Source organism: Pollicipes pollicipes, unplaced genomic scaffold (genome assembly GCF_011947565.3).
Source record: "Pollicipes pollicipes isolate AB1234 unplaced genomic scaffold, Ppol_2.1 Scaffold_3447;HRSCAF=4054_pilon_pilon_pilon, whole genome shotgun sequence".
NCBI classification, from domain to species: Eukaryota; Metazoa; Arthropoda; class Thecostraca; order Pollicipedomorpha; family Pollicipedidae; genus Pollicipes; species Pollicipes pollicipes.
In genome coordinates, this window is record NW_023596297.1 from 19,707,539 (window position 1) to 19,779,627 (window position 72,089).

Consider the following 72,089-nt stretch of genomic DNA (forward strand, 5'->3'; position numbering starts at 1 on the left):
CTTTCACCCTTTGAGGCCAATGAGCACGTCAGGTCGGTTCAAACTTGACGCGTCGCATATACAAAAAAGGCAAGGACATGCATAGTCAGAGGCCTTATCATGACACAAATGACATGTCAACCCAATACGCTATTTCACGTCATGCTTGGCCAATACCAGTGTTCGAGAAAGAGCTCTTGCAGGGTTTAACCCATCCATATGAGAATTGTTTGTCATCGCTTCGTTTTCAGATCATACACTCTTGTCACCACTGGCATACTACATTATCAAAAATTGAGAATTGCTGTGTTATAACGTATTGCGTTTGTGAACTGTGCCTAAAACTGCACTGTCTGACATGAGATTTCAAAGCTTTCCTTAGCCCCCAAAATTTAGACTTCTAGCTTGTAATCCTGCAATCCACAGCTGGGAAAAATGTCGTCTTCAATCCTGAACTACCAACCACAAATAAAACACTGGATTGCCTGTGTAATGGCCTAGACTACATGGGTGGCGGGTCAATGTCCGCGCATCGAACCGTGCTTATTAAGGTCGGTTGATTGCTTCGGATTTCGGGCCTTGCGGCTATTTCGTCATATGGCGACCCTGTTTGGTGTTTAGCAGCATTTCCGGTTTCTGTGCTACGTATGGAACAAACAAAAAGACGACCCTTTACGTATCAATTGGACAGCTTCCATATCATAATCACCTAAAGCATTATTGAGTTGCGACCACTTGTGCCGACTATGGATGGGCTATGCCTGCGATAGTAATACCTGCGGAACGACGCGGAAGCCACGTAAAACAGATGTTCCCAGCACTACCTTGGAATCAATCCCGGAAAGGATCATCTGCATTCCACTCGTTGAAACTAATAGATATCTTAGGTAGGGTTCCTAGAGGAGTAGCACTCACCGTATAACACGAGCCTAGCCCTCGCCCTCATAGGGGATGTGACCTCCCCCCTTTAAGGTTTTCTGAGGACCCTTCTGTAGCATGTCGTGCAAACGTGTGTAATTTTTTGATAGCCTTTAACTCATTCTTTGTTCGTATTTACACACCATAAACGTGTCCGAAGGGTTTTTAAGTTATGAGAAGCGTTGGTTTTGAGGAACACTGCGTGGCGATCCACGGTCGGCGCGGATGGCGGGCGGCAGCCGACGCTGTCGTGGACCGCCGTAGGGGGCCAACACTGTGACATTGGCGGAGCCCTACATTATAAACGCATGAAAAGAACACATACAAATGTAAGCCATTGTACTTAAAGTTAAACGAAAAGCATACCCGTTTAAATTTCGTGTCGCTACGAGGCCTGGTCACGCACATATGAGCATGTGAAGGTAAGAATTTGGATCTTTCGGAAAATTTAGCCTTTCACCTAATCTAATGAGATTAGTTATTGACCTAGCGACAGACAACTTGATACCAAACGCAAGATCACGTTGAAACCAATCCAACGTTTCTTTTTTCCCGCGAGGTTCCATATCCACTAGTTTTGAGCCGGTAAGGGCATGACCCTGCTCCCTATCACTCCGTGTTATGAAAAACGACGAATTAGGGCGGCAATTAATACACGAACCATGACAAATTATCATGTTCGCCATGCCCATCATGCAGTTAAGATTCTCATTGATGCCGGTTTAATGATATTGCCCTGGCAGGAGCTGCATCAAATAAATTTATCAGAGATAATTCAATTACATCATGCCGCGTGCATGCGCATAAAGCCTTACCCGAAGACAGCTCAACGTCCAAAACCTGACGTCAGTCCCACGGTATTGACAGGTGAAAAAGTATCAGGCTACTAAGTTTCCATGATATCAAACATTACCATAAACAGGGCGTTTGATTGGATGAGACGGATAGGACAATATGACAAGCCTTGCAGGCCCCCCCCCCCCTCCCCCTTCCTGTTATCCTGTTAGGTTCCTGTTATCAACAAAAGTTATCTCATACAACAATCCCTGGAAAAATAAATCAGGTTGGTTTGACCTTAGTCTGACCTTTATGCCTGACCCTAGGTCAATGTATGGGTCCGCCTAACACTCTGTTGTTGCATCAGATTGGAAGATTCCCCACAACTTAACTTCACGAAATTCATGGCTTGACTTTGACCTGCCATAGGTCAGCGACCTTACAAGGTACATCCGAATTTTTATACCAAACGATCCACTATTTAATTGCATACAGCTAAACCAAATCTGGCGTGGCTGCGCTGCGCCGTTCGGGAACCATCCCGGAAAAAACTTTCCGAAAAAGTGCGGATCAAATTGACCTCACCCGAGCACGTGCTAACATATTGCAGCGGTAGTGGTGCGTTAATTCGTCAAACTTAAGCCGTGAAGAAATGTCATGGGGATGCAGAACAGCTCCATACCTGTAGATTTGAGACAGCCCCATACCATGAGAATTGAGACAGGATAGCTGCCGCATGACATCATTTCTTGTCTTTTCGATTGTGCTTTACTCAAGCAAACCAAATTTTTCCCTGCCATGTTGTTTTACATTAGTGCCAAATGCGTCACATTAATTCACCTAGCAGTGCAGAAGGTATCAGCTCTCCGTCCTGTCGAAGCGACAGGCTGATTTAGTTTTTACCTAGCCACACAGTTTGAGACGATGAATCAAGCCTGTGGCCGCGAGATATCACGTCATTGTTTATTTTACGCGCGGAATGCTGTTCAGTTATGTTGCCTGCCTGGTTCACGACCACGTAACGATTTTCGCCGCCTTGATATTGTCACCGAAGATGTTAGGGCGCCCAACGCCTCAACGTACGAACGACTCGATAAACAAAGAGCGGAAAACATGGTGCACGATTCCTGTTCGTAAACCTGAAGGTGCTGCTCATGAATTCACACAGACGTGATGAATCTTTCAGTTGCAACTATGCTTGCAGACAACCAATCAAGTCTTGGTGGATCAGGGATTCCTGAAATTGTCTCTTGACGCACGGCGCTATAGAGGGCGCTAAATCCCCGCGGATAACAGACCAGAGACTTCCGTTAATCCTCGCAGCCATGCGTTTGAAAATGGCTTAACTGCTTGCATACTCGGGAGACAAGAAAATGTTAAGACAACTAATGAAGGACTGTGCCAGGGACTCGAGTGTGTCCATATTTGCGTCGTGTTTGCGGAACAGGCGTATAAAGGCTTCCAAAGGATTGAAAATCCCGAACCGCGTCGCTGTTTGCACTCCTGAGTCCGCAATCTCTCTGATACATTTATTGTATTGCTAATGAGCTGTATCTTAAAGGAGTGTATCACAACTGACTTTCAGGCTTAGATAACTTCAGCATTCAAAGTCTGCTAATATTGAAGACCTATGGCAAGCTGTCGGCAGCAAAAGCCAGCAGCAAACGGCTTTACATCAGCGAGTTACATCAAGACCTAATAGATGGCGCCCCACTCAGTCTCAGCTAGTGGAAGATGTCGCTTTTGTCGGCAAGGAGGAGCAGGAGGCGTCAGAACATGGTCATTTTATAGATGTCGCTGCATACCTAGCTTTCCGTGCATGTCGCAGGCGCTAAAACAAAATGAGGATTTCAGGGAATGACAAGACGCTTTAAGCTGAGATGGAAAAAAGCACAATTTTGGAATGACCATTTTTAAGTCACTAAACTGAAAATCGAAAGCGTTTTGTTAACCTGCACCCGACCAGGGGTCTGAGACAACCACGCCCGGCCGAGGGAAGTTAACTTCCCTCTTAGGATCTCAAACTTCAGACGCGGCATGAGAAAACAAAGATACCGCCGTAAAAGTCTCGTCATATCCTGAAGATTTCCCAGCAGATGTTTGACCTTGGTCAAATGTGAGGTCACTCTAGGCCATGAAAGGTCGAAAACGGTCGCAAACGCAAACGGCGTTTTGTCGCTGCTTGCGACAAAACCTTACACAGATCGGAGGCGACGAAAGGTAAAAAATCCCATTTAATTCAGTGCAGACGTATCCATTTTGGATACAGTCATGCACTTTTCATGGAATGAAGACGGTCAACGGTAAAATAGCATGCAATTCAACGTAAACTTCTCCATTCTGGATACAGTCACAGGACAACCGGGGTAAAATGACCATGAAGAGCCTAAGTAACCTCGCGTTTCTTGCTTCAGTGCTGAAAAAATCATTACCATGATAAGTTGCCGACAAAGATTGCTGCAAACATTTTGACGTGTGCTTCTAACTCCAAAATGCATATTCTGAACAAATATCTGGCTCGTACAATTCCTGCAACGTTTCTCTCAAAACTTCTTTCCAGGCATAGTTAACCGCAGTAGGGACGCGTAATTCTAACAGTGAGTGTAGGCAACATGTGTTTTGGCTAGGCCAGCCATCGGTATCCGGTTTACTTGTCGTGACTTTGCAGAGGTGGGGAGGTGACTTGTTGCGAAACAGCAGATGGTTCTCGTCGCGCTAATTGTTCGACGTCTCTGCAGACATGCAGAGCTTGCAGCCGCACGCCGGCGGCCGTGTCGTCGATTGCGACAGCCTCGTCACCGCAGCTGTTCATCGGCCCTGTTCTGGGAGGGGCTGAGCAGCGTCGGCGAGTCCGTCCGTATGTGAGGCGTGATGAGTAGAGCGGGCGAGTCCGTCCGTATGTGAGGCGTGTGGGAAAGAGTAGCGCCGGCGAGTTCGTCCGCATGTGAGGGGTGATGAGTAGAGCGGGCGAGTCCGTCCGTATGTGAGGCGTGTGGGGAGGAGTAGCGCCGGCGAGTTCGTCCGCATGTGAGGCGTGATGAGTAGCGCGGGCGAGTCCGTCCGCATGTGAGGCGTGATGAGCAGCGTCGGCGAGTCCGTCCGTATGTGAGGCGTGATGAGAAGCGTCGGCGAGTCCGTCCGTATGTGAGGCGTGATGAGTAGAGCGGGCGAGTCCGTCCGTATGTGAGGCGTGTTGAGCAACGTCGGCGAGTCCGTCCGTATGTGAGGCGTTTGGGGAGGGGCAGCGTCGGCGAGTCGGTCCGTATGTGAAGCGTGATGAGTAGCACCGGCGAGTCCGTCCGTATATGAGGCGTTTGGGGAGGAGCGGCGCCGGCGAGTTCGTCCGTATATGAGACCTGATGAGCGCGGGTGAGCCCGTCCGTGTGTGTCATGCACAAGAGGATACTGAGAATTGGGTGCAGCCTGTCGGTCAACGCGTCGATTCGCCCACTGAGTGCGGGAACTCCGTACACGGCCGCGGTCGAGCTTAGTCTGCACCGCCGCTGGTATGTCTGCATCCACGACATGCCTATGCTTACGTTAGCCTAAACGTATGCATGGCGCAGATGGGGTAAATCCAGGTTATTGTGTGGGTTGAATGTCCAAGGAAGACCTCAGAATATTACGCGGTTTTGTTAAACCATAGCGTTCAGCGTAGACTTAATCCAAAACTAAATACACTGAACTGCTGCTCAAGATACGGTCAGTCGTTACTCACAAAGCACGTGAACTAAAAATTTAGCTTAAATATAAGAATCAAACTTATGGGGGGCATGTAATGGCCGAAGGGTTTGCGTGTCGGACTCTTAAGCTACGGGCCCGTGTTTAAATCCCGCTCGTGTCATGGCCCCTGAGCGTCAATATGGCCAATGCAGTCGCTGGCGCCTCATAAAAGAGACGTCACGATGTACGCCGCGTTCCTTTAAAGGAAGTGTTCCACATTTGGGTGGGAGTTTGAACTGAAATAACCACTTTGAAGGTCCTTCTGTGCAGTTCACAGCCCTGTCCTGATTAAGGCCTGAAACTCTCTAGTTTTTAAACTAGACGCCCGCGAAGATCTGCGGACTAGTTTGTGAGACTATTTCAGGGGCGTTCAGGCATGTATGGGGCCAAAGCAACGGCATTTAAATCCTTTCAACCCATAGGCCGTGCGGTGTTCAAGACGAAGCGGAATATTGCTGTTGAGCTGTTCAGATCTAACGTCGGTGAGCACTGTGCCCAAATACAGTGGACGCAAATTGGCTCTCACTCAATGTTGAAGAAGCCATTTAAATTGTAATAAAGAACCTCGCTTTGTGATATAAGCTTTAAAATGTTGGACATGATTGCGGTTTTTACGGAAAAAAGACTTGCAATCGAAGAGGCATGTAATTGTACTGCTACCTTAAGGATGGCGACATAAACGAGCATGTGAATGCAAGTAAACGGTTTAAGCTCACTGTTAATGTGCAAGAACACTGCGAGAAAAGGGCCAACATATGAGCACATAGCAATATTTCGCTCAGCGAACACTTCCAGCACCGCCATTGCCATCTCTCGACAAGTTGAAGTACTACATGGGGGTGCCAGGTTGGTTATATCACGCGGCTGGTTTGGCAACACCCGAACGGCATGCAGACCTTCCATGACGCGATAACACACTGAGGTATTAAGGAGCATATTTGCTAAAAAGAAAAATTTTGTTTGAAGCAAAAAACTTTGTCTGAAGCACTCTTTTCCACTTAAAAGTATACGAATGATTTTAAGTGAGGTTACTTCATGATATCTGATCCTTGCTTCAATATCTTCAAATGTGGAATGTTCCCTTTAAAAGGGCGTTAACACGCGCTCGGGTGGGAGTCAAATTGATCCCCCCGAAGGTCTTCCAGAATGGTTTCTGAACGGCGCAGCGCAGCCGCTCCAAATTTTGTACAGCTGTAGACAATTAAATAGCAGATCGCTTGGCACCAAAAATTGAGATGCACCTTGTAAGGTTGCTGACCTGTGACAGGTCAAAGTCAGACACAAGGTTTCAGCGAAGTCAATTTCTGTGGAATCGTTCAATCTGATGCAACAACGGATTGTTGGATGAAACCATACAACACTGAGCCGCTTTCTTAGGCAACAGAAATATTGAATAAGCAAATTAAGGTGACCTAAGGTCAGGTATGAAGGTCAGACCAAGGTCAAAATAAACCTGTTTTTTGCTCTAGGGCTTGCTGTGTGAGAAAGTTTCTGGTGCTCATTTCGAATTTATTGATAGCAGGAACCGCATTGTACATCTTCCGTAGACCCCTTAGAGGTCAGAGAGCCATAGACCTAAAATGGCCCAGGACAACATTTTGTTTTTAGAAACATATGTCTGGCGTAAACTTTGTCGCTTATTCAAATGAAAAACTCAAGGCAGTCTTGTACGATTTTAGTCACCATGACCTTCAAAAGACCACACAAGGTCACTGACTTCAATTGAACTTGCGACCATTTGCATAGAAACAGTTATCTAGATTCTGGGAGTACTTTAGAGACCAACCTGGAATTTGACCTTGTTTGACCTTAGTCAACCCGAAGGTTATGATCTAAGAACCTCAAAATGTGACCTAAGTGAGTTCACGTACAAGTCAGCAAACCCTGTGAGTTTAGTTTCCTTAGTTCCCGAGATCTCAGGAAGGGGCGTGAAATTGACTCCCCACCCCCACCCCCCACCCGAGCGAATGGCATCTAGCCGGCCACCCGAGCGCGTGTTAAACGGAAAAAACCTGCCGATGTGGAAACCACCTGCACATCTCCGAATTCCTGTGCACATTTTGTTTTATGCATGCACGTGCATCTGGTGACAGGATACTGAGGTAAGTGGCTTGAATGCGATTTATTTTGTAGAACATTGCACCACTTGGCTTCTGCTGGAAACGAATATACTCTGCCATAGAACCGACCAGATCTGAAATGACATCCTGTAAAAATAAGGCTGCTTATGTGCATATGACAAAAATGGCGAGTGAGGCTGGTGAGGCGAAGTGACTGGAATGAGCGCCTTCCAACGGAAACTTGGTGAAACTCTGCTTGTTTCGACACAACATTGTGTAGCCGTTGTCAGACCTGCTGCACCGCGTTCTCCAACCTTGCTTATGTGGTGCTCCTTACAAAATTGGTCAAGATAACTGCAAAGAAATTTCCGCAGTCCTAAATCAAACAAGCATAGGTTTCATAAGGTTTCATGATCACAATGAAATAGCCGGGTGTCTAGACTGCTAGCACCGGTTGGCGTCACCGTGAAACATTTCTATGACTGGCAATAAGAAAACATGTCACCTGGCGGAAATATGTTGCATAAGCCTCACTAATACCCTAACGACGTTATTTTTTGTTCGCGATGTGCGGCAGCTTCTAAGCACTAACAAAATATTCTCCAGCTGATGAGCCTGTTGCTTGTCCACGTAACGAACAGCTGGCACTGGGACACGCATGCATGCATTTTTGCGCATGTGCATGCGTCTCACGCATGCAAGTTTGTCTAACGGCGGGCGCATTTTGAGAATGTGTTTCAAAAAGATACCATTTCACTGGTCCACGAACAAAACTGAAATAGACAGGGCACCAAAAATGACACGCTCACAACCCAAAATTGTCCTAAAAGCCGGTGCTTCTGTGGGCAGCACTGGTGAGCCAGTCAACGTATGACCCGTGATATTCGTCAAGAATCATTAAGTCACATGTGTAAGGCCTGGGTTCAAAAGATACATGATGTTTTGTTCTTGTGTTTGGCTTCGAACTATTCGCGCGACATGCCGATCTTGCCATCGCCAACTGACATTTGAAGCATACAATTGCGAAAATTCCTTGTTTTGTCCGCCATTGACTAGCGTCCTTCAGCGTCCAGCGTTCATCCTTCGAGAAAATTGCGCTCCAGAACCAAAGCCTTAAGATCGTTACATCTAGGTATGAGACTTTGCAGCAACCGCATCCCGGAATACTTCTTCAAATTCTGGACTTGCTTGACTGGGACCCTTACAAGCTATTTATGTCCCATAAGCTGCTGTTTTTCGGAGAAATCTTTCATATTTATGACCGTAGTCTTTGCAAGTTATGGCATCTGTGCATCATAAACTTCTGCTGGGGTTAGTTAGATTTCGCTTGAATGAAGCGGTATGTGGTTTAAGCAACCAAACAGACGTTCATGCAATTAATGCCATCCTCTTCGGTCCTACGATGTGTGCAGACGAGGGACGCTTAATGGAACTGAGCGGAAAGAAAGGATTGTGTGGTATGTGGCAGGTATTGCAGCACTCAGACCGGTGGTGCGTCGTTGGATGTGATTTCACAGTCATATTTTATCTGTGACACCCAGCGTACGTGGAAAACCAGCACTCTGTGATTAATGTATCTCCCACGCACCATAAATTTGCGCAGTGGTTACAACAATTAACATGCTCTGGTAGCTTTGTCAATTATAAATATGGAGGAGGCCGGGAAATGACCATTATTAAGGTTCAATGTAGCTCCCACGCGGGCCTTTGAGGCAGCCAGTTTATCAGACTGCTTTTGTAATGAGATACCGCTAAAGAGTGGCTCTATTTTGACGACTCGCACCATCCTTCGTGCGCCTTCAGCAATGGGTAAGGGTGTTATTGCACAATTACATGGCCATTCCCTTGACGACGTGCAGGATCAGCGATCTCGCAGGTACATGTAACGACGAATTAAGTTTCCTCAGCCAACGAAACTGAACATGGCTATATTTCTTGTTTGTTATCCCTAATGTTCTTTTATTGTGCTGGGAATTGTGTTGCAGCCTTGCATGCAATTCCAGGTTGCTCTTCATTTAATGATATATACTTCGTGCAACGACTTCTGGCGCACAAGCTACAACAGAGGCATGGGTTAATGCCGGTTCCCCACGGCGCGCGCTGCCAGGATGGCCTGTTGCCAAAGCAGGTACTACAAAGCTCACGCGGGACTAACTTTTTCATGAACATATATATTAACTGCCCGCATCAAGCATGAATTAAATGTGACCAAGCTTTGGTATCATTGAGGACGCATGCGGGGTCCAGACTCTAGGAGAGCAATAGGAATCCGTGAGGGGCGAAAACAGACCATACAAAGACGCACGCGTCTTTCTTTGGCGGTTGTTAACCTTTGCATCACGACCAAGAAAGTATCAACGCGCTGAGTCCGCGCAAGAACTTGTCACATCCGTCCACACTTCTTCCTATTACCATCTACAAGGCAACATATAACGTTGTCAGTGCTCTCTAGAGGCCACAGCCTGGGGTTCCTGAGATTCGACGTCGATAGGCTTTACGGTGGACTGGAGTCCAGCGGCCACTTCCCACGGTCCACGGACATCGCGTTTATGCCGGTCAACACGCGATACCCGTCTCATGCTATCAGTGAAATCCTGGATCCCCACAGCTGCCCTGTGGAACAGATCTCGACGAGTCACAATCATGCAAACTGATATCTTTCCGGCAATGCACGTTATACTGGTAGCCATGCCACGCCAATGTAACTACCTTCGGCGCACCGGCCATCTGTCAGGTCTGTATGAGGCTCAGGCGGACCGAAAACTAGCTTTCACCTTCATTACATGAAGCCGTCACGTCTCCTGATGCATATGGGATCCTTCCCGTCGATTCCTTTGCTATCACACTTATTCAAAGTTCTGACTTTAACGTGGAAGATATAAGAAGCCAGTATGTTACTCCGCCGCCAGCCTCACGGTGGCACTAAAGATCATAGCGTTACAGTGCCCTGAGACGGGGCAAAAATTGAACACCGAGCAATGGGCAAATGCCCTTGTCTTCGTCTGCTGAATTAGAAGAACTACAAATGCAATTCTCCGATCACAATCCAATGTGATCCAACAATCACGAAATCAACAAACACCTTTGCTCGCGCAGATCCTCTTAAAGGACAATAATCTGCTTTGTAGCGAGATTTTCTGGCCCCAGTTATAAGAACAAATGACGAGGGACGCCGATGAATTGACATGCGACATGGTCGAAGGTTATGCAGCTGAGTTGCCAATAGCGCGACAGTGGCTTCCTCTGCCTGACAGCATCAGCTGTCGCCTTTGTTGTTCGGATCATCAAGTCCAGACAATATTGCTAGCTACTGAAAGCTATGAAGCGGCGGAGAGATGCCACAGCAGTGCGGTGTAATCGCCTGAAGACAATACGGAAGTTTGAATGCGTCCGTCGAATCCTACTCGTCCATTGTCCGGGTCCCTCTCGTTGCTTTAACGGCAGGCCCTCCTTTGTAACGTACACTACAGAAAGGACACGCTCAGCAGAGAGGACCATTTCAAGTCACGATCTGCTAACAGCGCGCCGGCTGTCGCCCCTGCCTGAACCACGGGGGCGTCTCAGAAGAAAGGCCGGGCTGGCCGGCGGTTAACGCCGGTAAAAGGAAACTGGCTTTTATGTACCGGCGTAGGTACCTGTTTATGGCAGGGCTTAGTGGGTCGAGCAAAAGAACCCGCTAGACCAGTGAAAACATCCCCGCCGCAGCAGGGTTTCAAGCGAGGCTAACCGAGTCGCTTTGCCACGGAGACAGGCTGTGGAAAGGTGGGCTGCTCTACAATCTTACCGCGAAGCAATATGACGTCAAGGCGATTTAACTGCAAAAGGACTCCAGAAGGCGTTCAGAGAAGCGCGCATCGGCACACCCGTTAGCTGACCATACGGTAGGGTCACTCAGGTGGGCTCACTAGCTTAGCGCTGGAAAGGTAGCGGACATATACATGCCTAGTCTCTTATTACGTCAGCATTTGGAACCCAAAACCTCACGCCAGCCTCATAGATCACGAAACAGCACGGTATGCCCGCCAATGTGCCAACGCTGCCAAAGCCGGTCGTTCCAACGCGCCTCCACGTGATGCACCATCACGGTGTTGAGCTGAAGGCCTCACAGCCCGTCAGCGGCCGTCTGTTGTCGGCGTCCGTGGCAGGGCGCTGTCGAGCGGGGCTGAGCGCGTCCTCCCAAGCAGCGGCCTCTGCCCAAACAAAACGGCCCCTCGGGCGGCCCTGCCTTGACGTCCTGCCAGCAGAAAACGGCCCCTCGAGCAGAAACACGGCCCCTCGGGCGGCCCTGCCTTGACGTCCTGCCAGCAGAAAGCGGCCCCTCGGGCGGCTCTGCCTTAACGTTTTTCCCTGCACAAAATTCCCTACCGGGTGGCCCTGCCTTGACAGCATTTTTCTTGTGTTCATTTTTTATAGATTGAGTGTTTGGGAGAGCGCTAACGTTCACATGCAGCGCATTCAGGACCACGTTGCTTTTTATAGACATAGTGCAGTGGCTCTTCAAAGTGTAGGTAGTAAGTACCAACAAGATTATTTCTCCTGTGCATAGTCCTGAGCTGTTAATACAGCCCACGCTAATGCATTCGACTGACCCATACGGGAGCCTCACAGAGAATCCCTGGACGGCTTCATCCAGAGCCATTTACAGAACCTCTTCTGAACCAGATTGTTTAACCGGTCGGAATGTCTCAACGACCCATTCCATCTCGACAACCGTCCGACCAATTCACGTTAAAAACGTCGGCGGTGATCGATCGGTTGCCGGCAGGACACGTATGACTAATGACTTGTCGTTACTACAACCCAGCCCGGCCAGCCCGCGATACCGGCCAACGGGACGCCGCAAAGGAATGCGTCTGCTTCGTCTCAAAGGCAGCGTTTGGGCCTCCCGTAAACATTCGGCTCCGAAACGCTGGCACGAACAAGTAACGCCCACCGGACGGCTGCTCTTTTCGACCCCATCCGCGCTTGTGGGGGCGCCGCGCCACACATGTCACCCCGAGCAGCAGCTGTAGGCATGGGAACAGCTCCAAGGCTGCTGCGGCCACGACCGATCCCACACGGCAGCATCAAATGCTTGCAGAAAGCCAACTCACTACCACGCTTCACTGATCCCGCCCCGCTCGTCACGATTCAGAAGCATTTAAGGCGTCGGCAAAGAGACTGGGCTCATCATTTTTGCTCACGCGCTTGGAAAGTTGCGACATCTTCTCTGGTTTCTTACTTTACTTCCTTCCCCCGCCTTTTTGCTCTCTGGCTGCGATATTTTGGCATGACTACAATAGGGACCCTGTGGAAAACTAGCCCTTGCCGACATCGCGGTAGAATTGCATGCCGTCAAGGACGATGCAGTAGGGGCAAAGGGTAGGATGAAAACATGTTTCTTTCCCCAAAAGCAACATTGGGAGGATGTTTTTACCAAAGCTGCAAGTTTCTACGCACGCTATCACGGACATGTTGTCAAATTTAAGATTGCGGAGGTCCCATAACTGAGCCAGGAGGTAATCATTCCGATTCGTTTCTGCATAAAAAGACGCCTTTTTGAGGTCTGGATGCTCCGAAATGAACACATGGAGCAAGAGGCCTTATTCGTGATCCAGCATGTGCTCTAGATCAGGAGCCCCATTTTGTGCTATGCTGTGCATCCTTATGAATCAGAAGACCCGGTTCTGAATAAGGAGACACTTTCTTCATAGCAGGAAGCCATTTTCGGAGCAGCTGCCAATATTATATGAGTATATTTTAGGTATTTCATTATTGATCTTTTCACTTACTGATGTGTGTATTTCATCACCGATGTATGAATTGATAATCTATGTAGGTATGTTATGCTATGTATCAGTACGCCCCAGTTCCGGATTAGGACACCGTATTTAGGTATTAGGAGGCCTTTTGCTGCGTCCGAAGGCACTTTTTGTGAATGTATCTGCAGGTCACTGTTCTGGAGTGGAAGCCCATCTCTGCATCATGGGCCCTGTCTTGGAACAAGAGGCCCTGTCTTGTGACAAGGAGGTCCTTGGCCGTATCGAAAGCCTCTTTTTGACGTAGAAGGCCCCTGTTATGGATTAAGAGACAATCTTCTGTGCCAAGAAACCTCCTTCCGGGACCCGAAGACTCTCTTTTGGAATACGGAGATCACTTTGAAACATCACGAGGTCCCTGGTCTACATCAAAATATTTTTTCTGGATCAGATGCCGCAGCAATGAATTAGGTGGCTCTTGTCGTCAACAGCAGTGAGGTTTTCTTTAGAATAGGTATCTAGGTTCAAGGTGGTTGCATGAGTAGGTCTGGAGGCACTTGGACACCAATCTGGAGGATGAACTTGCTGTACTTCATTTGACACGTAGGTCATAAGCTAGGAACCTCAAACTTGTTGTCGTAAGTGAGTTCACATAGAGACCAAACCACCCTTAGAAATTGATGTCACTAGCTCATATAGCCTTTTTTACCATCGGGGGTTCAAATTGACCCCTCACCCCCACCCGAGCGAAGGGTATTCACCTAGCCACCTGGGTGCGTGCTAATGCAGGATTGGTTCTCTAGATGCATTCAGTACGAGTGCACACAGAATACCGACCAGCCTAGGAATCGTCACGCCACATGGCAAGCAGACGACGGACGCAGAACCGACCACACTATTTGATCGGCCATAGCATAGCCGACCGTAGTATTTTGTAAAAGACGAGCGCGTCCCAAACAGCATCATGGCCTGCCCATGGACAGCTGATGACTCATCAAAGGTGACCAGCAAATACGAGCTCGTCTGTACGTCACGCAAAGGCCGTCGTGTGCATCCGAGCTCCATGAATAGCTGGGGTCATAGACCACACTTTGTCGACCCACGTGCGCCGATTTCGTCTAATGATGCGTATATTTTTAACTTGGATGCGGTGTCTAGGATGGTTTGGCAATTGGTAATTTTTTGCTGTTTTCATCCAGGCTAAACACCAAATTGGTATGTGTATACAGCAGAAAGTATCTCTGCACCGAGTTATAAATGTGCAGATAAGTAATGAGCTGCAAAAGACTGAATGGGTTTATTTCTGTAATTTCAGTCATGTTTTGTAATTTCACTGTGGGACGATCTTTGCGGCCGAATTCAGACATTGGATGGTGTTTGTTATTTGAACGTCTCCTGTCTAGTTGCATCCATCAGATATCAGTTACGTCCACCATTATGAGTTTTCGTATGACCAGTGCTCCCTGTGACTTGTGAGTTATTGGGCAAATAGTATGTTAAACCTGGGAATGAAATTTCGCAAATTATACTCGAGTGGGCTGGGCGGGTAGAAATGACTAAATCAGAGCTAGAGCCTTCAACTGATTACAAAACCACACCTATTATGGGAAGACCTGTCACTGATGTGGAATTTTTTTGAACGGTTCTTGCCCTTCTGTTGAGATTTCATTATTTCACAATGCATAGTTCACTAAGTGTACTTAAGGTGTGTTCCACATTTACATGGGGTTTGAACTGAAATGGCCTTCTTGATTACCTTCCGGTGCGGTTCACAACCGTGCCATTCTTGAGGCCCAAACCCTTCTTCTTTCCGCGCTACACGCCCAGGAAAATTTGGTAAGTAATTCTGAGAGAGTATTTCAAGTTCACCTTGACACTCATGGCGTCATAATAACGTCATTCAAATCCTGCCTTTTCATAAGCCATGCGGCGATCAAGGTCAAGAAAAATATGATGGTCGCATCATTCACATCTAGTATTCGTGAGCATGATTTCCAGATAAAACGGCCGTCAATCGACTCTCAATCAATGGCGTGCATCAATGTGGTGCGATGACGTAGTCAAACAGTGACATCGAGCAGGTATTTGCATAACAGAGAAACCGTGGTGTCTATAGCAGTGTTTTCCACCTAAAAGTACAACAATAGTTACAAGTGAATTTGTTTGATCATGTCATGCTGCTTCGTTCAATATCCTCAAATGTGAAATGTGCCCTCTAATTGTAGGTTGCAGATGTTACACTATGGCTGTCTACTCTTGAAGCTACAGCGTTATAGATTATCTGTTTACGAAATTTTGTACATTGCATGCTCGAAAACTTCAAAACGAAATGTAACTTATTTTTCATGATTTTTACGAACGAATAACATGTGGGATAATACGGGATGTAAAATATTTGCCAATATCTGCAATGAATCCAGCGACGACTGTTTAAAACCATGAAAGCCCGCATGGTTTTGAGCCTTTGCCTACCTGCAAGTCCGCGCCATTTGGGTCTGTGAGCTCAGAAGTGGCAGCTATAGTAGGTACCCGTCCTCATGTGTGATGAACCCAACAAACTTTACCGTTTGCTGGGTGAGCTGGAGCTTGTATGCGGTGAGCAAAATCTGGCTATCTTGGCATCGGGACAGGAACTGGTCGACAAACCGCATGTGGTCTGCACTTGTCCTGCTTAAGATGTCCTGCATCATCCACGATCTTGAGTTAAACGTGCCGTGTGTAGCTGTTGTTAAGAATGGTGAAAACGAGCACAAAATGGCTGGACGAACGTGATGATTGAATTGTTAGTAAATTCTCTTTTACTAGTGTTGCTGCGTGGTCTGAACGAATGATGGTGATTGTGGTCTGGAAACAGCTGAATTTTCGAAAAATGTGTAACCAGCAATCCTCTCCGCTTGTGACAATGCAAGCGAGCTTGTAGTGAAATATTTCATTAACAACTTCGGTTCATGCTTGCAACGATTACCGTTCATTTATCACCGTGCTAGCGCAAGCCCTCGCTACTTCCCAGGCAATGCTGTCATTAAACCTTACGACGCACTCAGCTGCTGAGAGCATATAGTGTCGCTCGCCTCTCACCCTGGCAGGAAAGGCGGGCATAACGGGGAATCGAACACCAGACCTCTTCCCAAGTTAGAAATACGGTCCAGAGATGGCAGCACCGGAGCTCAGCTCACCGCTGGGCTTAGCGGGCTGTCGACCAATCAGAGCCAAGGGAGAAACGGCGGGAAACTGACGCAGGCCCATGGCTTATGACTGGGCACTCGACTATTTACGCAGCCTTGGACCCCGGTTAAGATAGCGTTCCGGCGCGCCACGTCGTACGGGGGTGGTGGGGAGGGGGCGCGGACCCCGGATCACGCCACATGCCCGAGAGCGCGGGAGATTCGGAGAAGCAGCGCCGAGAAAGCAGGTGACGTGGGCCATGAGCCGCACCAGCTTTCTCACCCGCGGCCCGGGCGCCAGCGAATACAAGGCGGTGGTAATCGGCTTAGATTAACTCGAAGAGCACTTGGGTGAAAGGGAGCCCCGTCCCCACGTGGCTTGTATAGAGAAAAGGCATCATCCAGGCGGCACTATCTCGAATGAAACTTGACGCACCCGAGGATGCCTTAGCCCACGAGGGTTAGATTAATAATGAACAGGCGTGGAGGATACTGGCGACACCTTCGTGCGGTCTTGCAGATTAATCAGTATTGCATCACTGCAAATGAAATATCTGCATAACCTGAAATGAAATCGATGTCCCACCGCCATAAATCAATATCATGTCGATTGCATTGCGGACAGTGTACTGCACCTGCGGTCTTAGCCACACAAACGCCCTACAAAGTCAATAACTCAGCACAGTTCCTGACTACCATGTCATTCGTAAAAGTGCAAGATCTCTGTGGTTATAGATGTGACGTTGCGGTCCTGCTATTGGGGTTACTCTTCACTAGGTCACGCAATTGTGCTGCATGGAATGCCAGATGCTAGTGACAGGGCCCACCCACCGAGCGGTCCACCCGAAAATCATATCCGCTGCACGCTTTGCTCCCAATACGGCACTGAGTCTCTGCTCCCAGGAAAACCTCGTGCTACGGAGGGAGACTCCGGGGCACCCGTTTCGACGCGTTAACAAGCCGCGGTGCAATCTATCCGAGCGACCCCCAACTACGCCGTTGGCGGCGGCCCACTGCGCAGTACGGACTGGGTGCGCGCCGCCGCCGCCGCCGCCGTCGCCGCAAGGCTACGAGCGGCTGCATAGTACGGCCAAAGGTCGCGGCAGTGACGCGCCGTGTGACGCCGAACTGTGACGCGGGCTCGGGCGCGGCGCCACCAGAGCGGCTGGCTTGAGGCGCGGCTGGCGCGCGGCCAACGAGGCCGGCCTGAAGCCGCGGCGGGCTGCGACACGGACTGGGAGCTTCGGTCGTACGGGCTGTGTGTACGCCGCAGAGTTGTAGCGGTTGACGCTGGCGGGATTGAAGACGCGCATGACTGCGTGTGTGGATAATGGGATGCCTTAGTAATCGGTATGAATTTGCTGTGACATCGGTGGTAAGACTGTCAAACTGTTGTGAGGCGTGTGATGGGGAACATTTAGGGATACACTCAGGTAAAATACAGAGATTAAGAGGTGCAAAAATATTCATATGCCACTGTAAGTCGTATGATCAAGGACACCAAATATCTCCTCTTGTAGAATTGCTCGCAGTAACCATTACGCATACTGTCAATGAAACGTACCAAGTGAACGTGCATATGGCAGCATGTCAACATGGTGGCTGCCGCTATTATAAACGTTATTTCCTCAGAAAAATGACCCATTTTCTTCATGTATCCGATCACCTGTTCCGCACAACTTGCCATGGTGACGTCGTCATTGCCGGTTCGGTATTAAAGTCACACGTTCTAGACGCACGCTGCAAGTGAGAATTCGGAGGTGTGTAACTGTGCAAAGCATTGTAAATTTTGAAAATATAGGCAGCGGAGAAAGAGTATTCATATTCAATGTGATAAAGTGATGTTTTCCTCACCATGGGCCTTCACGTTTTTTTTTTGTCAACATCAATCAAGCCGACGCATGGGTACGACGATCGGATTTCTTGTCTGCGGCGACCGCTCCCCTCTGCTCCTGCATCGCTCACCACTGCCGTTACCTCGCTCCCTAACCGTTGTAGGAAGGCCGGCAAACCTGGCCATCGTAAACGCCCGTCACACACTGAAGCACAACATCGTAAACCACGTTTAAACCCTCGCTAACCAAGGAAGATTCGTCGTTGTCATGGTAACGCCCCTTTGAAATTGACTAGCACATGACGGACGCTGAAAACTGGTGGTTAGAGAAAACGAGCCGTGGTATGCCATTCGTCGACAGATGCTGACCCAGATTTTTCCAAAAGACACTGGTCCCTCCATTGAGAAGGTGCCATCGCCGTTCGAAACAATGGCTGCGCGGGCTATACAGAATTTAAAGGCAACCAACGGACAGCGCTGTAAAATGTTCGGGCTTTGTTATGAGCAAGTAGGGGCGAAAGAAAGCGTCGGATGTGTTTGACGCCTCTTAAGTGAATATCAAGGAAAAAAATTCATGTAAGGCCTTGTGGAACGGCTAGTAGATGACGGCGGATAACATAGAAAGGAATGCATTATATATCGTTGTGTGTTAAGCACCACTGCATTCATTGCCGAAGTCGCACTAGCTTACTTGGCACCTTATATTAAAAACCGTTCATTTTCTGGGATAACCAGAAAAAAAGAGCACGCACGGTTCAACAGGGTCCGTCGTAAACAGTTTTTCTTTGGTCTCCGTTGCTTTGATCTTGTTAAAAATGTTGAAGTAGAAGACTTTTAAAGAAGACACAAAAACTCCGACCCATACACAGCTGTACATTACATCAGTCAATGCATTAGGTGACGTCACATCTCTGCTAACCCATTACATTGCGCTAGCTTCATATTCTATCCGGGGTGCGACGGCAGTGTGATTCCCACATATAATAAATGTGATGAGGAGGAAAAGTGCGTGCTCCCATGAACCACTGTGCGGTCAGACCACTGGAGGGAAGGTTACTGTTGGTTTGGCTCGTCCGACAGTGCCAAGAAGGAAACAAACCTCACCAGAGGGAATAATTAAGTTAGAAAGACCTTCCAAAGCTGTGATTTATGTCTTATTAATCTCATATATGTTAAAATAAATTGCATAATCTCCAGAAGGGCGAATCTGATCACACAGACCAACATTGGGCATATCTTGACCTCTTATGACCTGACCATGCAAAAGCAGCAAGAACGATGGTAATGTTTTTTAAAGTGACAATGCGGCAGTGCCAGTCTAGACCGCCTCTTGGAAATATATTTCTTGCAATGAATAAGCGTTATCTATTACTTTTAAACAAGTTGTCATGACAGCAACTCAAAAAGGTCAAAGATCATGAACGTCGGGGTTGAAAACTTCCGATTTTCAAAACAAGTATTAAAGTTAGGTAAAAGCAGCAACCCGATATTTCATTAGTGCTCACACCCGTTCAGGAGATATTTATTAGAAGTAAACGTTATGGGCCTCTGAGGCCTCCTCCGCAGTGCAAAGGTTAACCATTTCGGTACTTCGCCATTAGATTGGGCCGTTTAGCACAGGGTACAGAGTTTGGTGTTGGGGGTTCCACTAATTGCTTGAACTTAAAGCAGCGTTTTAGACCGATTTAACTGCTTTAGCATTTTCACGTAGTTTATGTCACTTCCCAGGAGTCAAGGCAGTTGAAGACGTGAATCTAGTGCCTTAAGTTTGGCGTGCAGGAAGGCTTCGCCGCAAACCGTGCGGCCCACTCAACTTCGTAATTCTTGCACAGCTGAGCCAGCGGTTGGCAGCGACGCCAACAATATTCTGAACGCTTTAAACAGGACGAGCGTGCGTGGAGCAGGAAGAGCAGCACTGAACACTGCAACGTCACCTGCTCAGAGGAACCTCCAAGCGAGGGTCAGTCGGCCCTCCAAGCGAGGGATCAGTCGGCCCTCCAAGCGGGGATCAGCCGGCCCCAAGCCGAGCAGCCTCGCCTGTCTTGTTTCAGCGCATGTTTTGTGGGACGTAACGAACAGCTTGCTCACTGCACTGCACACAAATCCCTATTACAATCATAAGCACATGAGGTGTTTGTGTGAGCACACGATGACAAAATGCTCTCTTAGGTGGGAAAACGGTGAGCGTCACAGTCAGGCCAGACAATTGCTGGTAAAAGTCACGTCACAGTCGAGCTGATCCAGACAGACGCCACATCCGTGTCACCGCACAAGGTCACCACTCCGTCTGCCGACCTTCACTTACCAGTGGTGTGAGTCAGTCACCGGACCGACCGGCGTGCCTTGGCATGGTGATGTTTTGCCCGGCTACCTCAATTACGACTATTGACCTGTTCTTTTGTCGCCGACGCCAACATGGGACATCTAAAATGACCTCATTAGAAAACAATCGGCTGTTTACAAGCCGACAGCGTACGCCTTAGCACCGCTCGTTTTCCAATACAAAGACCGCACCCGCCAGTCCGCGCCATAGTCCTTCATGGCGCACTTTGTCCAAGGCCCGCGTCCAAAAAAAGAGAAAGTGAAATTGGTAGCGGCGCAGCCTTCAAGCGTTTTCCTTGGAGCACAAAGCGGACGATTTGTTAGGTGACATCGCGGATAGCGTGTTGCGGTTTCCGCGCAGCCGGGTGCCCCGCGTCCCAGACACCCTCCGCCGCTGCCGGAACGCATGAGCTATGACCATTTTACCGTTACTCAACCCTTCTCTCCTTCACCGTCACTTTCTATACGCGTTTATCGGGCGCGTGATGGTCCGCTCGCCGGCGGCGCCCGCCCAAAACCGGCTCCCCAGCTCGACCCCGGCCTTATCCGAGCGGACCCAATACCAGAGCGGCGCGCCGCTTCGAGCCCTGCTGTCGGCGGGACGGATGTGAAATTCGGCGCGTCGTCGGCGGGAGGCTAATTATCTGTAACCCCTTGGCGGGCATCCTTGGACGTGGCGGTGGAGCGCGCAGGTGGCGGGCGCCACCAGAGCGGCCTCCGTCGCCGCCGACCAAAAAAATCGGCCGCGCCCTCAGTCGGCCGTGTCTCACGCCCCGCCGGTCCTGTCGACGACAGGCACGACGGCTGACCCGGCGCAGGCTGGTGTGACCTTAGGGTGGGGCGCCCAGCAGGGCCGGACGGGCTGGTGTGACCTGAGGGTGGGGCGCCCAGCAGGGCCGGACGGGCTGGTGTGACCAGAGAGTGGGGCGCCCAGCTGGCCTGGATGGGCTGATCTGATCTGAGGGTGTGGCGCCCAGCAGATACGAACGGGTTGGTGTGACCAGAGGTTAGGGTGTTCAGCAAGCCCGGACGGGTCGGCGCGACCTGAGGGTGGGGCACCCAGCTGACCCGGAAGGGCTGGTGTGACTTGAGGGTGGGGAGCCCAACAGATACGAACGGGTTGGTGTGACCAGAGGTTAGGGCGCCCAGCTGACCCGGACAGGCTGGTGTGACCAGAGAGTGGGGCGCCCAGCTGACCCGGACGGGCTGGTGTGACCAGAGAGTGGGGCGCCCAGCTGACCCGGACGGGCTGGTGTGACCAGAGAGTGGGGCGCCCAGCTGACCCGGACGGGCTGGTGTGACCAGAGAGTGGGGCGCCCAGCTGACCCGGACGGGCTGGTGTGACCAGAGAGTGGGGCGCCCAGCTGACCTGGACGGGTTCGTATGACCTGAGGGTGGGACGCCCAACAGACCCGGACGAGCGTGCTGCTCGATAGACTCGCGACCCATCACTGCCGAAAAACACAAGCTTCATGACGGAAGCCTCTGGTGGACCATCATGAAAGGGATAACCACCCATGCGAAATGTATGCTGAGCTCCGGTTAACGTGTCCGTGACAGTTCGCCGCAATAATTTTGCCGAGTAGCAGTTTGCTCATGGTAACTAAATGCGACTGCAAAACAGGGATAATCTTTTGTTTCCTTTTCTCAGTGCTCTGTGCTGGAACGCAAAAATGTCAAATGTTTGGGGATAAATGTCGTCAGATATTTTTGCTATTCTGATTTTACACCGGTTCCCATGTTAGTGTAACGTCCGATGCCCATTCTACATGTTTGTGAAAAGGGGAGGATATCTAAACGATTGTGCAGTAACGGTAAATCCCACGAGGGGATGAATGGAGTTGGGTTGGGGCGAAGATCACCGCATCTCTTTCTGCCAGTCCGGATGGAAGTATAATGTACCAATTTTCCAGCGATAAACTGGCGAGCTGTTTCAGATATGAAGAAGTCGGCTGATCTCTGTCCTTCCTCCCCCCCCCCCTTACACCGCTATCGTTCCTGCCCATGTACAGTCAAGAAGCTCGTTTCTTGATTATCTTCAACCTGTGTATTCGGGGTCGCATTTCTCATGCCGTGTTACTGCTGAAGTTTCTTCCTATCAAAACTTGCCTAGCTCATTTTAGATACCAAAGTTTGGAAGTATGCAGCATACAGTTATCACACCACGCTCACGTCGCTGACACAATGGCTTAGTTTTGGAATGTTCACTAAGTCTTTCTGGAACGTTTTCTTGAAACAAGCTGCAGGTACCTGGCATGAGGTCACAGCTATTACGATGCAACAAGACATGCCGGTTTTATGAATCTATTGCAGATTCGCAGGCATCACCCATGCGGCCTTCGCAGCCGGCCAGCGACGAGAGCCTTGTGGCCCCCAACTGGTAGGTCATGTGGCCAGAAAGCGACGCACAAAAACGGCCGAGTGGCCTGCAAAATACTATCTTCACTGTCTTGGTGTGGTGCTGCTTGAAACACCATGGAACAGCATACGTGTACTACAGTACAGCGCATGTGTGGCGTAGATATCTCCATTCTGAAAATCAGAGAAGTGCTGTGGTGTCAGATCGTTTCTCAGGAATGCTCAGGATTAGTTTCTCAGCTGGCAGGGACTGGTTTTGTGTTCTGCCGAATTCTGGACTTTGCGTGTCCTGGTGCAGAGATAAATGTTAACATTAGTTTTTCTTCAGAAGAGCCCTGCTTAATATTCTTGGTAGGCGTCCTTGAAGACCAGCTGTTTGCAACGTCAGGCTAGTCAGTTTGGCATTATCAAGCACTTACAACAGGCTACAGAGATGCCACTCACCTGTCCTTTGGGAGCATCTGCCCGTCCCTTGTTGTCAGCTAACTTTCCCCGATACCACTCACCTGTGCTCTGATACCAACCTCTCGTCCCCCGGTACCACTCTCCTGTCTCCTGACATCACTCACCCGTCTCTTGACACCACCCGTCTGTCCCTGTTGTCAGCCAATCTTCTGATGCTATACGCACGGCTTCTGGCACCAGCCACCTGCCTCCTGGCACCACCTGCCCATCTGCTGGTACCACACACCTGTGTCCTGGCACCACTCGCCCGTGGCCTGGTACCATCCGCGCGTCACTGGGTACCTCCCCCGTCTCTGGTACCACCCGCCTGTCCCCGGTACCACACACCTGTCCTCTGGTACCACCCGCCTGCCCCGTCGTCAGGCGCCCCATGCCGCTCGGGCGCCGCTGGTCTGCCCCGCCGCCGCGTCCCCCAGCGGTGCTCCCCCTGGTCAGGGTCGGCCGGGTGCAGCCTTTGTGCCCCAGATTGCATCAGGCCGCTGCAGGGGCGCTATTTCCTGTCGGGCTGTAATCACGCCGGAGGGTGCCACGGCGCCCGACCGGCAGGCACCACAGTTCAAGCACGAGCGCGCGAGACGGTCCGTGAGTTCACCGCGGACACTCACGACGGTCCATGAGACCCGCGCGGACACTCACGACGGTCCATGAGACCCGCGCGGACACTCACGACGATCCATGAGACCCGCGCGGACACTCACGACGATCCATGAGACCAGTGTGAACATTCGCAACGGGAGTCCAGCGCGGACACTCACGACGAGTCTAATGAGGACACTCAAGTGATCAATGGGTCTAGCGCGGACACTTATGACGAACCATGAGTCCAGCGCGGACACTCACGACGGTCCATGAGACCCGCGCGGACACTCACGACGGTTCATGAGACCAGTGTGGACACTCGCAACGGGAGTGTAGTGAGGGCACTCATGACGAGCCATGAGTCCAGCGCGGACACTCACAGCGAGTCCAATGAGGACACTCACGCGGTCAATGAGTCCAGTGCGGCCACCCAGGACGATCCTGAAGTCCATTGAGGACGCTCTGAGCCCTCGCACGAACGCGGCCGCGGGCCGAGAAGTGACACCCCTGAACTCACTGATACGTGGGCTCACTTGTGGATCCGGTCGTAAACAAGCCCCGTGCCGACATTCAGGTGCAAAGTCAAGCCATTCATGGCACTAATACCGACACGTACGATGTCCGTGCGTGCAGTAAGGACGCTTGCGACGACTCATGTGTTTAGCTCGAACTCTCATGATAGCCCGCTGGTGCAGTACAAACACTCGGGGTGATCCATGAGCCCAGCACAAGCATTAACGGCCGTCCGCACACCCCGTGAGGAGACTGGTGGCGCACCAGGACACCAGCACGGATGTTCCAAGTGGTTCATGAGATCAGCACGGATGGCCACGGTAGTCGGTGAGGCCAGCACAGACGACCACATAAGTTTGTGAGACCAGCACGGATACTCAGAGTGGTAGGTAAGACCAGCACGAATGTTCAAAGCGGTCTGTGAGACTAGCACAATTGTTCAAAGTGGTCCGTGAGAACAGCACGGATGCTCAGAGTAGTCTGTGGGACCAGCACGAATGTTCAAAGTGGTTCGTGAGACTAGCACGAATGTTCAAAGTGGTCCGTGATAACAGCACGGATACTCAGAGTAATCTATGGGACTGGCACGGATCTTCAGAGTAGTCCGTGAGACCGGTACGAATGTTCAAAGTAGTCTGTGGGACCAACACGGATGCTCAGAGTAGTCTGTGGGACCGGCACGGATGTTCAGAGTAGTCTGTGGGACCAGCACGGATGCTCAGGGTAATCCGTGAGACCAGCACGGATGTTCAGAGAAGTCTGTGGGACCAGCACTGATGTTCAGAGTAGTCCGTGAGACCGGCACGGATGTTCAGAGTAGTCCGTGGGACCAGCACGGACCCTAATGGTGATCTCTGAGCCCAGCACGGATGCTCACGGGGTCCGTGAAACCAGCTCGAATGAAAATGGGCCAGGATTGATAGAATAAGATGGGAATTTTTAAGCTCCACTTTTTTAATTTGGGGCCCTGGGATTCTTAAAGCATGCCCATGTGCATGAACAAGGTGGCTTTTGGCAAAAATCAAAGCGCGACTTCTTTGCGCAGATATCTGCATCGGCACAATGGCAACCAACCAGATAGAGTGACCCTTGACAATTGTTGCCACCTTGATCTGCTGGCGAAACGAAGACCAAACCGGTGTAAGTTGGGAAGATGCACAAGGACATGGAGGAGGTGCAGTAACACATCTCATAGTGCATATTGCATATGTTACAAGATACGTCTTGCGCATCTATGATACCGTAACGTAAAACAAATATTTCAAATCCTGAGCATGATACACAGCACACGCTGGAAATTGCTTGCTTTATGTTAAATCAAGTGCGACAAGTGACAAAATGCTTGAGCTGTTATCTCCGCTACCTACAGACTGTCAATTGCTTGGGCATTAGCTGCCTGCGGGAAATTCGCTATCATTCAGTTATATTAGAGGGGTCACTGCACGTGGCGCGCAGGAGTCTGGCAACGACGCTCAGCAGGACAGCCTGCGGTCGGTCGACGAGTCCACTGTAGACTGGTCTCACGCGGTTCTGTTCTTCGAAGCAACCACTGAATTCTGTCCGCGTGGCTCTGTTTCGTTCTGTCGCTGAATTCTGTTTGTCATTGGATCTGCATGAGGTAAATGGAAGACGGGTATTTACTTGCTTTATCTCTAAAAATGTGCTCGAAGCTGCTTCTCTGTGTTTGATGCGGTACGTCTAAAATGGTTGAGAAAATTATGATGAAGGTTTCTGCAAATATATGTTACAGATGTGCACCAAATAGGGAGCACAAGCTTCGTTTTCTGCAGATGACGAACCTCCGACACTGGAACGGCAGACACGAGCGGCTCGGGGATAAATCCAGCACCGGGCATCGAGGCTGAACGCCCGTGGCCGGATCACAAGCACAAGCTCATGACGGCAACGGCGCACACACCTCAACACAAACCTCCGCCGTAATCAGCTGACTGCTGACGACACGGGCGCGGCCGGTTTTGACAGCGATCATCGCCACGCCGTCATCGTCGCTGCCGCTCAAGAGCACTGGAGCGGCGCCCCTGAAAAACACTAATGGACAACCGCTGTTCTGCAACGCACGCGCATTAGGACAGACATGGGAGGAAATGGACAAGTGAGCTCACTCCCGCGCCATTAGTCGGCGGCGTGCCTGTCGAGCCGGGTGGCGGCGTCCGTCGCCGCTCCGTGCCAGTCCAGACGTGTTCCGGGCGGACGACGGCACGACTGCGTTCCGCCGCCGCAGCCGCATTCCAGTCGGGTGACTGGGGTGCGTCCTGCGTCACTGCCTGACGCCATGGAAGTTCCGGCGGTTCGGTAATGGTCTGAAGCCGGATCAGGCACCTCTGACCGCTGCCGGCGGGGTGACCGCGCGTGGCCCATTACGGGCCGGCCCCATACGCATGCCATGGCACCCTCAGTCACACCCACGATACCGACAGGCCTTCTTGATAGGCTACTTTTCTCAGTGCATGGTCCTAATTGATAAGTAAAGCTTTTTACCCGCAACACACTTGGTGGACATGATATGCTTCAGTGAACTGGTACCAACACCCAAGTTTCCATGTGAATGTAAGGTGTGGGTACCACACGCGCTGTTTGGATGCACGTGGACGCGTGAACGCACCCATACAGCACAGTCGCCGAACCGAAAATATCTCCATCGTAGCCAAAAATAGGGACAGAGGCACGACGGTGATAAAGCATTAGGGCATCGCAAGGAACAGGTTCAACTCTCTGATTTGATCTGTGTTGTCGAAACACAATCGTGGTATCGAACACCTCCCTTAACCAGCCAGCCGCTTTCCGATGCTGGTCAAGACAAGATGTAGGAATGCACATGGCTTATGTTAACTGGGTTTTGCCGTTCGGCTCGGGATATCATAATTTGATCCATACACAGAGGAAATGAAGAAAACTAATCTTAGAAGCTTGGAAGCCACTAATCTGGCCACGCCACTTCGTTGGACCTGCCGCCTTGCCGTTCTGACGTCCGCTGATCAGCCGGTCAGTCCCATCTCACCGGCGTGGCCAGCCGGGTGTTTCCTCCCAGCGTGCTACACTCATGCTACCATCATAAACGGCCTTGGCCGACTGTGATGCATGGCAGCAGACTTGCGGAGTCGTCTGTCGGTTCGAGTGACGCTCAGCGGGGGAGTGGGCCGTGCAGTCGGGGTAATGTTCAGCGGTGGAGTGGGCCGTGCAGTCGAGTGACGATCAGCTGTGGCGTGAGCCGTGCAGCCGAGTGACGCTCAGCGGTGGAGTGCTCCGTGCAGTCGAGTGACGCTCAGCGGGGGACTGGGCCATGCAGTCGAGTGACGCTCAGGGTTGGAGTGGGCCGTGCAGTCGAGTGACGCTCAGCGTTGGAGTGAGCCGTGCAGCCGAGTGACGCTCAGCGGTGGAGTGGGGCCGTGCAGTCGAGTGACGCTCAGCGGTGGAGTGGGCCGTGCAGTTGCGTGACGCTCAGCGGTGGAGTGGGCCGTGCAGTCGAGTGATGCTCAGCGGTGGAGTGGGCCGTGCAGTCGAGTGATGCTCAGCGGTGGAGTGGGCCGTGCAATCGAGTGATGCTCAGCGGTGGAGTGGGCCGTGCAGTAGAGTGACGCTCAGCGGTGGAGTGGGCCGTGCAATCGAGTGATGCTCAGCGGTGGATTGGGCCATGCAGTTGAGTGATGCTCAGCGGTGGAGTGGGCCGTGCTGTGCCCTGTGCACTCGGCACCGTGCCATCGCCTCCCTCGGAGGTTAGGAGTGTGAACACAATGTATTACCGCCAGGACCGAGCGTAAGCGAATCAAACCGTGTGGGCCCTTCCAGAGCTGTCTGTAGACGCAGCAAGCTGTCTGTGTCTGGCCGTACGTGCCCCCAGAATGGTCGGCAGACAGACCAGGCTCTGAAAATCTTGGTATTCCGGCTGCCCGTGTCTTGTGTAAGTGAGGACCAGGTGTGAATATAAAATTGCTGGTTGGAGAATAGGACCCACTCCACATTATAGCTGGGAATTGAGCTGATTTCCTACGATTTGCATGAAAATGTGTAATTTCCATCTGGAGATGACGTCAGAAGGTGCACGTGACTCACTTACATGCGCCGGCCTCGTAGCTCGGTGCCTTCATAACAGCCCCGTCAAGCCGCCACCTGCTGCGGTAGGGGAAGAAGGGGGGGGGGGGGGCGCTGAGCAGCCGAAATTGGACATGTGACCTACAAAGAGCCGTGAGACGCATATCGATTACGTCTTGTCATGACAATGATACATGCGACGAGGTGAAGACCGGAGGTACAGGCGTACAGGAGGTACAGATCAAGACTGGAGGTAAAGGCGTACAGGAGGTACAGGTGAAGACCGGAGGTACAGGCGCACAGGAGGTACAGGTGAAGACCGGAGGTACAGGCGGTCCGTTCCGATATCAGCAGGAATGTTCTTTGCATCTCGACACGGGCCTGTATGCTGCTGCGCCACTTGCCTTCAGCCATCGCCGTTATGCCAATCGTGCCACAGTTACACATACATGCTCGGCTCGGCACGGCAGCTGCACACCTTGGTTGTGACACCTCACCTCACCTGGTGGCACTTGGTGACACCTGGTGGCACACCTCAGCAGTGACGCAATTCCAACCAGCGGAGTGCGCGCGTTTGGGCGTACGCACATACTGAACCTCGGGGGCAAATAGCCCCGCCCATTACCATACGAAACGAATGTCTTAAGTGTACGTGACTAAATGTTGATGGCCAAAAATTCCGGGACGACGCGTAAAAATAACGAGATCGAAAGCATGTGACAATGTCTCACGACAAACCAGAAATTACGCGAGCCTGCGTCGACAGTCCCTCAGGTCCTCAGGACAGGTCCGGACCGGTCCGAGCGACAGTCTCGGATTTAGCCCAACTCGGTGGACAGCCCCGGGTCCAGTGCGGTCCGGGGGACAGCTCCGAGTTGGGTCCGGCCCGGGGGACAGCTCTGAGTCTGGACTGGCCCGGGGAACAGCCCGGGGTCTGGACCAGCCTGGGTGACAGCCCCAGGTCCAGTGCGGCCCAGGGGACAGCTCCACGTTGGGTCCGACCCGGGGGCAGCCATGAGTCTGGACCGGCCCGGGGAACAGCCCTGAGTCTGGTCCGGCCCGGGTGACAGCTCTGAGTCTGGTCCGGCCAGGGGAACAGCCCTGAGTCTGGTCCGGCCCGGGGAACAACTATGAGTCTGGTCCGGCCCGGGGGACAGCTATGAGTCTGGTCCGGCCCGGGGGATAGCGCCAAGTCTGGCTCGGCCTGAGGGACAGCGCTGAGTCCGGTCCGGCCCCGGGGACATCCCGGGTCCGATCCGGCGGCTCGCTGGCTCGCGGCCGCCGGCAGCGGGCGCCAGGTGACGTTCGGTAAGCGTTGCAGGCCGCCTGCAAGCCGGCGCTGTTTTTACGGTGGGGGAGACCTGGCCTTGGGGCTGCGCCCGCCGCCCGGTTACAAAGGGGCAGCGGGGTATGAGTCACTGGCGGCCACTGCAGGCGCCATCGCCGGCGGACGCGACGGAAATGCCAGCTGAAAAAGGTGCTGGACCTCATGCTTCTCAGACGACGCGCCTGACGTGCATCGTGATTGAAAGACGCAACGTGATACTAGCAGGCGGAGACAGCGGGTCAGTAGTGCAGAGACATGTCATTGTTACATGTCACGGGGGTCAATTCACAGACTTGCAACATGTGAAAATGCATATTCTCCTAGTGCCCTTGTGACCTTACCTACGACGATTCGTTTTCGTATTCGTCTTCGGCCGCGAACCAAATCACTCCTTCCCAACCTCAAAACTGAACGCCCAGAACGAAGCGGAGTTGTGTTTCACCAGCCGCGTGCTCCTTGCACGACCCGCCCGGTGCAAGGCCGCTGCGCGTGCTCAGACATGCGCCACAGCACGTGCGCCCGCCGGGTGGCTGGCTCACCAGGTGGCCTGCCGGCGCTGTCTGGTCCGCGGCACGTGCATCGCCGTCTGGCACGCTTCCGCGGGCAGCTGACGGCACGTGCAGGCGCTCCCTGCGGCCACGTGTTCCGGCGGCTTCGGGCAGCGGCGCGCGGCATAATGCGACGAGCGCACGCACCGGCCGCAGTGCTGCTGGCTGATCGATGGCGGAGATTTTGAGCCGTCGGTGTCGGACGGTGACCTGGTGCTCGGAGAGACACAGTAGGATCCGGGGCGAGCCCAGCGGCCCGTTGACCGTTTTGGTTTCACGCCAGGCGGAGAGAACAGCCTATGCCGCAGTTCACACAAGCACAGGCTTTTTGGTCCTTCTCACGCTCATGTTGATTGCGCTTTAGATACGATGTCAAACTATTCGGGTTGCGGCTGATGTTCATCGGCAGTCTATCACGCAACAAGAGATAGACGGGTTTGCCTTTTTAGGACACAGACAATGACTGCCACAAAAAATCAAGCCCCATCCCCATAAGTGCATCATACTGCGCCAGCCGAGGCCGTCCATTAGAATGAGGCGTGGGGCGTATCACAGTGAGCAGGCCCCTGAGAAGAGCCCGCTGACCGCCAGGGAACCCAGCCCTCACGGGCGCGGTGAGCTATTGGCCGGGCTCCGTTTTTCCAGGAAAAGCCGTCCACACCGGCAGCCGTCCTTGTCCCCAGCCTTTGTTGTGGAGCACAAAGCGTCGTAACTGGCCGCTGCCACTGCTGCCTGATGGCCCGGCGGTCGTAATTGGTCGTAACAACCGCAAGGCGGCGACAAGAAACGACATGCTTTAACGCTGTCGTGATTTTTGGTTTCATCCTTTTTCTGCTCGTTATTTATTGGCAGCTGAATTATTCGAGTCAAATTAACGTGTGACATGATGACAGAGCAGTACACGAAGGAGCAAATGGATAGTGAAATTTAGTGGGTGATTCTGTCAGACCTGCACAGCAGAAAGCAGGTTAAAAATGAACACTGTGATACCGTCACCACAACCCAATGCCCACCTCGAGCAGGCAGCTGTGCAGCAGTCGCGGGGGCGACGTCATAACCATCGCCGGATGGTAACGCGACCATGCCGCCCTGGTGGCGCGGCTCCCTCGGGCGTGCCCAGCAGCAGGACCAGGGGTTGCTACTCTCCTGGACGTGCCTAGCAGCGGGACCAAGGTATGCCTACTCTCCCGGGGTCTGGTCATCCCCAGCAGACGACAGTCGCCCGCAGCACGGTCCACACCCGGGCTGGCGCCCTACCTCTCAGGTCAGGTCACATATAGGGCATGAGATGAGCAGCAAGCGGGCACGTGAGGGAGACCTGGGCCCCGGGAGACGGCCGACATCGTGTCAGATGACCTCCAGCCCGGGAGATCGGTGTCAGTGGGGATGCTGCGGCCCCAGCGCCTCCTCCGCCTCTTGGCCCGGGCGCGCACCGACGCTGCATGCAGCGGCGACCGTGTGGTGGCCGTGGACTGGTGATCAGGGTATCCGGGCCGGGGGGGGGGGGGGGGGGGAGGGGAGGAGGGCACTGCGGGCTTACGCGGCCGGTGGTGTTCAGCGACAGATGAACAGTGAGATGCGCATGGAAGTGAACGCATAAAAGCAGGAGCGTGTGAGCGCAGACAGCGAGCAACGATGCCTCGCTTCTCACATTCACGGCGGAGAGCGGTGCTCACCGTGGTGAGTTCAGAGATCAGCGATCAATGTCCGTCAAGCGGTAAGAAGTGCGTAGTAAGCGGAGGGCTGTGAGCAGGAAGCAGGAGGCATGACGACCAGCGGAGCATGCTGATACAGACATAGGAATCTGCGGAGCGGCAGCAACGGGCCAGCGGATGAGTCAGGGTCTGATTCTGACGAATTACCCCGGCGGCTTCCAACCAGCACATGATAATGACAGACGGCACAATTCGCATGCTTGCGGTACCGATGTGACAGCTCTGCATTAAGAATGATATGTCCGGAGGGATGGGCTTAGGCCCAAGAAAAAGACGAAACAACAAATGATGGCTATGAGTCATGTCAATGTTTACGGAGTTGTTGCTCGGCATGATAGTGCATGTGGTTGGCTATACGATTAGTTCATGGGATAGGCATGTGAATGGTAACAGGTTTGCGTTACGTGTTGATAGGATGTCGTAAGAGATATTGTTTTCGCACACCGGAACTGTGCACCTTACATCAAACTTGATGTTTTAAGAAATTTTATTATCTCAAAAATCAACCTGCAGTACACCAAGAGGCATTGATTAAATTTCATCATTACGAAATTATTAGCCTAATTCACAAAGCTTAAATCCAGCATTGGCTTTACTGAAAAAACTCATAGACCAAGCCATTTCTGAATTTGATCAATATAGCCAACCAATACTTCAGGGTTAACGTCGTGAAACCAGTACCACTTCGTGTAATGAAGGTCGGTTATTGTCTGAATAAGATTTCTCAGCTCATTTTGCTGCATGATCAGGAGCCCAAGGCCGTTCTTGCATTTATCAAATACTAGGAAAAACTGCACCTGAAAGGACGTAAATTATGCCATAGATGAATACAAAGAGTTACGCGCACGCAACAGGAACCTCTGCCATTTGTCCTGGAAGGTTGAAACATAAAAGAGAACCGGTCCCCACTCCTAAGAGGTCGAAAAGACTTTATTACGACGCGTACGACAGTTTCCCCGCGCCTCTGGTAATTTCACTACATTCCTAAGTTTACATAGAGTATTGACTTGCGAGCAGGGCAGGTGCATAAGATCGCACACACTGCGCCCATGCGCTGTGCGGGTCCAGTGATGCACGTTTAGAGCACCTGCGCCTTAGAATGCGTACGCGAAAAGTAAGCGTCACAGAATGTTAGGCGCTGGCGCCTGCTGGTCCCGCTGTGAGGATGCAGGACACATGGACGGCGTCCGGGTCAGTCCGGGTCGGCCCGCCCCGGGGCGCGCTCGTGCGACGGCGGCGCACCGCGGCGCCAGGTGGCGCGGGCTCACGCCCGTGGGGGCGGATGCACCTCAGTGATGTCGTGAGCTCGCGGTGATGTCAGGAGTGATGTCACTGTGCGACCAACAGCTGGGGCGACGCCGCCAGTGCAGACCGAGACATTGGGTGATGTCAGGAGTGACGTCACTGTGCGACCAACAGCTGGGGCGACGCCGCCAGCGCCGACCGGGACATTGGGGTGATGCATAGCCCCTGCGGAATGACGTGCGTTGTAGACCTATGCCGCTTAGAGGTTAGACGCAGTGTTGATTTAGCCAACAGAAACACGATGACTTCATCGGTTACTAACAGCGTGCAGAGCGTGATGGAAATGAGTGAGAGTAATAGAATCGTGTGTGTTTTGTTAAAGCGCATAATTGGGAAAAGCTCTTCGTCGCTATAGTGACCCTGTTCTTGGACTGAGAAACATTTTGGGTCTCAGGATTTTATTTGTATGTCTCAGTGACCCGTTTTTGTTCCAGAAGCCTTAAGGGCGTCCGAAACTGACAAAAAGTACTGGAGCCCTTGGTCTCAGGGCCCGTGCCACCTTCGATTATCGGATAAAGAAAGAGGTGGGAGAGGGGGGGGGGGCGTGTGGTCCCAAATGATGACCCCTTGGCCGTACCACTGGACCCTTACAGCACAGAAATCACTTTGCCCACGCGCCAATCAGTGCCCTTATCCCGCGTGATGGAGTTTGGCATTCGGATAAAACAGGGGGACGGACATCCCATATAAACAAAAACAACCAGACCCCGACACAGACTTCAAGCTGCCAGAACCAATTTGCGTTTTATAATGAGAAATGGTGAAGCTGACACGTGTTGAAGGCGTGATGAGCCCGTCATGCAACCCTTACCAGAGGAGTGCTGAGCCCGCCCCTCACTCAGCGGCGCAAAGAACCCGGCGTGCATTCATTTACGGCTGGCGATGATGGATCCACTCAGGATTGCTGCGGCTTTTAGCCTCCGCGGCATTTTTGTGACATGGTCAAACGTCTCGGCTGACACCTCGCCCGATGTCACGCACCGCACAAAAACCGGCTGCAAAAAACCTCGCCCGCTCCAAACGCGCGCCAGAAATGGCGGGAAGCCGGCCGCTGACATTGAGCGGCGACGCATTTGTGTACGGACTTGTCGCTTGTAACAGGAGATGGCCATGAGATGGAGCCGGCCGGGCATCTGTATTCGGGACTGCCGGCCGCCGCAAGGCCAGGACGCCGGGTGCCCCCCCCCCCCCGCCCCACCACGGCGATCGTACCGGAGTGGGACAGCGTCTCAGCCGCGCCCGTAACTCCCGCGCGGCCCCGACCCTGGCGGGCGCCGCCGCGCCGAACACGCGAGACGAGACTAGGCGAAACGAGACGAGACGAGACGAAAGGAGATGAGGCGGGATGAGACGAGACGAAACGAGATGAGATGACAGAAAATGAGATTAGACGAGACGTTGTCTAGCAGCCCTGCTCGCAGACGGACAGATGCGTGGCATGTCGTGCCAGCCGGCAGCCCACCACTGCCTGACTGACGGGACGACCTGGCTGCCTCTGCACTGGTCCGCTCCAGCTCGGGACGGAGGCTAGGGCGTGGGCGAGTGGGGGGGGGGGGGGGGGGGGGAGGGGGGAGCACATGCGTCTGGGTGCGCTGATCAGGGGCTGATTCAGGCGTGATGTCAGCCGCCAGACGCCAGACGCCTACTTGAGAGGTCTGTTGCTGCCTTGGTGACTGATCCATAGGTATGTGCACGTGGTTATTCCAGAAGTCTTGAATTCACAAAAGTACGACGTGAACAGGACCGTTGCAAGGGAGGCTGTACTGTCACGAGCGATGACATCTAAGATACGCGTAGTCAGAGCTGGTACTAATGACAGGGGAAGAGAAGCTGATTTCCGGAATCACTCAGTACGACATTGCCTTTAGCAAACGCAGCCTGACATCATCATGTGCGCAGTATTGAAACATTCGATTTCGTAAAGCACACCAGATATGACCGCGTCGGCTCTATACTGCTGCAGCAACAGTAGCCCTCGTAATAACCCATTGCCAGCGTAAACACAATCATATGAGTCAGTGCTAACAATGATCACAGTTGGTGTTTGGTACAGAGTCCCCAGCACATCTCTGCAGCACTTTTCAGGTGAAGGGAGAACGAAGGCTGTACCCCGCCCCGACCTCGAAGCGCAAAGCCTCATGGCGCGAAGACGCCGGTCTGCCTTGTCCCCCGCCCCCCCTCCTCCCCCCCCCCCCCCCCCCTCCTCCCTACTCCGGCAAACCTCGACTCGCCTATCTATCCGACGCCCGTTTTTTCTTCGCTTGTTCAAGGACGAAGTGGGCGTATACACAGCTCACGTGTTATCGATCCTCGCTCGGAAGGCGTCGGAGGCGGGGATGATGACTGACACTGGCCTGGGGACAGTGTAGGGATGTTGACTGACACTGGTCTGGGAACAGTGAGGAGATATTGACCGACACTGGCCTGCGAGTAGTGAGGAGATATTAACTGACACTGGCCTGGGAACAGCGGAGAAATGTTGACTGATAATGGCCTGGGAAAAAAGCAGGAAGCTGTTGACTGAGAATGGCATGGAGAAGTGGGGAAACGTTGACGGACAGACCGCTGACCTCTGGGCAGTACAACCGCCAACACAAGACCTCGCAGACCACTGGGCAGTACAACCGCCGACACGAGGCCTCGCAGACCGCCGGGCAGTACGAATGCATGCTTGGGGACAGTGTAGCAGCGTAGGCCGTGATCCGCCTGCTATCACCCCAGCTCAACGCATTACCCCATTACCCCATGATGAGGGCTCCACACATCTTGGTTCCACACATCACCTCAATGTGATGCGTAGAAAGGAGTAACAAAAACCGCTTATAAAAACTAGAAATTATCTTAAAAGGGTCAGTCAGGCCATCCGTATTTTGGTACGTTTTTGCGTCCTCGAGAACGTCTCTCGTTATTGCTCGCTGGGTCAGGGTCCCTCACGCCACTGTGGATTTGCAACTGAAATGGTTGTACGAATAAAGGAGAGTGAGAGCGGAGAATGTGGACGACCTTGTATGGAAATTAATTCTGCTTGTAATCAACAAGTTTTGTGTAGAAGGGTGTTGTAGTTACCTGATGATGTCATGCTCCCGGAAATATTTATTTCCCGCTCTTTGAATCGATAACATATGTTCACATGCTGCAAGTTACATTGCAAAGGGTCTTATCCTATCGTATGGTAATGAGAATCAGTATCATGCAAGTACCTTGCGAATATTGAGCTGCTCTTGCAAAACGCAAATAGCATTTTGCACCAAGTGATGGCCGTCAATTACCAATTTGCCTGATTTTGTGTGCAGTAGTGTCTGACAAGGACACCTGACACGTAAAATGTTGGATCTTTGGTTTTCTCAGCAGGCCCACACAAGTAAGTCGGTTCCTCCAATAGCAGTTGCTTCCCGGGGCTTGCCTCCACGACCAGTCTCCTTTCGCCATGCGGACCCTCTGCACCGCTGCGGGCTACGATTTCAAACCCAGCTATACTATTCTGTACCGGATTGGGGGCATTAGGAACGACCTTTGAGGGATTATCACTTGCCAGCCGAGCCTTAACCACTCCATCCTTTTCTCCTGCGCCCTTTTTTGTGGCCGCTGCCTGCGTGGCACCTGCCAAATCTGACAAGGGAGGGCGGCCGGACGGCCACACGCCGGCTCCACGAGGGGCGACTGATGTTCCGCTCATGGTTCGCAACCCGTTGCCACCGGAGACGCCGCTTTTTGTTGTCGGAATGGCGTTCGCGTCCTTGCGATGAGCTGGTCCAGTGCCGGCGCCACAGCGCTCGTCCGAAGCCGCAGCGCGGTCTGGAGCCGCGGCACGATATCAGGATGCCTACACAGAAGAGTGGGTGCAGCACGCGCGGAGCGGTCGGCTTGGCCGCCGCTATGGATGGTCGAACGATAGCTGTAATTGGGGCGGATCGATGGCGACATGGAGGGCAAGATGGCACGGGCACGTGCCTCCCGCATTCTGGACATTTTACGTGCATTGTATGACCGCCGATCCAAAGAACATACCATCACGCCTGCCTGTCCATTTCGAAACGTCGCTCGGTCATGATATCAGTGGCGATTGTAACAGCGATTGGCGCGGGCATTCCTTGTTTGAACTAACCCAGATGATTTTGAGTTCTATTTTACGTTTACACGAGCACTTGAGATGACGACAGTGTGAATTTCAGCCATTGGGCGGGAAAAATGAATTAAACAAGGTTGGGCTTTCCGATTTTTCATCGTTACCAGAGTCAAGTGCCTCATCTGCCTCTAATTCTTATGGCACACTCCACTGCAGCAGGCGTTCGTTCCAGCCGTTAAAATTAGCGGACAAAATGTCACCCTAAGCTTGCGCTAATACGGGTCAATGCATCTAAAGCCTTATAACAATAGCGCATTCCGAAAAGCCTGACAAAACTTAAATCCTCTTCGCCTCAACTATAACTGCAACATTGCAGGCTTCATTGCACGGGCAAGAGTGGGCCGGACCCGGACGCATGCAGGGCCAGACATGTCCGGTCGTGCCGCTGCAGGCCGAGCGTTCGAACTGTCCGGACGAGGCGGACCTGCAAACGGCTGACGCTACATCCCGGGCCTGTCTGCTCGCTGCAAGGTCATCGGCGGACAGAATTAAACGGTATGGGGGCCGGGCGCCGCCGTCAGGTTTTTATGTCAGCTCTGTGAACGCTTCATGGCAACAAATAATGCAACACGAATAGGCTTGTAATGGTTGGTAGCTAATAACTGCAGATGGAATCTTGCATGCACTGTATTTTTGGTTGCGTAAGTGCTTGATTATGAGCAAACCGATAAAACGTACAATTTTATTTGCCATTTTGCACGCCTGTTCCATTCTGACGCCTTTGCGTTAGAAATGGTTTCTCCTGACGTGATTTAACAACTATTACCTTTATGCCTGAAGCATGATATGGTGTTTTTTAATCTTCAGGTGAGGCACGACGCAACGAGACTGGGCTGCATATTTCAAGCCTATAACTTCGTCCTGACACACCCATCCCAAACGCGCTACATCAAAGTGTTCCACTATCCTCCCAGCAACCATTCCTTTTAGCTGTTCTCCACGACTGCTGACTGGTCGGGCAGCCGTTTTGTCTAAATCCCTGTGGAGCACGATTTCGTAGATTATTCGCGCACCCCGCCCCCTGAGCTGCCGGTTTTACCTCAGCTTAATTGGAACTGAGCTCAATCGCCACAATTAATCACGAATCGTGGCCAAAAAATTCAAACACCAACGGCTGGTCGGCTCCCTCGCCGCGTCGGCCGGTCGCGTGCTGGGGAGCCCGCGGAGAAAACGCCACGCGGCGCAAGAGCGCTGGCGTCCGAGTCAATTTAAAACGCATGCTCATTTAACAATTTTAATAGCTCGGCAGCGCGGAGCGAGATGAGGCGGAGATAGCGTCGGCGTCTGGCTGCCGGCGCTGGCCGCTACCCGGGGGCGCCGTCAGTGACCGGAAGTCACGCAGGAGGAGCCGGCGACCGGCGCCGCCTCGTTAATCCACGTCAGAGCACGGGCTAATTTGAGCATCGCTCTCTGACCGCAGTCTGTCTTGATAGAGCCGCGCGGGCTTGATAAGCGCCGCGCGTGCGTTTGATAGGCGTCCGCGTGCTCGCTCTCAAGGCGCCGAGCAGATAAACGGACGACCCTCGCGGTCGGGAGAGACCGCGGGAGGAGCAGGGGACCCAGACGCCGTGCGATAGAGAGAGAAAGGGCTGGGGGAGCGGAAGGAGAACTCAGCGCGGTGCTAGCGGAGGGAGAGGGAGCAGCAGCAAAAGGGAAAAGACACTAGGGAAGTAACTGAAGACGAGAAGAGACTGAAGAGAAGGGAACAGAAGGAAAGTGAGAGAATGAGGAATGATGGTGAAGGGCAGTAGAGGCTGAGTCGAGAGTGAGAAATACACCAACACGGGAATGACGTTGAACTACAGGAAAGGAATGACAAGGAGCACGGTGTGGTTAACAGATGTGTCCGGTCGAGATGACTGGGCTGATAGTGAGCAGGTGATGGATAAGGCCAGAGCAGACAAAATGAAACGATCAAGACCTGTGAGGAGAAAACGATTAGAGCACTTGGGTATTAAATCCAACAGTAATAAGGTTGAGGAATTGAGAAGTAAAGGAAGGCACGGAAGAAATAAACTGGGAGAGCAGAGGACCATTAAAGGAAGGCAGAGAGAGAGAGAGAGAGAGAGAGAAAGAGAGAGAGAGAGAGAGAGAGAGAGAGAGAGAGAGAGAGAGAGAGAGAGAGAGAGAGAGAGAGAGAGAGAGAGAGAGAGAGAGAGAGAGAGAGAGAGAGGGAGAGAGAGAGTCTGAAGGACCGTCTTTTCTCCGGGGCTCAGGACCGCGGTGAGCGTGGGAGGGTTGGTAGCTGCGGACATAACTCCAGGGGCGCGGGAGGGGACGGCACGCCGGGCTCGGGTGTCCGGAGCAGGGCGTCGCGGGCAGCACACTCACCTCACCTGACACCTGACAAACGAGCCGTGTCATCCCGCTGAAAAATCGCTTACCGCTGCGACACGCAGACGCGTGTAGCGGCCCGGTCTGCGGTTATCGATCCTTTTGCACCGCGCTGTTCCCGGCCGTATACGGCGCGCATTAGATATTCAGCCGATTGGGCCTAATTATTCATGCGTCAAATGACAAATGACAGGTAGGTACACGTGCCTCCAGATAATTTATCCGCGGTTAGGGATAGCTCGGTTGGGAACATCAATCGGCCATAAGGTGACAGGTGCCCCGATATGAGAACAGGTTCACTCTAAGCGAAGGTCCGGTTACAAGCTCACCGGTGTCTCGGTGAGTCGGGAGGTGTTCTTTATCTAAAGACGCTTACGCTAACGAGGCGAAGTTACCGAATATGTCGTAACAATGCAGATTCGGAATGTTGGTGTCATGTCAAAGCCTAAGGTGTCAAACTACACGCTTTCGAGCAAAGGTGAGAGATGCAAATTAACCTGGAATCTGTTGCCACCAGTTAACAGTACCCGGAGCCTGTTGCCACCAGTAAACGGTGCCCGGAGCCTGTTGCCACCAGTTAACAGTACCCGGAGCCTGATGCCACCAGTAAACGGTACCCGGAGCCTGTTGCCACCAGTAAGAAGTACCGTCGGAAGCTGCGTCGCAAGTTGAGCATTCCCTCTGATTTCCCTGAACGATATTGCCGAGGCCGGCGCCAAGGCAAAAAGCGTGCTCCTGGAGAAGTGAAAAGCACTTACGCATGCGTGGAGCTCCCTCTTTGGAAGTGAAACGTCTTCTGTCATCTGCCCACACGCTATTCAAGGGTTGGGCTTACAAAAAATCGTTTTCAGTTGAATATGAAAGAAGTTGTGGTATCTTAAGACGCTTACGCATGCGACGGTTACGCTTGCGCACGCCTTTTGGTTTAGTGCCTTTATTATTAGGGATTCTTTTTACGCGGTAGTAACTCTGCAAATGTTCCTTTATCACGGGGTCGATGGCAGCTGAGAACCAAACAGTGGTATTTTTATCATGGCAGCGTTATAATCTACAGTGTTATGACCGAAGACAATACTTCAGAAGTGACGCCTTTCAGACGCTTGCAATTTGTTGCGCTTAAAACTGCTTTCTGTCATTGGAATGAGATGCGTATATTCGGAGAACTGAAAGAGGACAGCTCATTCTTTGGGTAATTTCGCCCGTTCTAATTCCTCACCTCGCCGCACTTAAGTCATTTCACTTACACATTGTCAACGAGTGCAAGGCGTTTCGTTAAGATTCTACGACATTAAAGCAAACTTGTAATTGAATGTATTTTCCGGCCCGACTCTACCAAAAGTCGTTGCCAGCAGGCATACTTTCGGCCTTACAACTCGTGGCGGTGGAGAAAGATAAATCGTGGAAGAGCGCATTTTGGCTAGAATATAGCTTTATGTTTTAGAAACTTTACCCTAGAAATTTCATTTTTGCCTTCCAACCTAATAACGTGCACGAGCTTTTTCCGTGAGGCATGGCAGGCGCGAATTCCTGATGAAGTCTTTAACTTGCCAGCTCGCTTTAGCTGATGAGCAGCGTAACAGCACAGACCAAAGCCGTAGGAGGTAGTCGCAGCACCACGCTTAGTGCCGAAGTTTCGGAAAGTACCATTGCACCAATATTTGCAAACTTACATAAACTATTTGAATGCTGCACGGTGTTCTTTGACGGCGCGAAAAACAACTGCGCTGGATTATTTCATACGCCGATGGTGTCAATGACATTAATAAGGATTCCGCGTTCTGTTCCGTCTTTCTCGCTAGCGCGTTCTGAAACATCTCTTTAGTCGATCAATACCAACTATTCGTGTTTGGTTTTCCAACACAGACAAAGGGGTAGTGCTGACACCAGCTCACCAAACTGCATGAAGCTGACTGTCACTTACACCTAGGCGTTCTCGGAATCTGTGATAGGAAAAAATATCCCCAAACTGCAGTCTGCATCATTGGGGGAATACACCAGCAATGCACATGACTGGGCTTGCTACATGATCCTCGGCGCATGTTTGGTGTACAGTCTCGATTTAGGCAAGATATTCCTTGACTCCCTGAGCTTTCTGCGTTGTAAGTTTGAAGCTGTAAAGCTGACAACGATTGATCTTTAATATATCATGAAGTGCTAGTTTCATGACGTTTTCAAACGACAATTTATTATGTTGTTATAACCCAACGTGTTGTGTTCATTTGCTAGATATTATTGATTATATCACTAAAACTTCACGTTTTGTTGGTGAGTTCTGACAACATAACCAGTGTTTGTTTAAAAGCGCGGTTTAATCAGCGCCTGAATGGTGCACTGAATGTCGGTTGTTGTTGGCACTGACCTACGAACTGATACGTGCGGCTTCCTCAGGTACCCATGTGCGGCAGTGGTGACGAAAAAATGCTTCAATTGGCTCCGGATTCTGCCACGCTTTAGTATGAGGCTCTCGTCTTCTCTCTCTCTCTCTCTCTCTCTCTCTCTCTCTCTCTCTTATCTCTCTCTCTCTCTCTCTCTCTCTCTCTCTCGTCTCTCTCTCTCTCTCTCTCTCTCTCTAATCTCTCTCTCTCTATCTCTCTCTCTCTCTCTCTCATCTCCCATCTCTCTCTCCCTCTCTCTCTACTCCCCTACTCCTCTCTATCTCTCTCTCTCTCTCTTCTCTCCTTCTCTCCTCTCTCTCTCTCTTCCTCTCTCCTCTCTCTCTCTGTCGTCCTATTTGCTCTGCTGCCCTGCGACCCGCCGCACCCCCTCGCCTTTGACGCCCGCGACGTTTTTGTAGGGCGATCTTTTTTCGCGGGTGTCTGCGACGCGTCCAGTGTCGGTCGAGTGACAGTCCTCTCGCTAGGTCGGCGGTGCTGTTATCGAGTCCCCACGGTTAGTGACAGTCGCATCGGTCCCTTCCTCTCACTGAAGGCACCAGCGATGGCCAGGGGGAAAGGGCCGCATCACGAAAACCAGATTCGCTGACCCACCGATCAGCAAAAACACTCAGTGAGCGTAGCTGAGAAGCTAGAAAATGTGAAGTCTAGGAATGTTAGGAAAAATTTAGCTCTTTTAAGTCCGATGTCACCTGCTTTCAATGTAGTGCGGAAGTCTCGTAGGTTCGACTGAACCTTACAGATGCATTTAAAGTCACATCGATGCGTTTTGACCTGATGCATTTTCTGCAAGGATCCTTCCTTTTTTAGTTTGGGAAATGCCCGGTCAAAATGGTTCCTGTCCCTGTACCATACCAACATTGTTCGTGATAAGGTGCTCGCAGAAAGACGCCACGCGGCCGTTCTGATTGGGATGGTCGTCCACGATCAGGTTACTGCAGGTTGAAACTCATATTTGAAAGACCATTCTCAGCATAGCACTAATCGGCCTGGATAAACTGAGCGGGGGGCGACAACAGCCATTTCCGAGTTGGCACCCGCTTCAGCGTGTCGAGTTGTGTATCTAAGGCGGGTTTACATTTTCGTAAGCGCCCAAAATTCAGTGACTTGTAATCAACAAGCTTGTAAGTTCAAGCTGCAGTATGTAGAGATTTCGATGTGTGAGTGTGCGCAGTGTTTGAGTATAAGGAAAACAACGCTGGTGCTATTTTGCTCATAAACTTCACTCTTTCTGACCGTTGGGCACGCAACCGTAGGTCGTAGACAACATCCATAGGACTGAAGAAGGTGCTGATTGACTGAATGACAATCGCCAAGAAGTGTGTTCAGTATGATCACGAGTAAATCATGATTTCCATCATTGCTTCAGAGGATTTATCAGAATTTCGGCGGCTCACTGATCCAACATTCGCCGCGCACATGTGGTTCGCATTTGCTCTATCGCTAACGAGGCTGCGCTTAGTCCGTCCACGCTGTGCGTGTGAGATAAGCGCATGGATTCAACGGCCGGCTGCTGCACTACTCTATGACCGGGCTTACTCCAGCTGGCACTGTGCCTAGGTGTGTGTACACCATGGCCGCGCACGCCGTGGCGAAAACCAGCTCGGCGACGATTTCATCTATTGTTCGGTCAGCCCGACCAGGCACCGGCCAAACGGGTTTGGCGAGTCGACCGCAGTGCTCCCCTGCACCCCGGGGGGAGGGGGGGGGGGCGTTCGTGCAAGATGTGGTTGGAGGGACGGACGTTCCTGCTCGTGGAAGGAAATCACGGACAAAGGCTTGGACCGTCAGGTTTGGGACCGGCAGACGCTGTGCTACGGATCGTTGGGAAAAAAGTTCACTAAAGTGGCTGTGGAACGTTGCTTTTTAGCGGGGGATGGGGAAATGTACTACGCCGTGATAACTGTTCCGTTCAAATTGAGGTTTGGTCTTTGTACGCATGTCTAAACGTGCATTATCTTATCCTTGTGGATCTGTCTGTCTATGTTGGAGACATGAGAGATGCCTGGACGCTTGAAAATTGCCAGCCCCTCACGTGCGTTCAAATACGCTTTCCATGTGTCACTTCACCGCCTGGCTGTGGCCCTGAGACGGCGGCAGTTAGGGGCACCTTTGAGCATCAGTTTACATTAGCACATGACATCGCATGGAAAGCAACGTGGCGAAAATTGCGTTTTTGTCTCCTTACCCCCTCCCCTTCCCCCAACCATTCCCTTAAAGGGCGCACCGTCACAAGCTTTAGCCATGCCAACAAGGTTTCCACGTGGAGACCCTGTTGGCTGCTTCGGAGAGGCTATGGCACTTACCTATTGAGACTATATATATATATATATATATATATATATATATATATATATATATAGACCATATATATACATATATATAGGTATATATATACATATATATACATATATATATGTATATATATATATATATATATACACCCATTTTGCTCATCTACAGCAGGGACAAATATTAGCACATACGTGGGCTGGCTAAGAAGTATTGCCGTTTATCCCAACCCTCGCCCTGATAGGAGGGATCGATGCGACTTCCCTAACAGTTTTTGAGAATACCCCCACGGCATGTTCTGCAACCGCGCCCAAATCTTCAGGAACCCATGGGGCATTTATTGCACGCGTTTCACCAAAAAAACGTGTTGCTCGCTTTTCTGATTTCGGAGCAGAGGCGGTTTTGAGGAACACCGCACGGCTGTCTATGGCTTGGCGCGGTCAGCGGACGGGCCCGACGATGCCGCGGAATGCGCGCGGTGGGCTGACCTTGCTGCATTAACGGAACCACATTCCATCATTTTAAAGAAACCATGATTAATTTGTACTTTAAACACGCACAGTATATATATATATATATATATATATATATATATATATATATATATATATATATATATGCATATCTATAAAATTATACTCATGATTGAACAAGAAGAACGTCTTTATAGGTATTGTGTACAACAGGAAGGGCCTTTTATGCATAACGTTGGAGAGCTCAAGAAGCGCAATTTTCGGGAAGATTTGACCTTTGACCTGGTGCAATGAGGTCAATTATCTACCAAAAAACAAAAACAAAACTAGCATGATTTATGTAGCCTTGTTGATAGCGCCACCCCGTTGGAGTTTTTCGCTAAGCCCTTTCGTTATTATTTTGGAAACGGCAGGGAGGTCACATCGACACCTCTCAGTCCGCGTGTAGTTAACGGCGAGGGCTGAATTTTGGCAACAGTTTATGACATTATGACAGAATCGGTTCTGCTTTGTTAAATGTGGTATCCTTCCGAGCCTTGTGGAAAGCGGTATCAAGCAATTCTTGCCACGTGGATAGCGCGGGAAAAGGTGCACGAGTCTCGCGCGATCACGACCAACGTCGCGACAAACCCGGCCGTCGTGGTTGTGCGGACCAAGCAGCGTCTCTGATCTATATCTTACTGCTGAGCATGCTGCCCCGGTTGATATCGATCGAAGACTGCAAGCGGCTTTTGGCGATCAAGGTGCTGGCGTGAGTACTCTGAGACGTTGGACGAAAGGCTGAGTGCTGATGATGCTGGGAGCACAAGTCTCCCCGACGAACGGCGGTCAGTGAGCCCCGGACGAACGGCGGTCAGTGAGCCCCGGACGAACGGCGGTCAGTGAAGGCCGTGACGAACGGCGGTCAGTGAGCCCCGGACGAACGGCGGTCAGTGAGCCCCGGACGAACGGCAGCCAATGCAGGCCCGTGACGAACAAACGACAGTCAGTGAAGGCCCGTGACGAACGGCGGTCAGTGAGGCCCGGACGAACGGCAGTCAATGCAGGCCCGTGACGAACAGCGGTCAGTGAAGGCCGTGACGAACGACGGTCAGTGAGGCCTGGACGAACGGCAGTCAATGCAGGCCCGTGACGAACGGCGGTCAGTGAAGGCCCGTGACGAACGACGGTCAGTGACGGCCCGGGACGAACGGCCGTCAGTGACGGTCCGTGACGGCAACAAACCGCCGACAAACTTGTCGACAAACGGACTCGTGGATATTATCACATCACATATCACATTGTCACATCAAACAAAACACAGCGTGGTAGGGTTGGGAAGTATTTACAACGTCGATGTTCTTCAAGGTCGTTACGTTTGCGCCAGCTGGATGCCATGCAAGGTGACTGAGAAGGTGCAAGCCGAAGGGGTCCGGTTTTCCCCGAGAGGTCTTGGGTCACGTGGTTAGCAAAGGTGATGATTGCTGGACGAGGACTGTGCCCGGTTATGAAGCATGGATGCACTGGTATGCCCACGAACACAATATGCAGTCCATCGGATACCACCACAAAGGTTTCCCATAGCCGAACAAGTTTAGATCTTAAGCTTCAACAGGGAGGCTTGCCAATGAATTGCCTGTCGGTTTCTTGGAAAAGGGATTCCGCATTCCGAGGTCTACATGAAGTCTCTAAGAGAACTGAAAATGGTATTGGCAAAAAAGGAGGTACACTCCATTACACTCCCGTGTGCAGGAGTGTAAGCTTTTAAACTGGGTTGAAGGGGGTGGGGGTCAGCCGAATAGGTTGGCCTGACCTGACCCCATAACCTGATTTCTCCCCAGATTTCGATCACTTGAATTTGTGTCCTCAGTGTTAACATTTGAATAAGAAATTACAGTTCTTGGATTCAAAATTGTTTTCCCGCTGAGGAATGAATTCCCATTGGAGCTTAATGTGAGCTGTCTTTTTTGAAAAGATGACAGTGCGGTGCAATGCACAGAGAGAAACATCTAAGCAAATCTTAATCAGAAATTGCTGATGACTGCCGCTGTCGCTTATATGACCACCATAGCCACAAATATTCGACAAAGACACCGTACACTGCCGTGAATGCGCTTGCCACTGTTGGGGAAAACATGCGTCAGCTTTTAACTGGACCACCCAGTGCTTTTAAAAGCTGCACGTTGCACGCACGTTGCAATAAATTGTTCGTAGCCAAACCCAGGTGCCGTCATTTGAAAATTTCGTCAAACGCTTGCAGACTGGCTTGACATACGGAATAGTGAGAATGACAAAAAGTTTAGGCATCTTAAGCATACAAATTGGTGTAAAATTAATATGATTTTACTTGCGATGTTCTTAGACACTCTCTACAAAGTGTCCCAAAAGTTAAGGTAACAGCTCCGCATTTATTTTCCTTAACATGTCCTCTTTGCATATGTATGGGGGGGGGGGAGCTCAGAGGAGCATTGTTGGGCTCAAGCCAGAATTGGAGGGCTCAGGGTCCCCGGAAGTATGTAAATGACATCGGTGCCTGTAAGACAATCCTGCCGCACAGCGCCCAGCCGCATTCAAGCATACCCACAACTATTGCCTCACATCATCTAGTTTTGACCGAGCTGCCAGCATCCTCCGTACATACCTGACCCGGCTCCTGGCGACTGCTACTTGTTCACGACGGTTAGAGAACATATGCAATGGAAACAATGCTCATCTGATGAAAAGGCGAATTCAGCGGTGCGCCGGTGGATACAAATGAATATGTTTGCTACTTAATGAATGGTACAGGTACATTCATATGGCTGTGTAATTGAAAGATATCACCGCGCTTGGCTTTTATTAAGATAGAGACAGAGCCTTGAATCTTGCTGTATATATATATATATATATATATATATATATATATATATATATATATATATATACATATATGATATACGCAATCCATGAAAGCTGCACGGTTATTGAAACATTTTTGGATCACAGGCCGAGTAAGATGCTTGTGCGTCGCTTTCCACGAGGTTCAAATGCGTACAACTGGCGACAAAAACTGCGACGCTCCATCGATGGCAAAGATAAGCACCGCCAGCGTACCAACTGGTCGTGCGTACTGAGTGCCCTCTCGTACAACCGGGCCCAGCACGGCCCCCGTTTTTCTGCGGTGGTGAAGAACTGGTCAGTCCGGCCACCGGTGACCGCAGCGGCGCTCACCACGGCGGTAAAAGTCTGCAGCTCGTACTGTTCGCCAGAGCCTGTCGCTGCAGGCTAACCGCCCGCCTGTCGAGTGGCGTCTGTCGTGGACGGGTCGGTTCGGCACGGGCCAGCCGTGCCCTTCTATGGTGCAGACTGATTGGACAATTTTATATTTTTCGCGTGTAGATGTGTGTTGCGTCACGAAAGTCTTCGTAAGCACGCGCGAGTTGCACGTGATTCTGTCGGTGAATCAGAGGCAGTGGTGTGATGTTGTGGCACGGCTCCTAATCGTTTTCTGAGAGTAGATATTTCGATACCGTCTTTAAATACATACATTCGTTTTCTTTCAAAAATCCTTATCTCCTTTATTAGACACGACCTTCCATAAAACGTATGCATGTTTCGTTGCTAAGTGCACTGGAGAGCATATCCTAAAAGTGAAGCAAAAAGCTCCAGATGAGGCACCTGTGGCCGGCAGATAAACCTGTGAAGATGTTGCAGCACCGCCGTTTGAGCTCGCATGGTAATCTCTTACCACTGCATTTGGAAGTTACTCGATGATCACGTATCTGCTGCATCGACAAGCAGGCAGTGCGAAAATGGTGGCACCTGCTTAATGAGAACATATTTTCGATAGGTCCCCGTGGGCGCCCCCCCCCCCCCCCTAGGCCTCTGGCAAACACAACCACGGGCTGAACAATGGCGACTTTAAACGGCGTCGGCTCACTCCCAGTCCGAGGCGACCATGCAGGCATAATCGTGTCAACGAGCTATCCGCCAGACGTGTGCGAGGTCTTATGTCTGCGGTGTCAGCCGCACCTCATAGTCCAGCTCTTCCCTAAATCCACGCCTCTCAGAGAACTCCTGCCGTTCTCCCCGTATCTGCCTGCCGCACTAAGAACTCCTGCCGTCCTTCCCCGTATCTGCCTGCCGCCCGAAGAACTCATGCCGTCCTCCCCGTACCTGCCTGCCGCTCGAAAAACTGCCGTCCTCCCCGCGTCTGCCTGCCACCCAAATAACGTCTGCTGTCCTCCCGTATCTGTCGGCCGCCCGAATCGTCTCATCGAGTATTCATGAAGAGTTTTTACGACTGTTTCTGGCGGAAAGCAGCGTGCTCGATCAATTTCTCTATAAAAAGAGCCAGCCGAAGTACCCGAATTCAATTATCGATAATTACAGCCTTCGTCAATTGGAGGTCTCCAGCCGGGAACATCCCACTCCCACAACTACCCATTATCAATACCAGGGTATGATGAGCAGGCTGTGAAGGCCATTGATTGAGATTTGATTTTTGATAAAGTTTTTATGCTGGACTAGCATGCATGCTTCCTAAAGCCAATGACTGGGCCGTTCTACCGTGAGCAGTTCGTGAAGTAGTTGGATGAACACGGCAGTGACCTCGGCCGCCCTCTAGACTTATACTGCCCCTGCTGGCACCAGTTGCGTGGTGTCTGCTCTCGTCTGCCTCAGTATTACCATGTCGCCGAAGCCTTTTACTTTTCCCTGTGTCACTTCCATAACTTTCCTTGGCGACGAACCGGGTGCATGCGACGCGTATTTCGACCATCATCACCCGCACGGTGGTAAACTATTGAGGTTATTCGCGCCTCCTAGCACTTTCTCGTGCTTTCTTCAAGAGAGGTCACGGCTAGGGTTGAAACAGGTGGACAAGCTGCGTCCTCTCTCCTCTCTCTCGCCCCCCCCTCTCTCTCTCTCTCTCTCTCTCTCTCTCTCTCTCTCTGTCTGTCTGTCGATCTCTCTCCTCCTCCTCCTCCTCTCTCTCTTGCCTTTTCCAACTGATCTCGCCTCCCCGCCTGTCCAATGCCTGGCGGTCCGGCGAGCCTGCCATCCACGCACGCATTACGGCGAGCGGCCAGGCCGGCCAGCCCCAGCCCCGAGAACCGTTTGAATTTAAAGGGTGATGGCGCCCGCAGAGCGGCCGTTGGCTCTGAATGGCTTGGGAGATGGTGCCAGGGCCCTGCCAGCGGGGAGTTATCTCCTCCGACCTCCCAGGGGCCGATCCGGGCTGGGGCGACGCCGTGCAGGACCGGGAATGGAGCGATGTGCCGGCCGGTGCCCGACGTGCGCAGGAAAACGGGCCGCTTTTTGAGCCGGATACTCTGCGAAGCGCTGTGATGTGGCGGCTTGATATAGATCGGACACTCTGCAAAGCGCCGCTTGATGTAGTGGCTTGATATATATCGGATGCTCCGCGAAGCGCCGCTTGATGTAGCGGCTTGATATAGATCGGATGCTCAGCGCGGAATCGCCCGTAACCTCCCAGCCGGATGAACAGCATTGGATGACGGTGGGTGACGGTTGCGCATTTGAGTTATTCGCTCGGTGCAGATGCGTCTCGCTGGTAGCCGTCTTTCATGGATATGTGTTGACGACGCCTGCTTTATTCCAAAGGCAACCGTGTTTAACGGTGCGATACGAAAAAGGAGACCCTTTGAATTGAAGATAAGCGTGTTCGACGATCCTGCGTTACTGCTGTGATAGATTGGCATACCTATCAGCACCAACCCACTTATAAATCAATTATGCTTGCTTCACATTTTATTTCGCCTGAAAAACATCATACGAAGTCAAAACCAGCAAAACGCTATCAAAACAATAGCTCGTCATCACAGACATGGGCCGGCGCCCGCACCGTCGGCGGGGCTCCCGAAAGACGGCACAGGCAGAGTACAGCTGTTGACGCGAGATCGTCCGGGTTTGTAGCCTGGTGTCCGGTCGGGTTGGGACCGGTGCGGTCGTTGGTACGTCGCTGGTACGAGATCTCTGGGCGTTACAATCTGGCCAAGGCTGCGCGCGGGGTCCTCCGCAGGCTCCGGCCGACCCCTCTACGTTAAGGCGCAGGCATCGGTCACAAACAGAACATGACAGGGCCCCTATACAAGCCGGCACACGGGTCCAGCCTTACCCCACTGTCGCGGCAGCTCTGCTCTGACGCCACTGGACGCCGAGCGCAAGCCGCGTCACTGGCGCCTAGCCTCGGCATGCACATAGTCACCTGCGCTGCCCAGTCGCAGAGAAAGGCACCGGTATCACATGTCTGACCGCGGGCTACGTCCCACGGTCGGGGTCACGATCCCTGACCTCTGACCTCGCCGAAGCTCGACGACAAACAGCCAGGTGCGGCCACCGCGGAGCCAACGACACGGTATCACGAGGTCAGCAGCGGCGACTGCTGAGATCGCTCGCGAGGCTCGCCTTCCAGCCCCGCTCGGCTTCCACTGGGACCATTCCGCCGCCTGTCCAAACCGGATCAACACGGTGGAGCCAACGAGAATCCTGTCGGTGTCAGTGTGACACCGTTCGGTCGACGCCGATCACCGCTGGGTGAGATGGACCGACGCCAGGGTCGCCGTCGGGGCTAGACCGGCCCTGACGACTCGGACCGGTGCGCTGTCCGGACCTGGCGCTCCGCGGCCGGGCCGACTAAGCCAGCGGCGACGGCCGCTCCGTCCCAGCCGCTCCGTCGGCGGCGGGCAGCCGCGCTTCCGCGGCCCCTGACCGCTCCCGAGCGCTGGACAGCTTGGCGCTGCGGCCTTCGCACGGCGAGAAGGCCGACGGACGCTTCCGGCTCCGCAGAAAGTCTGAAACAGGCCACACGGCGTCGGTCAGCTGGTGGTCATAGCTGTCCGTCCACCCATCTGCCACTCCGCCGCGTGCGCCGGTGAGCGCACGCGGCGTTCTTGCGATAGTGGCCAAGGCGCAGAATAATTGTATCCGTAGATATGAACGGCACCTCTGAGTGTGCGGAATACGATGTAGCAGTTTTCTCAACGCGACGTGCAGTGCCGGTGCGTGTTGTGCATTAATTTTTGGACCTTGAAGAGCAGCATCCGTACTCTCAGTCTGAACCGCGCCCCAGCAGATCTCCGGAACGTTGTTCAACATTGGGGCACATAAATAGCCACCAGCCATCAATAGCCATCTGCAAGCACAGCGCAGTGCGGGATGTAAGCAGGCACCAAAATTCCTGCCGATCCAAACAGTGTTGGTCGGCCTCGCTGGTATGCAAATAAACAAGTAAATAAACAGAGCCCGCCTCAGCGCCGGCTGTGGCTGGCGGCGCGTGGTGGCGCCCGTCCGCGAGTCGTGAAGGCCACTCCGACCTTTTTTACCGCTGCCCTGGGAAACCGGACCCGCACGGGCGCGATGACAGGCCGGCCGCCCGGCCGTGGGGCAGCCCGGCCGCCCCACCTGGCGCCTCGGGCCCGCCCGAGCGGTGGCAGCGGCCGGCGGCGCCGCCGCCCAGTCGGATCAGTTTCCTCCGTGTTTTGCTTTGGTCCCAGCTGTGGCACCCCTGACCTAGTTGTCTCGCAGGCCAGGCGAAGTTTCCTCTGAAGAAGTCAGCTGATTTCGTGGAGCGGCCGTAGACGACGGCCGCTCCACGGTCGTAGCCCCGGCGCACGTGACAGCCGCAGACAATGTTTACAGGGAGGAAAAGGTCACGTGCTGCTCAGGCTTCGCAGGCAGACAGACCGCAAACAGGTAAACGTGTGACTTTTGAAGTATTCCTAGCCACCTTGCTCCAAGGTTCGACAGTGAGGACGCAGATGACACATATTTGACCATCTGCGGTATGGTTGGGTAATGACCAAAGACGGCTGAACAGCTGAGATACAGACGAGTGGCAACCGTCGCACACTGCCTGGAAGACATGGCTCACTCTCTGACATATAAAAATGGGCCACAAATGCAGGCTGTAGAGAGCATGGCTAGTTGACTGCATACAGTAACACAATAACGTGCTCCTTGCTTACTGCTCGACTTTTAGCGTCATTGCAAGAGCAAAAATTAAAAAGGACTGGACCTAAAGAGATATAAAATTCACTGCTTTCACTGTCGCGAGCCCCCCCCCCCCCCTCCCCCCTCCCCACCCTGTCACACCAGCGCGCTATGCCCGTCGGGTTTTCGTTCACGTGAAAACCGTGCCGAAGCGTAACACAGGTTTTACGCTTCGGACACAGGGAAGTGCAGTTCGGAATTGATGCGTTCCTTATTCCCGTGTAAATCACGGAAGCGCGTCGAAAGCGCTTACTGTGCTTCTACCGCAACATGGAGCACAGGGCTAAATCTGAGCCGACAGTCAGCGACTGTGATTCCACTGTACTTCACAGCGGGTCACCTCGCTCATCTCCTCCCCGTTCCCATATCGGATGACCACAGTCCAGTGTGAATGTACGTCACTGTGTTACGTTTCGGGGCGAGTCAAGCGGCAGCACCATTGCATCATCGCATGCCGACGAGGCGGCCCAGCTCCCCCCCCCCCCCCCCCGCCCCCTGCTGACCGGCCTGCCGCGCTGCCACCGTGTTACGCGCCACATCACGTGACCGTGACGTCACGGCGCGGCCAGCTGGCCGCGCGGCGGCCGCCCCGCCTGGGCCGAGTGCGGCCGGCCGTGTTTATGTGAGCGATCCGGGCCGGCCACCGTCGGAGGCGGGGTGGCGGCCACGGCGGCCGCCGTAACACGCCCTCCTGAGCTCGCACGCCTCGGGCGGTCTGCCCGAGTCTGAGTCTGGCCGAGTCTGAGCTCGCACGCCTCGGGCGGTCTGCCCGAGTCTGGGTCTGCCCGAGTCTGTCTGCCGGTCTGGTCGCCTCGGGAGGCGAGCGCCCGGAACGCCACAGCGCCAGCGGCCGGCAGGTCTCAGACGGCCCCAGCTCGGGGATCGTCCCGGTATACCGCAGACGGCCACCGCTGGAGGCCGTCACGCCTTTTCACATCATTTGGTCCAGTCCCGTCCACGTGGTGTCGTCATAACGCCGAGCCATGCAGTGTCTGGGGAAACCACTGGCCGTCCATGCGCGGTGATGGCACGCTCTGATCTGGACTCGAGGCATGTGGATGTACAGCTGGATAGATCTGTGCAATTAAAGTAGACGCGGCTAGATGCGGGATATTGGAAACGCGGGTTGAAATGGGAAAGATCAATACCAACCAAATAATATTAAAACAGCCGCCCACAATACACATCAAGATGTCACAAAAGGCTCGTTGCTTTACAATCTTCCTCTAAAGGGCCACAGCTAAGCAGCATACGTTCAGAAAGAGATCCGCCTTGTCGACAAAAGCTATTCGAGACAATTGTCGGAACGAAGGATTTGCGTGACGCAAAACATTATGTGCCTTCACTATCACAATTATCCACGTGTTCGTAACGTTACACCAATCAAAGCAGGATAAGCTTCACTAAAAACTGCTGAGAGGATTAACACAGCAGATATTTGGGTTATAACCTCACACTAAAGCGTCTCTGTGTTCAAAGCTGAATTTCAGAAGCATTATGGCAGGTCACATCGGCGGTGGGACGGGCCGCCTGCTGTGAAGAATAATAGAATTCCCCAAATACGCTTCAACATTATACCTAACTGTGTGCTAATACCCAAATGGCCAGCGTGCCCTGAAGTCAACCCGCACAGATGTGGCCTCAAAACATGATAAAAATGACCATTAATTTCTTGCGAAGGCCTATGTCACCGTGCCCCCATTACTCATGGCTCCTGGAAATCTGGCGCCATGCGGTCCCGTTATGACCTACAGGCCACGACGCCTGTTTTTAACTGCGGGCAGAGCCAGCCGGGACAGCCTGCTGGGAACAGGCGGTCTGCTGGCCGGCTCTGGCTCTGCTGGCTCGGAACAGGAGAGATCGCATGCGACAGCAGAACGCGGATATACTGGCTGCACGCCTGACCTGGCATCCAGCATTTACAACTCAAGGGAAGGGAGGGAGGAGGGGGGAAGGTGACATGGTGCGTCAGTGGACGGGAGGCGGGCTGGAGTTTACATCGGGATGACAGATCGGATGCGGGGCTGAAGGCCGCGTTCAAAACACGCCACGGGTGATGACGAATCGCGACATGCTCGCCACTAGCTGGACTGCTGTACCCGTCCGCCACGCTCACCTGTAATGGCAGTCTGTTGCACGGCGGCTTCGGAGTGTAGCGCGGCCGGTGACCAGGCCTGCTCGGCGTGGCGCGGCGCCTCCTCCAACGAGGGCACGCCGCCGGCGTCCGACCTCCTCCGCGGGATGATCTCGGACGGCGCCCGCGGCGCGCCCACCCTAGGCCGCACAACGTCGGCGGCGAACCGCAGCTCGGCCGGCTCGGCGCCGAACACGGCCGGGCTGGGCGCGGTCGGGGTCGGCGAGCTGGGCCTAGGCACAGGCTCGGGCCGCGGCCGTGCCGCGCCCGCCGGCCCCACCCGCTCCCACACGAAGTGACCACCCTCCAGCGGCAGCATCAGGTCGAAGTCGAAGTTGTAGCGACTGCGGTCGGCGGCGCGACACGCGGCGTGCTCCTCCTTGACGAACTGGTTCAGCAGCTGGCTGTCGGCCGGCTCGGAGAGACAGCGACGCGCCGGCGTGCCCCCAAACGCGGCCAGTCGGCAGCGGCGCGTCTGGCGCGCCAGGGCCGGCGCCATCCGCCACAGGTCACCGTCGGCCGCCGCCACATTGCCGCCCATGCCCGGCGGGCACAGCATCGGCGCCAGGTCGCCGCTTCACACACACGCGCCGGTCAGAGGCCCGTGGGCAGGACCCTGCGACAGCTGACTGGGCTTAGCTCGGTCGCCTAGCCCACTCTCACTTGCCGCAGCGGCGCGAGAACGCTGAGCCGCGGCCGTACGCCCTCTTCCAACGACCTCCACGCCGCCGCTTTCCGAGTACTACTGTCGGGAACGCCCGCTGATGAGGTCCACTGGCCGAGTTCCCGCGTCCGGCCGCCTCCGCCAATCAGGGCGCTCGCGGCTGGGACAGCAACCAATCAGCGTCCAGGCAGCTTGGCCTGCCAGCTGCGGCGCGACGCGTATGACTGATAGTGAGTTTTCTCGTGAGCATTGATTGCGTCATGCCTGCAGGAGCGGTCGGTGGGAATGTCAGAAACCGATATCCGTGCGTACGCGAGGAGAGTAGAGCCAGAAACACTCGTGAGCAGCACACCCGATTGCCAACCGTCTTAGTGGGTGCACTGTGTGGAGTAGAATGCGAGTCATCGGCTTTGCAAAATTGTATTGGCAGGGACGGGATTTCTCCACATTTTCCACTGAAAAATTCTGGGTTTGAAAGGTTGTGATAACAACTTAGTTATGGAACAAGACGGAACCATTTACGTGCCCCCGCTCCCCTTCAGTCGATGACCTGCTGACTGGATTTCACCTCGATGATGGTGAATTATTTCCGCACCGGATCGCTACAAAACATCAAGGTGTCCTCTGGTGTGGACGGGCGAGCTGAAAGCAGAGGGAAGGTATTCACCACGCAGATAATACCAAACCGAAGCGAATGGAGCTACGAGATGCCTTTTGTTTGTCCTATGAAATACTGATTATGTAATTAAAAAGGATTACTTACATCATTGTTTGCATACATTAACACGTGCCCGGGTGATTGGTTAGATACCCTTCGCTCTGGTGAGGGATCAGTTTGACCTCCTCAGATCTCAGAAACTTAAAGAGCTAAAGACACCAAATTTATAGGGTGTGTTGGCCTGAACGTGAACTCATTTGAGTCAAACTTTGGGTTTACTGGGCCATGACATCCGGGTCAAAGAAGGTCAAACAAGGCTAAACTCGACATAGGTGTCCAAAGTGCCCCTGAATTTAGATACATGTTCTAAGCAAAAGATCACTGATGCTCACTTTAGGTCAGTGACCTTGTTTGACCTGTCGGAGGTTATGGTGACCAAAACAAATAAGACTGCTTTGAGTTTTGCAATAAAAAAGCGTCAAAGATTACGCTTGGCAGGATGTTGCTAAAAATGAAATGTTAACCTGAATCATTTTAGGTGAGTGACCTATCCTAATCTTTAATAAATCTATGAACGATTATCATGCGGCTCCTACAATCAATAAATTTGAAATGAGTAGCAGAAACTACCGTACCCAGCAAGCTCTTGAGTATTAAAATAGGCTGGTTTTGACCCAGTTCTGACCGTTATTTCTGACCCTAGGTCAATGCAAATTATGCATTCATCTGTTGTGTTTCTTAAGAGACTTCCTCAGATATGTATGGTTTCGTACAACACTCCGCTGTTGCACCAGAAACGATTCTTTAGAAATCGTCTTCGCTGAATCCATGACCTGATTTTGACTTAGGATAGATCAGCGATCTTACAAGGTACACCCAAATTTCTGATGTCAAAAAATCTGATATTCAGTTGCCTACAGTTAGGCGATGTTTGGCGCGGGTTGCTGGAAAATTGACTGGCGGCTTGTTTGATCATCGCTTGCTATTCCAACCGGTGAAGGGTGTCAACGCAGCAACCCGGACGACAAAGAATTCAAGCCGTCGATGTCCCGCATGACACATACCCCGTGGTTTCTGCACCTTTTTTGTTGGCAGCGGCCCGGACGCCATGAATTCTACATGACGTCACGTCAGGGGCGGATCCAGAACGGGGAGGCACGGGGTCATGACCGCTTCCCCTGGGGGCCTCGAAAAGACCCTATAAGGCCAAGGGGGCTCAAAGTTGAATTTTTGTAGTTCCAGACGTCCAAAGACAGTCGTAAGCCGAACAGGAGAAGACAAAACTATTCTTCACTGGTAAAGGGTGTCGTGATTGGGATATCAAAGGGCTCATTACGCTGTACAGATGCCCTATGCTGTTTCCGAGGGACCTACATGCTCACTTGCAAAGTCAGTGCAACCGTTAAGGAGCCTCCCACGATGCACTTATTTTTCTTTGCATTTGCCCGTAAGGTCCTGGGCTGTTGCTGGGCTTTTCCTGCTACCGTGCCGGAGCGCTCTTGTCAAGGAGGAACCTTTCACGGATTCGTTCCACTTGCGTGAAAGGTTCTGTACTCTATGGTCGGCGGCCCTATATGTTAACTTGTCGGGGTATTCTCGGTTACTCAGGGGCGTTTCACGTTGGTCTAGAATAACCTATCGACACACTCGTGATATGCTCATGGGCCTTCCACATTTATCTTAACCGGCTCGGGCTCACTCGGTCGTTCCGGCTCTTCCAAATTGGGGCTTGGGTACTCTCCATTTCAATGCAGGGCCCTACATACTTGTGGAACCCTATCTTCCAACCTGCTCGGGCACACTGGATTGTTTGGAGGCCCTGCGCATTGGGTATTTAAATGTAGGGTCCAACGCTTCTGCCAGGGGCCATCTGGTAGGCTGCTCGAGTGCAGCCGATCTTTCGACGGCTCTCCGCACTGGGTATTGTGTACGTTTTATTTGAATGCAGGGTCCTACTCTCTTGTTGGGGGGCCTATCTGAAAGCTTGCACGGGCACATTCAATCGTTCGGGGGAGGGAGGGGGAGATAGGCCTCTGCATTGGGTCTTCGGCGCTTTCTATTTCAATGGAGGGCTCTACGCTCTTTTCGGGGGCCCTGTCCGTAAACCTGCTCCGGCGTACCCGATCGTTCGGGGTCCATCTACATTGCGTCGTTGGTATTTCTTATTTGAATAGAAGACCCTCATGCATAGGTCCAAGGATCACATTTGTAGCAAAATTCAGGTAGGTCAGGTGGTAAGATTAGTTCAGTGATGGAAGAGAAACCTAGGAAGGGGTAATCTCGATGGGTCCTTGTGGCTCTTTGTGTGACCCATGCTCTTGTAGCAAGTCCTATCTGTTAACCTGCTTGGGCACGTTCCATCATTCGCGGACCCTCCATGTTATGTCTTGGGTAATTCTTAGTTTAAGGGATGGCCTTCAAAGGTTGGTTCTTAGGATGGTTGGTTCAGGGGTGGTTCTTAGCACAGCTCCATCTATTAAGCTGCTCAGGCCGGTGACGGATACAGGGGGGGGGGGGGGCACGGGATCGTGCCCCCTTGGCCCTGAGGGGACCCATAGGCTCCTAAAGGGCCCACGACCGGTCGAACGGATGCAGTTTACGGACACAAAACAGCACACAGTTGAACGTTTTTGGGCTACAGACGACCAAGAACAGTTGCAAGCGAAATTGAATAGCCCATGAGCAGACAAAGTTAATTCTTCGCTGATTAAGGAGGAGGCCTTACGCTGTTGCTCGGGCCTTTTATGTCCACTTGCCGGGTCAATCGGATCACTACGGAGCCAGCCACGCTGCCCTCTGATATCTTTGCATTTCATCGCAGGGCCCTACGCTGCTTTTCGGACACTACTTTCTCACATGCCCGGGCACTCTTGCTCGATCAGGTTTTCCACCACGGATTCTTCCCATTCGCCCCAAAGGCCTTATACGCTTTTTCCCGGGGCCCCATATACCAGGGTACACACAGTTCCTCAAGGGCTCTTCACATTGGTGTTGGATTCTGTCCACTTGCTCGGAAGGCCTTGTGCTGTTAGTGAGGCTCATATAAGGTAAGGTGCTGAGCTGCTCAGGGGCCCCGTTCTTTGAACGAAGGCTCTTTCCCTTTGATCTTGTTTGCAGAGGAATCTTCACGTCTATCGCGGTCATGTCCTTCACCCTGTACGGGCACCCTTGATCGCACAGGGGTATTGATTCATCATATTGGTCTTCGATCATTTTCCTTTCCTCAGAGGGCCCTGCCCTCTGGTCGGGGTACTGTGTGTCAGCCCGCCGGGCATTACCGGTCGCTCGGGGGCCCAACAGGCTGGTCTTGGGTTCTTCTCGATTGCCCTGAGGATCCTATATTGCTGACTTGAGTCGTTTTGCTGGCCTCGCGCGGAACCCATGATCCCTCAGGTTCCTCCCTGTTGGTCCCTGTTGGTCTATGATCCCTGTTGGTCTTGGTGCCTTAGCCTCAGAGCAGCAATCGTATATGCAGCGATGACTTTTTAGCGATCTTTCCGTGCATCACGAAAAATCCTTGCCTGACGCGCTGAATCTTTTTCCGCAACTCGATCAAAGTTAGACGGAAATGGCTCATCTGACTCAATAACTCAGAAGCCAATTTGCCCAAGACCGACTGCAGATACCATTGTCAGAAGCACGTCGAGTACCTGCAAACAACAAGCCCTTGTGTCTGCATGCGCAGTTATCGTCACGACATTTCTTAAGTTGTAAACAGCAAACGTGTCGTACTGCGTACACGTCCGGCAACAATTCTAAAGAGTGTCACGCAGAAGAGAACCTTCTTGACATGCTTCGAATGCAACTGAAATCGATGGACTTCAATCGATTTACGTTTGCAGTGATTGATATAAAAGCACCGACAAGGACACAAAGATCTGGGGGTAGACGTCGGTCACATTTGGCAAGACTGCGCGCAAGTACACAATTGCTTGATTTTAAAGGCGCCAGATAAGACACTAATATTGGCCTTATTCCTCGCAAAAACCAGGAGAATAGAAATATAGTTAGGTTAATATTTTGGCAACATGCCTTTCTCGAAACAATAGCCGAAGCAGTGTTCCAGAATTGCCGACTTTGGGTGTAAAGCAACACTCTATGAGGACAAATTTTGCACTCCTTTTCCCCATATTTTATGTGAATTTTTCACTCCTGCCTGACATTGTCTGATCGTACATGCCAAACCCATATTTCCCTTTATGAGGTCTTCAGATGACATACATAACCGAGCTCACTTGAAACCACCAAGCATAAACAAGGCTCTACAGAACCTGGACACCTATGGCTATGTCCTGCCTCACCTAAATCTGAATATGTCTATGTATGCACAGACCAAGGACGCCAGGTACCTTCAAGCCCAAGACCCTCCAGCGACTTCAGCCGCTTGCACGCATCAAGTTTGGTTTGTTTACAAAATGTGTCACAATCGGCGGCTGTGTGCCAAATACAAGGTTTTCACGCATCCCCTTTTTTATCTCACCACCACACCACCAAAGCAGAGCCTGGTGCAAACACCAGCAAGGCATGGTAGAGAAATTTGCTCTAGGTATTTATTTAACCCGAAGAAACTTGACGGCTAAATTGCATCACTCCCGGAATGCAGGAGTGAAAATTTAAGAAATGTCTTCTTAATAAAATTGACAAGACAAATATCACAATTCAAGCACTCAATTTTACAGATTTTATGTCAAATAAGATGATAACAAACGTTTTCCAAAAGGTATCAGTCTTTATATTTATTTGAATTCTTTTGTTGTTTTTTTTTGGTATCATACGAGTGTGATACCACTTTATTCTTCCTTCCTTTCCCATTACCTTTAGAAGTACCATCTGTTGCTTAAAATGCTGACCAATTTCTGTGCAAGCTGCTCCAACTGCAAACTTGCATGTATTTTGTACATAAATTGGATTAATTCGCCAGCCGCCCAAACATGTTTGATATGCACCCACGTGTGAACGATTCACGGAGAATGAAGAAGACAATTTGGAGCACGGAACTTATTTTTGCCGCCATTTTTGCCCTGTTAAACTCACGTTTAGCCATTTTTGGTTCATGGTGGTGCTTGATAAACATAAATCTAAGCCTTTCAAGTCTCTAACTCACCAGGCTACCTGACAAGGCTATCCTTATGCTGCCATATAGAGCTTTGGGACAGGCCTGACGCAGCTAATACAGAAGTGTTTGATGGCGGTGGACGTGATTGCTATTTGTATTTGGGGGGTGAGTGGGATGACTCTGACTGTCAGCAAACTGTGCAAACTGTGGTTCTGACTTTTTGTTTTGGGGGACCAGGAAGAAGCGTGCCCTGAAAAAGCCAGTAAGTCTCCTGTGGACGAAGTAATTGCTTACCTCACCTGGTTTGTAACCATGGTAGCCATTTGCTGTTTTAATCCATCAAATTTTGTCTAAACAAATTATGATGCCACAAGGCGTGCAGTGGGCTTATTTTGTTCCAAAGTCTTGATTATTTGTCACAAACTTCTTGAAGTGGTCCCTCATGGTCGCTTTAACCAGTCGTTTTCCATAGCTGTCATGGTTTCCTGACTGGCAAATGATTGTACTGTATGTATGCACTATATTTTTAGCACTGGAATGCTCTTAGCTGCATAACAATTATAATATGAGATAAATATCAGCATTAAGCAAAAAGTTAGACAATTCCATTGAAAATGTGAAGCCAGCATCTCAAACTATGTCATTAAATGTGAATTAACAAGCCTAAATAGGTGCCTTTGCTGCAGCTGAAAAGGCAAACGGCAAAACTGGCGTGGTCATCTAAAAGTCATGTTACTTTTGGAGAATAACGATTGTTTTGTGGAGCGTACCCATTATCGCCGCTGATAGGTTAACCATGGCGGTCAGAATAAGTCGCTCAAAATGATTTTAAGTGCTTTCATTTGTGTGTTGTCAACTTTGTCTGATTTCAACAAGCATACACAAATGAATTGAATACAAATGCAAGTTGAAGCCAGCCAAAAAATGAGCTTTATAAGGTTTTTGTCTTAAGTGCCGCTGTTAACAGATAGGTGAGTTGAGGTGACGTTTAACCGATGGGCTACACTAAGTTAGGTTAAGTTAGTTACGTGCATGGCAAGTGATGTGAATTGTGCAGAAATCAGTAACTCACAACTGCTGCTGTGATACCGACAGGTTAGACAGGATAGATGAAGTAAGGCCTCTTTAGGTTAGGCATAGTTAGGCTACTTGCATGGAAATAAGCATTGGTATTTTGTGAGGAGCAGTGAAAAAAATGTTTTTTTTCCCTCACCCCATCTTAAAACAGGCTTGTGTATTGCGCTATGTGTATTGTACTTGACTTGGTGATGACCTGATGTGTAGGAGTCCATGGCTGTTTTTTGCTTTGTTTGAGCGCTTGATCCTTGTTGAATTTTCTGTTGTTATTTTTTGTTGAATTCCTTTGCTTTGTTTTTTGTTAAAATGCTGTGGAAAGCAAGTGCAAAGTGCAGCACCAAATTGTTAGTGTTACTGATTTTTTAAATGTTCATTACACTGTCATGAAGTTGCTATGCTTTAATGTATTTTTTCACTTGAATAACCTAAGATGTTAATAAATAACACAGTTTTGTCAGGTATATGATATTACGTCCATGCCAACTTGAAATAAATGTCTGTTTGTTAAGGCATCAGTCACTAGCACGTAAGTTCCATCTTTTGTAAATCGATTTTTTCACTCCCGGACGGTCTTTTTGCGATGAAATTTTTCATTCCCACCCTAGTTCAAAAGCAAATCTAGTTCACTGGGCAGAAGTGAATTCAAAATTGCCTGCCGATGATCCTGCTCGATTTTTTAGTTTTGTTTTAAAGCGAGAGCCACAGTTTCTACTTGACACCAACATTCAGGAGATTAAATAAAGAGCGATCGCCAGCCATTACCAAGATACAGTGCCTATTTAAGAGTTAGAATGTCCGGACATGCGTGTACATGCAAACAAATTCAAGCAAATAGCCATCACGCATCACGCTTCATTCGAAGATGCGAGCAAGCTGAAGTAAACAGGCATCACACATCGCGCACCAATTATGCATGCAAGCGATTTCATTTGAACAGACATCGCATATCACGCGACAAGCATCACTTACACATGCCAACGATTTTAAGCTCGCACACATCACACATAGAGGCACATACAGCCTTGGCATAATTGGCCTTGATGAGCACTGTATGTTAAGATTTGGTCGCCAACTTTTTATAAGAATAGATTTACGTATTTTCCCGTCTGGGTGGTCCTGTGCTCTGTAGATAACTTTAATCTCTAAAAGGGCATAGGATCCACGCTTCCCTCAATTTCGGGCTGCGCGCGTTTTGCCAAAAAAATGGTCACCAAAAGGGGTATTCGCTGTTTTGTTTTCAGCGTCTCGCAGGTGTTCATTATATCTCAGACCAATAGGGCATATGGACTCCCCGACATAGGTTATGTCCCTCCCATGTTTTTCTTACACTTGACACTTGATATCGTAAACCACGCTTTTCTGCGTGTAAGCCCCTTGAAACCCACAACTGCATAAATGACGTCTGTAGCCACCCGGGCACTTACGCCTCGAGATGAAAGATTTCACCAGAGACTTTTTAAGATTCTCGTCGTTTTTCCAAGCTATGCGTACAAGCAGTTTTGATTTTTAACAATGTGTTTGATTTTCCACAGCAAATGCTCATCTATGTAAGATAGCGTTAAGAATCCGTCTTCCGATAGGAAGTGTTCGCGCCTCTCATCACCCATTCCCCCGCGGGCTCTAGACTTTTTTACTTCTTCCAACATTCTACCTAAAAGTTGCGAAGAATATCCGTTACCCAATAGCAAAGCCCATATTTTGTTTATGCTGCATCTTTCCTTTTCACTACTTGAGCTGTTTAGGGCCCTATGGAACATGTTACGAATTATGTCGTGCTTAGTGGAAGTTGGATGCGCAGATTCGCAGTGCAGAATGATACCAGAGTTGGTGGGCTTGATAAAGAGCTCCGTTTCTAACGTTGTGCGGTTGTTCCTCCTTTCCACCGTCACTAGCGAATCTAAATAGGGGACCCCCTTTCCGCCCCCTGTATGATCCATCGTAAAAGCTAGATTTGGATGCTGGTTATTCATGAACTCTAAAAACTCTTCAAGGACATGCTGTCCGTGCGTCCATATCCCAGCATAACCATCGATGCATCTAGTTAAGAAAGTTGGTTTTAATGGGTTGGCGTCCAGGGCCTTCGTTTCAAATTGGTCTAAAAATATTATCGCCAGGGGAGCAGCGCATGAGTTCCCCATTGTTTTTCCAATATTTGTCGGTGGAAGCCATCTCTGAACGAGAAAACATTATCCTGGAGACAGTGTTCTGAAAGACCTCAGATATCCTCTTCTGCTAGACCGAAAACATCAATTTCATGGAAATGTTTGCTTTTGCTAAGTTCCCTGATGAAGCTCGGCTGATATGCAGTGACATTAAGTTTGCCTACTGCATGGATTTTGAACGTGCTCAGTACGTCGTCCTTCAATTTCTGTAGGGTGAATTTCACCTTATTACTGGAAGGTTCCGGAAAATTCTTATCAATCTCTGGAAATCTAAACGGCAGATTTCGGACGCGATCTCGCTGAGGCTGATCTTCGTTGCGATCCTCTACGTCTATCCCACCGAGGCCACAAAGTGCGTTCGCCGGTTCTGATGGTACTGTTGCATCGTCTATTGAAGTTGGTCGATCTTGGGCCGTTGCAGACAGCAGAACGCCTGTATTTTATGGGCTGCCTAAAAATCACAAACCTGCAGTGCCCCTTAGACCTTTCTTAGAGTTCCTGTTAGACCTGTTAGAGTTCATGAATAACCAACACCCAAATCTAGCCTTTACGATGGGGCATACAGGGGGCGGAGAGGGGGTCCCCTATTTGGATACGCTAGTGACGGTGGAAAGAAGAAACAACCGCACAACGTTAGAAACGGAGCTCTTTATCAAGCCCACCAACTCTGGCATCATTCTGCACCGCGAATCTGCGTATCCAACTTCCACTAAGCACAACATAATTCGTAACATGTTCCATACGGCTGTAAACAACTCATCAAGTAGTGAAAAGGAAGGAAAGAACAAACAAAATATGGGCTTTGCTATTGGGTAACGGATATTCTCCGCAACTTTTAGGTCGAATGTTGGAAGAAGTAAAAAAGTCCAGAGCGTGTGGGGGAATGGGTGGTAGGAGGCACGAACACGTCCTATCAGAAGGCGGATCCTTAACGCTACCTAACATATATGAATTTTTGGTCTGGAAAATCAAGCACATTGTTAAAAAATGAAAACTGCGCGAAAGCATAGCTTGGAAAAACGACAAGAAGCATAAAAAGTCTCTGATGAAATCTTCCATCTCGAAGCCTAAGTGCCCGGGGGGCTACAGATGTCATGTATGCAGATTTGGGTTTCAAGGGGTTTGCAAGCAAAAAAACGTGGTTTACGAAATCAAGTGCAAGCTGTGTGAAAAACATTGGAGGGACATAGCCTACGTCGGGGAGTCTATGCGCCCTATTGGTTTGAGATGTAATGAACACATGCGAGACGCTGAAATCAAAACAGGGAATCAAAAAATCAAAAGTACCCCTTTCGGTGACCATTTTCTGGCAAAACGCGCGCAGGCTGAAATCGAGGGAAGTATAGATCCTATGCACCTTTTAGAGCTCAAAGTTATCTACAGAGCACAGGACCACCCAGACGACCAAATCTTAACATACAGTGCTCACCGTGGCCAATTATGCGAACGTGATATGTGCCTCTACGTGTGATGTGTGCTAGCTTAAAATCGTTAACATATATAAGTGATGCCTGTCGTGTGATGTGCGATGTCTGTTCAACTGAAATCGCCTGCATGCATAACTGGTGCCCGATGTGCATAACTGCATAACTGATGCCTGTTTACTTCAGCTCGCTTGCATCTTCGAATGAAGCGTGATGCGTGATGGCTATTTGCTTGAATTTGTTTGCATGTACACGGATGTCCGGACATTCTAATTCTTAGATAGGCACTGTATTTTGGTAATGGCTGGCAATCGCTCTTTGTTTAATCTCCTGAATGTTGGTGTTCAGTAAAAACTGTGGCTCGCTCTTTAAAAAATAAAACCCTGAAAAATGGAGTAGGATTTTCGGCAGGCAGTTTTGAATTCGCTCCTACTATTGCTTCGAGAAAGGCATGTTACCGAAATATCAACTTAATTATATCTCTATTCTGCTGTTTTTTTGCGAAGAATATGGCTAATACTAGTGGCTTATTTATTTGACTAATGTTCTTGCTAATGCACTGAACAAAATACGTAATTTTAAAGCCACTACCTGCGTTGGTTTAGGTCCGAGTGACTTGTTTGCCGGACCGTGTTTTTTACCTGCCACTGCCTGATGGGCAAAAGGAGCCAACCACTTATAGTTGTGGGAACAAATTCCGAATCACGCAGTATAGTCGACCAAAGTTTAAGTGTCTATCTGACAGGTCATTGGTTCGGCATTTGCTGGACATAACATGTTTTTCATGTTTGGTCAGGTTACAGAGTTATGGCGTCATCAATGGAAAGGCGACTTTGCTCCCAAAGGAAGTAATGCAATGTCCTGTGCTGCTCTGGCCTGCGTTTACGCAATTAATCGACTCGTGTGACGAGCTCAATCCTCTCCAAAGCTTTCCAAAATCTTGTATTGTACCCATGGGCGTTGATCGGTAGGAAAAAGCAAAAAAGGCTGTCTGTAAAACTCTCCCCCCCCGCCCCCCACTCTGAAACAAATCCACCTCTGGGCCGCCCATCAAATGTCATGCAATACCAACTTACACTTACACATATCGAACTGAACCCAAATGTTTTGTAACGCCCATATCCAATGAAAAGAGCAACACTGCTGAGAGATTTCGAGACCGATAAGTTTCGCATGTTAAGCTGCTCGGAGAATCAGAAAAAGGAAGTTAAATTATGTGATCCGAAATTGACTCGACATACGTTGGCCTGAGCTTTTCCCTTAACCAATGTAAACGTCATGGTGGACTAATAAAGCGTAAGAATATGCTCTTACGTTTGGTATGGGCTTTTAAGAATACACTGACAGAACTTACTTCACGATACTAGTTTGCACAGTCTTTTAGTCATATACGACTTGAAGTATATTAATGCAGTTAGTAAAAAATAATCCAGAAATTGAATACTGAATTGTACCGATAGCATGCATCGGCAACTGGCAAACAAAACCACGTATTCCATAGGAAGTATGCATAAAATCTCTGAACTGAGCCGTCGTCGAACGCACAACCTGTCTTTTATAGACACAACACATCACAGACTGCGTCACTGACAATGGGGGTGCGCCGCGGAAGTCAGAAAATTCACGCTATAGCTTGTATGTCAACTTCGACCCGGCAGGCCATGAGAGTTTGGATCCTCTAGACTAAAAAAGGTCAATGGATTGGCGCAAGTCAATGAAACAATTTTTCTGTTGTTTTCGGGCTCATCAAAATTCGCAAGATAGAATTCGAGCTACAGTTCTGCGAAAAGCAGCCCGTGCGCACCTCTGCTGATCCGGACAAAAGAACGTTCGTCATTGGCCCAGCTGGCCAGGGCGTGTTTCCGAGAAGCTAGCTGGCTCAAGTTTAAACAGGGTGCCACATGGATCATGCGATACTTCCATTCCCAAAGCTAAAGTGCGCCTCGAAAAGAGCCACTGCGGTAAAGGCGATAAGGAAGAAATCGAAGCCATAGCATAGCATTTCATTGAATTCGCGGAATCATACCTTCACGTTTGCATATATTTTTGCCTAGACAGAGCGTAACAGGCTTTCACAGCATTTATTGTACGAACGTTTTGACAGGTCAGTATTTTTTTTCTAAGATTTGATCCAAACCCTTCGAATGGATGAATTTCTGGGATCAGAGCTTACGCTAAGCAGTACTTGTTATGTGAGCCCTACCACCCAATCGCGCAATTCCAGGCAACTGCAGAATTTAGTGTCGCAAGTTCAACGTGCCGCAATGTTCAGCACGGTCCGTCTTGCCCTCTGACATCAGCTGACCTTTACCACGACCGCTGCCACCGGCCGCAGGCCATAGCAGTCAAGGGCAAATAGCGAGTGCCTAAAGCGACGCCACTTCACCCCGCCACGGGCGAGTGGATCGGAAGGCAGGCGCTCTAGTCAACAGAGCCACCGGGACGGACGGACGGGAGCCACCGGAGTATGTTGCAAACGTTGCAAAACGCATGTGGGAAAGAGCAATGCGAGTAAAATGCATTGTTTTTTAGTGATGAGCAGGAAGTCAAAGGAAATTTCTCGTGCAGGGTCGGCTACTTCAAACCGAAATTTGGATGCTGTTCGGAAGGATTTCGAGAAAACTAACATTTCTGATAAAATCGCACACGCCTAATGTAACAATATGTGAAAAGTACAAAAAGGTGGGATGGATGCTCCCTCCAACACATGTTTTCTGTGGCCTAGAACGAAAAGTGCGCCGTGGAGCGAAATTGCTCTCGACGTAGTTTGGTGAGGGGTCGCATTCTACCATGTTAAGGGAAACGTTCCACCTTTATATGGGGTTTTGAGCTGAAATAGCAAACTTGAGGACCTTTTGATGCAGTTCATGGTCATGCACTTTTTTAGGTCCAAATCTCACTGGTCCCTGAGTTACGCGCCCACAAAAGTGGCAAGAGGTTTATTGAGGGACTATCTCAAAGCCACCTACGCAATGACGATGTTATAGAAACGTCATACGATTGCCGTGATATTACAGGCTGTTTTCTGCTTATGGTCAAAAACAGCATGGCCGCTGCCACATTCACAAACGTGATGATGCGGCACGTATGATGCAATCCGCGGAAGGTTGTTGGCTGTTAGTAAGACTTTGCCGCTAAATGCGTGTCGCGAACGTAAGCGTGAGCACTTTCGGGTTGTGCGGCACTCCTCGTCAACGGGGGTTTTTCCTTATATCTAAGTCACGGGCCAAAGTTATAAAAAAACGCCACTGTCTACAAAAGATACGACACCGAAAACAAGATTGTCGCTCTCCCGAATGTTTTAAAAGGAAGACGCGACGGCAACTCTGCCTTTTTTTCTCCCGTTGGTGTTTTTTTTCTACTCACGCATTGCTTACGGACAGCTCGGTTGGTGCCGTGTGCACCGGAGCACAAAATCTTGCACGGGTTTATGGTTTAGTCAGGCATTATACAATTAGGAAAACATTACGGTAACTTTGCTAAATATCTAACACATATTGCGCGTCAAATTTAATACTCGAATATAAAATTGTGTCCTTCAAGTACAGCCTCTTGAGCTGCGTTTCCATGAACCCCCTTTGGGACTTTGTTTGGAAGGGAGCTCACGATGAAATGCGGTACTATGACAGGACATCTGTGTGGAAGTTGTGAGAAAACCTGCAAGTTGGTAGTCGCGCGAGCTGTGCAAGTGCGGAACCACACTTATTTTACAAAAGAGTGTGAATCAGGGGCTTGAAATGGGTGTGATCACTGGTGGTGCTTGCCAGTGGCTTGTATTGATCTTGATGTGATGAGAAGTGTGCGCGCGAGATTTGTACTTTTGAGAGAGAGCATTGTTTTGGTATTCTTTAAGTCTACTGACACCCAATAAAATGTGATATATCGATACCTGCCTCTGTCTTTATGTTCGTGTTTGAGCAGGACAAGGTCGTGATGCTCGTTAACAGAAAGAAACACTAGCACCTACATTGCAGGGGTGTGCAAAGGCAATTTGCTAGTTCGTTGTTATTGTGCCAACATTTTGAGTCTATTGAAAAATTACAGCATGTAATTAATCCATTGCACGTCATTATTTTTGCAATTCATTTTGGCCGTAGGGGCTAGTCTGCGCAGCTCATGAATGCCCATTCCTGGAATAAACTGACATGTCAATTCAGCCGTGCACAACTGTCTTTCCCTTAAGCATTTTGAATTGTGTATGCGGGCAGGCATTGCTTGTGAGTCATCAATGTCATAGCTATAGTCGCTGTAAATTGTGAGATGTTGGGTGCTTAGAAAAGTGGAGAAGTATAGCTGTTGGTTTTTTGGATAGCACTTGATAATATGCTTATCCTGAGCCTTGTGTGCATCAGCAGCTTCACCACTTCCTTGCTTTTCGCCGATCTAACCACAATTACATGCATTTGTCATGTCTCCAGAGTTGTGCAACGTCAGCGGGTTGCAGCATCATTTTACATGCAATATTTTCTTGCTATACATATGTTATCACTTGCGTGAACAACATTTTTAAATGAAGCAGCCGATGGCTGCAGCATGTTGCATGGTTGTGGAAGCAGAAAACTTGTCTGCATCTTTGTAACCCATGTTTTGTGGATTTATTTCCCAAACAGGCTGACCAAGTGATGTCACTTATTGGTTGTGTGCTTTGTTGCCAGTGATTTGCATATTGTACCATGTGTTTTTGGTCAGTCATATGCCAGATGCGGAGTTGATACAAGAATGCATGCTTGAGCCATCTTTTCATGATGTAATTTATTACGAAAGCAGCAAGGATTGCAATACAAAAGCCAAATAATTGTTCCTATCATGCCAAAGTACAGCACTGAGGTTCTGCCACCATGACACTATTGACCCGTGCCATTACACAATGTACCACATCGGTTGACTTCTCTATGTCAAGCCTATGAGATAGCTGCTTATAATTTATGAATGAATGGTAACAACTGATTTAAGAACGCCAAAGGACTATCAACAGCGCGAATGCAGTTGCACCACAATGGTGATAGCAATGTTCCCTAGTAATCGCATAAATATTCCTAAGCACCAAAAGCATTTTTGGTAGCCCAACCTTACCATCTTCACCATAGAAATAACAATGTTTTGGTAATCAATCCACAGCAATGTAACAGACTTATTCATTTTTGCATGCAACTGCATTTCCAGTTACAAATAATAAAGAAATTGACTACTGTGCACATCACACGATATCAATGTCAGGACTACAGCACTGCGGGCATGAATAAGTCGACGATACAGTACACGCATTCTCAACAGTCCTTGGGAGGTTTCGGTTTCGAGTAACAGTCTTCACGGCATATCGGGCCTTGATACTAATAATTTGCCCTAAAAGCTAGCGATCACTACGGCGCGTATGTCAACCAGCCCACCAGAGCTTCTCTTAAGACCAGTACCAAGACAAAATCCACAAATAAGTCATTCACTAATCCGCCGCCCAATACAGCGCCCGCGACGGGAATGTCTCGTTGGCGTCAGCTTTCGTGCCTTTCAAGGTATTCTTTAGGTCTAGCTGCCACATGTGGTCAGGTGTTGCTGTTGTCATAAAACCACTCCATGACGCCATCAAACAATGACGTAATCGGGCACACTTTCACAAACTTTGAAATGTTGCTACTCAGGGTGGTTTTTGAAGCTTGAAAGCTTACCAATAGTTACAAGTAAGCTTTTTCCGTCACATCTGATGCTTATCTCAATATCTTCAAATGTGAAACATTCCCTTTAGCCTGATGTTAATGTTGGCGGGGGGGGGGGGGGGAGGAGGGGCGGGAGGGTTTGGCAGCTCCGATTCTTCTCATCTCATCGCTTGAAGGGAACATTCCACAGTTGAAGATATTGAGATTAGTATCAAACATGATGGGAAAAGCTTACTTGTAACTCTGGGTAAGCTTTCGAGGTTCAAAAACGTTCGTAACTAGCAAAATTCCAAAGTTTG

At 50.8% G+C, this 72,089-nt stretch overlaps 1 protein-coding gene across 1 annotated transcript; it reads right to left on the reverse strand.

The window, feature by feature from the left end:
• Window positions 1-50,715: 50,715 nt before the first annotated feature.
• LOC119091928 (translation initiation factor IF-2) lies at window positions 50,716-55,829 on the reverse strand. Its single transcript, XM_037214856.1, has 2 exons — window positions 55,081-55,829; window positions 50,716-51,766 (listed from the first exon to the last, which is right to left on the reverse strand). Exons 1-2 carry the CDS (start codon window positions 55,655-55,657, stop codon window positions 51,609-51,611), a joined length of 735 nt encoding a protein of 244 aa, XP_037070751.1. The 5' UTR covers window positions 55,658-55,829; the 3' UTR covers window positions 50,716-51,608.
• Window positions 55,830-72,089: the final 16,260 nt, after the last annotated feature.

Excerpts from the sequence above, each read along its gene's own strand:
- LOC119091928 (XM_037214856.1), bottom strand. The coding sequence starts at position 55,657 with ATGCTGTGCCCGCCGGGCATGGGCGGCAATGTGGCGGCGGCCGACGGT. Across the intron at positions 51,767-55,080 it reads GCAACAGACTGCCATTACAG|ACTTTCTGCGGAGCCGGAAG; the intron begins GTGAGCGTGGCG and ends GGCCTGTTTCAG.